The following is a 72,089-nucleotide window of genomic DNA, read 5'->3' as shown; positions in this document are numbered from 1 at the left end:
CTAAATTGGAGTAGCAATGATTAACTCTTTGAACAATCAGTTGGTCTAAAAGAAACACTCTTATTCTTAAGATTATATCCAATCATGTAATCCATTTGTAACACGCTCCCAATTATAGTTTCATCATTGGTTGGGTATATCGAGAAGCACCATAAGCCGCTATATTTAATGATAGTATATCTCCGCGTCAAAACTAATTCAACCCCTCCAGATAAATGGAAAATGATAGTAGGAAAGTTTGGAAAGAATATGTAACAATTTTTTAAATAGCCAAATGGAATTGGTGGGACTCTAACCGCGCTTCTTATTACTTTCTCCACTTGTTGGTATAAATCCGTCGGCAAATAAGATAGAAAAGAGCCGGTATCTAACAAGGCAGAACTCATACAAGGAATTCTCGTATAGGTTTTCTCATTACCAACCATGAAGGGATATGTCACATTTTGGACACTAATCCCTTCCAATGTGACATAATAGGCGGATACCAACGGGGTGCTGCGCCCAGGCACAATTGCGCCAGCCCCGAAGCTGATCTTACTTTTTGCATGTTTGATCGAATAATGAATTAGGCAGTAAGCGAACTTACCACCGACACTATCGCTAAGCTGGCTTATTAATGAGTGAGGCCCAGGTCCGAACCCGACAATGCCAGCAATGGTGTGATGGTACACACCAATGTTGTTTTTCGAACACCCATAGACCATATTTGGAAAGGAAGTGTTTCCCAATGTATAAGTTTCAGTGGCTAGTTCACCAGAGCTGGTGGAATTGTGCATATATTTTGAGGTGTATTGACATTTTGTACACCACCATATACAAGTTCTATCATTGCCCAAATCTTTGCATTTTTTTTCACCACAAAACAATGTTTTACAGGACTGTGATATTTTTAATCAAATTTGGGTTGAGTTTGGGTGAAACATTTGACACATGGGAGGCATTGAGTCCATATTTTGTCGCTTTTGGTGTCGAAGATTACCAATTGATTGATGGGTGGTGTGTCAATAGAAATCTCTATGAGATACTCATAGAAAATAGCTGCGGAAATTGTTGAGTTTATAGCATTAATTTCTTTCGCGTCATTATTGGGGAATTTTGAGACAGATTTGAGATGAGACAACCGAGAACCAGAGAGACCAATGGCTCGGTCTAGAAGGTCGGTTTGGTTGATAGATGAGTCGTAAATCGGATATTCAAGGGAATCTCGATGAATAAGATAAGTTGAAAAGCTTATTAATTTTGAGCTTGAAATAGATAAAAATTGTAGTACCACTGCTAACATTACTAAATGGTTGAAAACAATGCTAACCATGCATTATGAAATATATAAAAGGAGACTATCTAGATAAGAGATGAAACATAAATCTACAACAATGTTTGTTGTTTGAATTTATAGATGTAAAGAAATAAATAAAATCTCAATAATGCTATATTACTATAATATATATATGTGTCAAAAATCTTAAAAAGGAATAATTAAAATTTTAATGTAATATAAATAATTATATATTTAATGGTATGATATGATATATAGTTTTATTTGAAAATTCAAAATATTTTAATTCTCTAGAAAATAAACTTTAACGAGTTTAAAGGTTAAATTTTATTGGTCAAATTTTTAACATCGGAGGGTACTTTTTTTTTTTCATCACTCAAATTTGAAGAAATGTTGCGCTGTGTTCGGTTCGACGTCCTATTTAGCCGATTCTATTTTTTATCTGAATTTAATAGTTGGAATAATACTCTCAATCATTATTGGGTTATTTTCTGCTCATACCCTTCGATTGTATTGTTGATCCTTTCTCGAGTCCGTGTCCAGTTCCTTTTTATAAGCAAATGAGATGAAATAATTGGATTTTGAGTTATTTATCATTTTTTTAATAAAAAGTTACTCGATTTGATCTATTATATTGAGGACCTCTTACATGTATCCTATCATGATTTGTATGAATTTGTCACTATTTCGACCATATATGTAAATGGTCTATATTTATTTAGACGACCTTTTTCGGCATTACTTGTCAACCCTCGACTAAGGATAATTTTAACTGCAGCTTAGAATCTTTGATCAAGATTCTTTCGACATCGTTTTATTGGTTCGTTCGGTTTGTTTTACTTCAACAGTTATCATTCAAGAACTCAAATGAGTTTTATTTTTAAATTATTTATGCAGTTTGATATTTAGATCATTATTATTATTGATTTTGTAAATGTTATCTTGTATTATTTGTTAATTAATTTCTCATATATAATTTATATTTGATTAGATTATTGAATTGTAGATGTTAAAGAATAAATAAAATCACAGATAAACCATTTTGGATTATGAATGATTTGTTTGGAATTGTAAAGAGCTAAAGTAGTGGTTTCCTTGTTCTAGAACAACATACGTATTAGGTATAGTTAATAGGAATAAAGTATATATTATAAAATTTAAATATACAGAATAAAATAAAGTATGGAATTTAATATATACAATATATTATATATGTATATAAATTATGAAATCAAAGTTATTTATCAATATTATTATTTTTAAATACAAAGATTTATTGAAAATTGAATGAAAGTCAAGAATAAAAATAAAATAAATAAAACACCTCTTTCCTTTTATTATTATTTTTATTAATTTGTAATAAAGAAATAACTAAGGAATCTCAATAACAATTAAAATAAATAAATTATAATATATCAATTAATCTAATAAGTCATGTGCTTATAACTTTGAGAATTAAAATTTTAGTAATGTTGTCCATATTCATATATAATTAATTAATTTTTTATATTATCAATCATATAATATTATACATTCAGATTTGAGTGACTATAAAAATCGCAATATTTATTTTGTGTGTCACACACCTAACATTTATGTACAAACTATATATTTATAAAATATATTTGTATGGTAAAAATAAGACGGCTGTGTTTGTAATTATATAGTTATTAATCGACTTAAAGAAAGTTTAATAATTGATCGAGTTATACACTTAAAGAAGGTGCAGAAGTTATTAATTTATTAAATCAATTAATTGAAGCATCATCCTACTATTAAAGTAGGCATGCACATTTGATAATAAATATGTAACAATTATTGGTGTGTCATGTGAATAATTGAACTAACCAAAAATAATCAATTATTTAACAGGACTTACTGTTAATATTTTATTACTTCAAAAGATTATCGTTTACAAGTTAATATTTAAAGTCCAAAGACTAAATATTAATGCCGAGTTTGGTATCTTATGATGAGACGTATCATTATTTTGAATTTGTGTAATTATTAAATTATGTGAATATGGTTGTTCATTTATTTTGTTATCTATTAAGTTAACATTTTAGTTTATACGATTATTTTTAACATTTTAAGTTCATTTTATATGATAAAGTTTTAAAACATATCTAGAATTTGTTCTTCTTTAACAACTATATCTAAAATGGTTATTATTAGAATAAAGATAACAAAAGAAATACACCATAATATATGTTATATTTTGTTTAAAAATTAAATGCATTAATTAGAATTATACTAATATATTTTCATACATTTGAATTTTCTTATCCACAATTAAGTTAATCTGATGTGAATTATAGTTGTGTAAAAGGAGACATAGTCTCTTTATGAACTCACATCATATTGTGTGTAGGAAATAATTTTTTTTTTTTAAAATAACATAAATGGTGATCATTTAGAAAATATCTTAAAAGATAATAAGGTAAAAAGGTTGTAGAAATTATCGATGTTGCACCTAAAAGAAATCACTAAAGAAAGTGATGCATAAAAGAATACATAAATTATAGTTTTTGTTTATTTTAAGAGTAATTTAACTTCGATATTTAGACACATTTGATGGTAAACTTCAGTGTTACTATCTAACGTAAGTGCTTCGATGTATGATTGAGTTAGTTGTACAAACAATTGATGGTGAACGACACATTAACGTGGGAAATGACAATTCAAATTAAAGATGGAGAAATAAGGAATTACTTTAGATACTCTTTATTTGGAAACAAACTTTTATAGCTTATCTCCATATAATGAATTTTTTGGAGAGAATAATTAAGAACTACAACTTAAATAAGGAATAAAGTTCAACTAAGACATTGTAAATTATTTTGGATTGTGTAGTTAAGGTTAGATCCAAAGAAAATAACTAGATTAATTAATTAGTAGGTGTTAATTGTTGAATATTCTAAAAGATCTAGAGACAAATTTAGTCTTACAAATAAAGAAATTCAAAAGTCTCCTTAAACAAGAGTCTAATGTATACTCAAGATTGTATGCATAAAAAATTAAATATATTTATGATGTTGAAAAAATATTTAAAGTATCCTGGTTTGAATAACTAGAAAGCAACCAAATAAATAATGTAACATTTGAAAAACAAAACATTGCATACTTATATAGTAAAATTGAATCAGATAAAGATTGTTTGATATTTTGATTCGAATTGTTTTTTACCATACATTCGAAAATTCATGCAAAGTAATTTTAGTTTAATTACTAGCTGGATTAGTTAATTATTGTAGGAGTGTTAAGTAGACACTCAAATTATTTTAATATAATGACATAATTTTTTATGTGTTTTGTGACATCCAATTAAAGAATATGATTGCAAAATTTTGTCACAGGGTTGCAAATTATTAATGATATAGAAAAGACTACTAAACATATTACATGACAATAATCTACCGTCTTTTACTTTAAGAGAAATATGAATTTGATTAAGTCAAACTATTTGGAAAATAAATAATTCAGAATGTTAAGTTATCTATTGGGCATATTTAGACAAACTCTAAATTACATATCTGTTATCTAAATATTTGTTATCCGAGGTCTTTCATGAACATATTGTTCATATGGATATTATATATTTAGATGATATACAGTTTTAGTGTGAGTTTGTGTTGTGATGCTTATATAGATATAATTTTTTATTTATGTGCACATTAAAGATTCAGTTTTTAAAGAAATAAAGATTCGGTTTTAAAAATAATGAAGATTATAAAGATTTTCAGATTAATCTCTACAAGGATTAAAGAAGGATCAGTTGGTATTATACATATTAAAGATTACATTACATGTTAATCTACACTATCCATCCATATTTGATCTATGTCATTTGATTGTATTAGCATATGTGACTATTGATGGTTTAGTTATGAATTAATGTAACAAAAATTATTTTAATCATATGTTGATATAATTGATGGACAAGATTATATAAATGTATTTGAAAATGATAACATTTTTTGAGCTCTTAAGGTTATAATATACAATTAAATGAAATATGTATATGACCCAAGTAAGAAATTATTGGAATTAATTCAAATATTTAGATACATATATTATTTTTTTATTGTATATTAGTCAAACCTAATTAAAGTGATCTATTAAAGTACAAAGGTTATGGGCTTATTTAGACATCTATAATAAATATGGGAACATATTTGTGTAGAAGCATAAATACTATTTACTATTTTGTTGATGAGCCGAATAGTAAATATGTATATTAGGATTAGGTCCCCAACCCATATATATATATATATATATTAACATACTTATTATGTTACTCTCATCAAACTAAATGTAAAGGTTGTTCACTCTCAATAACACTAAAATGTATCGATAGAAGGATAGAAGACATAAACCCCACCCACATCAAATATTATGATCCAAGTCCAAATTTAGAACTCATAGATTTAAGTCCGAGAGAAGATCCGAAAAATAACGAAGAATGACATAATGAATTATTTTTCATTATAGATCCATACATGTTTCCACAAGTACAGTTTACCTTAAGTTATCAAAATAAAATATTATGATTATAAAATTAATGAATAAAGATCTATATTCAAGATTCTAACATCAAGGAATTAGAAGTTTCATGATTCAATTAATTTGAAGTTCAAGATAATTAGGTTTTGTGTCACTCAGATTTGAGTTGGTATTCTATTTTGTTTAGTTTAACATTTTGTTTAGCTAGATTAGATTTTTCTTCCTAAATTTTAAAATCTGAATAATACTCTCAGCTTTGTGAGTTGTTAGTTTTTCATATTCGTCAATTGTATTGGGTATGTTTTCTTGAGTTTGTGTACATTCTCATTTTAGCAGTAAATGAGATAAAGTTAATTAGATAAAATTTTCTGATCTAGAATTGTTTCTCTTGTATTCAATAAATAGTTATTGAAAATGATATTTTCTTTGAAGACCCTATTATATTTATCTTCTCTTGATTTGATTTGTACGAGTTTCTCATTATTTTGACCATAAATGTAGATGGTCAATTATCATTTAACATAACATTTTCCGTTGTTACGTATTAACCCACGAGTAAGAACACAATTTATTTTCGCTTAAAATATTTGATAGAGATTATTACGATAATCTATGATTGATTTGTTCGATTTATACTCATTGTTATGGAATTCAAACGAGTTTGTATGTAGAGTCACCCTATAGAAATTTCAATATTATCTCCATTAAATTTTTAATTTTCAATATCATATTATTTAATATATAAATTATCATATAATTGTTTGATTTTTAAAATATTATTTTTAATTATTTGTAAATTAATATTTAATATGTAACTTCTTATTTGATTTAATTTTTTAATACAAAATAAAATAGATAAGAGCGACTTATACTCATATTGATATCTAACTCAAACGAATGAATTTGTATATAAAGTCACCTAACAAGAATTTCGATATTATTGGATCTTCTCCATTAAATTTTTAATTTTCAATATCATATTAATTATTTAATATATAAATTATCATTTTGTTGTTTGATTTTTAAAATATTGTTTTAGATTATTTACAAATTAATATTTAATATGTAACATCTTATTTTAATTAATGAGAATTAATTCTTTATTAAAAGATAAAATATATATGAGATAAATTAATTTTTTATTTTGATAATTCCTATCAGATAAAAACTAATTTGATAATTAAATATTATGATGAATTGGAATTATCTAGTTTAGAATTGTGATTTTAGGAATAAATATCTAGTTTAGAATTGTGATTTTGAAAGTGATGAATATATTTGAATAAACATATTTGGGTAATTAATTTAAAGTGATATTTGGAATCAAAACAAAATTTGAGAACATTTTATTTTAGTAAGACGCGAGTTTAATAAAAAAACGATCATAAAATGTTTTTTACAAACAATCTAATATATATATATATATATATAATGTTTAATCTTACTTAGTCAATCGTTTTACATCGATTTAGAACTTGTCGTGAGCGTAAAATGTTACATCTGGTTAATCCAATGGGTACGATAGTTTGTCTTTTTTTATTCTAGCTAGATAATGTTTTTGTTTAAAAGATTATTTAAAATCTTTTTTGAAATAAAGGATATCACTAAAACAATTAAGTCTCTCTTTTATTTCTTTCTAGAATCATCACTCAAAATAGAAGTTGAATAAAGATAGAAGTATTATTCAAGATTATATAAACTAGCATTTAGCCCGTGCATTTGCACAAGTAATAATATAAAAAACTGTGAAAAAAAATTACGGATAACATTTTTAATTTTATTTTTAATCGTTTTAAGTTTATGGGTGGGTCAATCCACAATCCGATCAAAGTATCCAAATTAACCACAGCTCTCGACCTGGCAATCCGAACACTTTAAAAATTAAGTATCATTATATATATATAGATTAGTTAGTTAAAAAGTTGAACTTATATTAATATTAAAACGTCCCGCGTTTATCAAATTTGGTGTTGAATTTAAAATATAAAGTCTTTGTAGCCTATTTGGTTAAAGAGTTGTACTTGTTTTGTTAGGTTGCAAGTTTGAAACATACCTCTAGCATTTTAAATTTTATTTTTAACCATTTTAAATTTAAAAACGGGTAACCCCACAATCCGACCCAAGTATCCAAATTAACCACAGCTCTCAATCCGGCAATCCGGACACTTTAAAAATTAAGCATCATTATATATATATATATAGATACTTTTGAAAACAATTTTTTCATTTATATTTTTTTATAATAATATATTTAAATTAATTTGTTTACTTTTTGTTTTTATTTTAAATATTTTTTAATTATATATATATAATGATGCTTAATTTTTAAAGTATACGGATTGTCGGGTCGAAAGTTGTGGTTAATTTGGATATATATGTGAGAGTAAATGGATATTTGGGTCGGATTTTGGGTTGATCCGCCCATAAACTTATAACGGTTAAAAATATAATTAAAAATATTGTTTGTATGTTTCGAACTTGGAACCTAAAAAAACAAGTATAACCTTTTAACCAACTAGGCTAACAACACTTTATATTTTAGATTCAACACAAAATTTGATGAACGCGAGACATTATAACAATAAAAGTTTAAATTTTTAACTAATATATATATATATATATATATAATGATGCTTAATTTTTAAAGTGTCCGGATTGTCGGATCGAGAATTGTGATTAATTTGGATATATATATGTGTGAGAGTAAATGGATACTTGGGTCGGATTATGGGTTGACCCGTCCATAAATTTAAAACGGTTAAAAATAAAATTAAAAATGATATTTGTATGTTTTGAACTTGTAACCTAACAAAACAAGTACAACATTTTACCAAGTGTGATTGAGATGTGGTTTGGCGAGAAATAATAGACCGGTATCATTTGAAAGTGGTTAAACAAATGTGAATCAAATATTTGATTGACCAAAGTGTGAGGTCACGATGCTAATTATTAAAAAATATGAATCAAATGTATGAATTACAAAGTGAAAATGTAAAGTCACGAGATGAGATTCATTCGAAAAAAAATATGTGAGAAAATAAGTTGTTTTACTGATGTGAATAAAATGTGGAATAAGAGCGTTATATTTTTTATTTTAATAAATTATTCATGATTTATTAAGAATTTTAAAAATTGAATAGATATTGTTATAATTTTTTTAATTTATTTTGTTTTTATTCTTATCTGTGTGCATTGCACGAAATTTTGCTAGTTTAATTAAATTTTACAAACACGGGGAATCTTGGCTAGTTGTTATTGTCACTAAAATTGTAATAAAATAACATTTTCAAAAAAAAAATTCTATTTGAATTCAATAATGTTTATTTTGTATTGTTAGGGCTAGTGAAGATTCAATAACATGTAACATTGCATTATTTTCAATTTGGTTGTTTTACATATTATGATCCATTTGAAAAAACTTTTTAAAACATGAGTTGGTGTTGTATTTGGATGAAAAATATTGATAAATATTTTTGAAATCTTTCTTTTTTTCAATTATTACATCCAAATGTGGATTTATGTGCGATAATATTCTGAAATGTAACTTAATTACAAATATAGTTATAAATTGGTTAAAGAATATTTTTTGTCCAAACTCAGGCCAAATTTAGTTTCAATTTTTTAAGAACAATTTATTATTTCAGCCTCAAATATGTTATACATATACTTTAAAAAACATATTGAGATTATTGCAACCATTCAATTATATGTAGTTGTTAAAATTGTTCAAACTACAAACTATTTTTGTTTCATGGCTAATTAAGCTTTAGAGCTTATTTGGTTTGTGTTAGTTAATTTTTTTTAGTTTAATTAAAAACATAATTGCTGTAGTAATAATGATGTGTTTATACAATTTTATGAGATGACATAGTATTAATGATTGTGATTATGTCAAAAAATAACCAAAAAGGAGTAATTTTGTTTGTAATGAGTTAAATTATTGATTTTAAAAATAAAAGATCATATTTAATTTGTTGCTTAATTATCAATTAAGTATCATTATATATATATAGATTAGTTAGTTAAAAATTTGAACTTTTATTGTTAAAACGTCTCGCGTTCATCAAATTTGGTGTTGAATCTAAAATATAAAGTGTTGTTAGCCTATTTGGTTAAAGGGTTGTACTTGTATTGCTAGGTTGCAAATTCGAAACATATAAATAGCATTTTTTATTTTATTTTTAACCGTTTTAAGTTTATGGGCGGGTCAACCCACAATCCGACCCAAGTATCCATTTACTCTCACATATATATCCAAATTAACTAGAGTTCTCGATCTGACAATCCGGACACTTTAAAAATTAAGCATCATTATATATATATATATAGATTAGTTAGTTAAAAATTTGAACTTTTATTATTAAAATGTCTCGCATTTATCAAATTTGGTGTTGAATTTTAATTATAAAGTGTTGTTAGCTTTGTTGGTTAAAAAGTTGTACTTGTTTTGTTAGGTTAAAGTTCGAAACATACAAATAGAATTTTTTTATTTTTATTTTAACCGTTTTAAGTTTATAGACGTGTCAACCCACAATCGACCAAAGTATCCATTTACTCTCACATATATGTCCAAATTAACCAAGCTCTCGACCCGGCAATCCGGACACTTTAAAAATTAAGCATCATTATTTATATATATATATATATATATATATATATATATATAAATTAGTTAGTTAAAAATTTGAACTTTTATTGTTAAAATGTCTTGCGTTTATAAAATTTGGTGTTAAATTTTAAATATAAAGTGTTGTTAGCCTAATTGGTTAAAGGGTTGTACATGTTTTTGTTAAATATATTAAAATTTATAAAAACATAATTAAATATATTAAAATTTATAATAAAAATAATAATTAAATATATTAAAATAAAGAGTAAGACAATAAAACCAATATTAATGTGATCTGATCGTAGTAATCAAATACCAAATAATTATGTTAAACAACGATAGTTTATGTTAAAGTTTAGAAAAACATTTTGAAATTAATAATCAGATCATATGTTTTTCAAAATTATTTGATAAATTTTAAAAAAAAATCAAATTAAATTTATAAACAAATTTCTAATTAAACTAATTAGTATTATATGAACCTTTTTAAAACACATAGTAGAATTTTATCTAAACAAAAAAATGTTATTAAATTTGTTTATAATATATAGATTAAAGTATATATTAGACCATCATTTCATCTATTAATAAAATTAAATATTTAAAAAAAATACTTTTATTAAAAAAAATGTTGTTCAAACTGAAATTATTTTCAAACAACTTACTTTTCTAAAGGAAAATAAATTATTAAAAAGACATTTAATTATCTTGCAATTGCAACAATAATACAGATTTAAAAATGAGTGAAAAATAAAAATATTGAACACCAAACGCAAATATTTTGTTATATCTGTGACTACCTTCTACCCTCGCATTGAGTTTTTTCCTCCACCTAACTCGTTATTATCGACCAATACATATCCTCACTTTGGGCATTTTTTTGGATAAAACGAGTAACACTGGTGAAAAAGGGGTAAAAACCGAGAGTAAAAACTCTCGGTTTTGACCATATAACCTTCGGTATAGACACATTATCGAAGGTTTTGGTAACTCTCGCCATCCCTCGGTATTGACTCTTTCGTTAAAAACAATTGGGCATTTACCGAGAGATATTGTAGAGTTTTCGGTTTAGATACCCTAGAGTAAAACCGAAAGGTAATTGAAAAACTTTCGGTTTTCCTCATCGTGGAAAAACCGAGAGTTTTCATTTAACTTTTGGTTTTTCTTCAAATGGAGAAAACCGAGAGTTATATGAAAACTTTCGGTTTTCCTCTTTGTGGAAAAACCGAGAGTTTTCATATAACTCTCGGTTTTCTCCATTTGAAGAAAACCGAGAGTTAAATGAAAACTCTCGGTTTTCTTGTAATGGAGAAAACCGAAAGTAATATTGAAAACTCTCGGTTTTTCCACGAAGAGGAAAACTGAAAGTTTTCATATAACTCTCAGTTTTTCTTTGTGTAAAAACCGAGAGTTTTCTAATAACTCTCGGTTATCTTCAAATGGAGAAACCGAGAGTTTTCTAATATCTCTCGCTTTTTCCATTTGAAGAAAAACCGAGAGATTTCAATATTACTTTCGGTTTTTTCCCGTAAATTTTTAAAAATGTGCGGATTATTTTGCTCGCAACCAAAACTTGTTCAGCCAAACCAATATATCAATGATAAAAGAAATGTCACATACATTAAACGATCACATTAAATGATCATTATCATTACAAAATTCGCAACCAAACTAATAATCCGAACAATCTGTTATAAATTCAAATTGACACAACTACTAATGAAAACATGTTTTGAATCGAATCAACCTTAGCTTGTGGGGGGGAGGAGGTGGTTGTTGCCTCATATACAATTCGATTCTCTCCATTCTCGCGTTCATCTCTAACTTCTCCCTCTCCATTCTTGTCACAATTTCTTCCTTTTCCGCTTGCATTTCTTCCATTCTGCGCATTCTTTCTTCATCCCTCTTCTCTAGTTCCTCCAGCTTGAGCTTCATTATTTGATTCTCTTCTAACAATCGCTCATTGTTTCGCTTTGAATTGTTTCCACTTCGACGATCCTCACGAAAGTGTGTGGGCCGGACGCCTGATCCCATTACGAACACTACCCCGTGTTTTTGTTGTCCAAACACCCTCTCCGTCAATTCAAAATCCGATATTCTCGGTTCTTTACTAACAACCTCATCCATCTCAACCTGCACAATTGAAATAAAATATCATTTCTATAATAAAAAAACTAGGCATATTCAATTCACTTACAATTTTCTCTTGCACGTGTTCGTCCGGGACGAGTGTTGGGTTTTCTTTTGTCAGTTTTGGGGTATGGGTCCTCTTCAATACTTCAATTACAGACGGTGCCCGTCCAATTTCAATCGCCTGTTGAAATAAATGATTTATATAATTAATAACAATCTTTAGATTAAGTTATTACAAATAATGTACTTACCAACTCGTCTTCAATTTGTGCAAACGGTCTACTTCCCGTTCGATGCGGGAATTTCAGCTTCTTCTTGTTATTCATATTTGTACGACTGTTTTTTTGTATTTGAAATAAAAAATGAAGTTAGATTAATTAATATCAACTTTTATTTGAATTATGAAACCGTACCTTAAATGTTTATGTGAAGAAATGGTTGCGACACACAAACTCCCAATCATCTCGATCGTAGTCTGGTGGAGGATTAGCCAGTACCGCCACCTCGTCTCCTTTGTGGACGCGGATATATGTCTTGTTCAAATCCGACCGCCATATATCCCATATCTGGTTGGCGTGTCCCAATCTGGTCTTTCGAAAAAACTCAATATCACCATTAGTAGCTTCGAACGGATCCTGAAAAAAATAACATCCAAATGTTAAAAATAATTATTTAATGACGTAATGTATAATCTAGTAATAAGTATTACCTTGATAGCAGTCCATACTGAATCCAATTGGTCTGCACTTAAAGTCTTCCACTTTAGAAGACAGTGTGAGACGGCTGCGGGGTCCCGGATAATCGACCCCACATGTCTAGACCACCGTGTTCTTCCCATGTCTGTACCGCCTGGCCTCCCGTCGTGTTTTTCTGTACAGAATTTGTATCCGTTTACTTTACACCAAACATACGTAGACGAGTACATACTTGGACCTTCTCCTAAGATCTTGATGTCTCTTGATATGTCGTCGTTAAATCCTGCTAAATGGGCGACCTATATATGTATTCGAAATGAAGTTGTTAAAATGAATAAAAAGAGTTAGGATATATGGTTTATAATTTACTCACTCGATGCTTGAAATAGGCGGCAAACGTTTCTCCAGTGAACTCGTTGTTATTGCAATATTGCATATAATCTCTGCAAATAGATCGAATATTAAATAGCACACTCTTTAATGCTAATTAGTAACAGCAACATCGAATCTTACTTGTAAAAAGGTTCTGCTTCGGGACAATTTTTCAAAATGTAAGAATGAGCTGTCACTCGATCGATATAATCCAAGTTGTATACTTTTCCGTTAGATAGGTCCTCCAACGATGCAAATATTGAAATGACTGAGATTTCAGGTTGTGCATTTTCTTGCTCTTGTTCCTCCATATACCTGGCACATAAACTAATACTCTCATTAACAAGATAGCTCTCGCTTATAGAGGCTTTGGGGTGGTTATTATTCCGCAAATATCTTTTCATTGTACCCATGTAATGTTCAAACGGATACATCCATCGATACTGAACAGGTCCTCCAAGCAAAGCCTCAAATGACAAGTGAACCGGGAGATGCATCATGATGTCTAAGATTGACGGATGAAAAATCATTTCAAATTTGCAAAGTGTCAATGTAATATCCGTGTACAATTGTTCTAGGTCCTCTTGAATCAACTCTTTGAAGCACAACTACCGAAAAAAACGAGAAAAATTTACTAACGCATCATACACATTATCTGAAGTAATCCACGAGTTGCTAAAGGAATAAGATATTCCAATAAAATGTGACAATCATGACTCTTTAATCCCGAAATCTTTTTCTCTTCCAAATTTACACAACCGCCGATATTTGAGCAAAAACCATCAGGCAACTTGAGATCTTTCAAGAAGTTACATAGACGTTTTTTATTTTCGGATGTCAAAGTGAAAGGCGCTTCTGGATAATGAACAACTCCTTCATCATTTATAGTATGTAACCATGATTTTATGTCTAAGAGTTCTAAGTCTTTACGGGCTTTAGGATCATCCTTAGTCTTCTCTTTCACATTCATTATTGTTCCCAACACTCTATCACAAATATTTTTCTCAATATGCATCACATCCAAATTATGTCTCAATAATAGTGATTTCCAATAAGGCAGACGGAAGAAAATGCTAAGTTTGTTCCAATTGTCTCCCCGCGTTTCATGATATATCTTGGTTCTCTTGCTCAGATCCGTACTAAGAATTATGTCTTCTAGGTCTCGTGCTTGCTCGTAACTTTCTTGCCCCGTTAACAATCTAGGGGGATCTCTATAATCAGTTCGACCATCAAACGACTCTTTATCCCTTCTGTATTTGTGCTTCGGTGAAAGGAAGCGTCTATGACCCAAGTAACATTGTTTGGAACCATGAACCAATCGAAGAGATACTGTGTCGTTGTTACAACAAGAACAAGCGAATTTACCTTTCGTACTCCAGCCTGATAAATTCGCGTAGGCGGGAAAGTCGTTAATGGTCCACAACAACGCCGCTCGCATGTTAAAATATTGTGAGGTGTGTGCATCAAACGTTTTCACACATGTTTGCCACAGTTCATGCAACTCTTCGATCAATGGCTGGAGAAATATGTCAATTGCATCTCTCGGACTCTTTAGACCCGGAATTAACATAGATAAAATGAAATTGCTAGAATCCATGTAAGTCGTGGGTGACACATTATAAGGAACGAGAATAACCGGCCAAACACTGTATGATTTTTTCCCATTTGCAAATGGTTGAAACCCATCGCTTGATAAACCCAGTCTAACGTTTCGAGAATCTGAAGCAAAATCTGTATAATTTTCATCAAACGTCTTCCAAGTTAAGGAATCAGCGGGATGTCTCAACGTATCACTATCCACTCTTCCTTCTTTATGTCATCTCATCATTGGAGCCGTTTTGAGGACATGTATATTCTTTGCAGTCTTGGTATTAAAGGGAAATATCTTAACACCTTTTTTGGAATGAATTTCCCATTTTACTTCTCTCGAACTGTCCCACTTGTTTGGTCGACTTTCCATCTTGAAAGACCGCAAACTCTGCAAGAATCTTCATTTATGTCGTCCTTCCAAAATAGCATACAGTTGTTCTTACATGCGTCTATCTTGTCATATTTAAGCCCGATATCAGTAATGAATTTTTTACTTTCGTAGTATGAGTTTGGCAATTCAGCGTCAATCGGTAATATGTAGTCTTTAAGTAGACGCAGCAACATATCGAACGAAGAATTCGTCCATTGACATACATTTTTTATGTGAAGTAGTTTCAGTAGTGCCGATGATTTCGTTATTCGAGCACCTTCATACAATGGTTGTTTGCAATCATCAAGCAATTTATAAAATCTATGCGCATCTTCGACTGGTTCATCGTTGCTTGGGACGTCAATAACGTTGGGGAACATATCGTTTATAAATTCGTGCATATAACGTTCTTCATTGACCTCTTCATTAACTGTATTATTCATCTCCTGTCTCGCATCGTTGAATTCCGGCACGGCATCCTCCGACTGATCATCGTCATCATCATCTAAGTCATCGACATCTTCATCGACATCGTCATTAACCACTTGAGTAGTACGTCTCTTTTCTCCATGAAAATACCAATACTCATAATGAACATTTATTCCATAAACGATGAGGTGAGTCTTCACTTCGTCTATTTCCATAAACGGCGTGTTCAAGCATTTCACGCAGGGACATTTCACGGTTTGTCGGGATGTATTCTTAACAGCATACTCGAGGAATTTGTCAACACCTTCCTCGTAATCTGGATGATCTCGATGTAAGGTCATCCAGCTTTTATCGGGTACTTCCATATTTCTAATAAAATGGAAAACAACCCGCATTATTATTTACTTAAATTGTCTAAATTAATTACGCTTACATAATGCTAACATAATTTCTATCTAATCTATCATTATCCAACCAAAATTCAACATACATATAATCTAACATTATTTCATTCATACACATTTCAAAGCAATCAATTATAATCCAACATAATTTTATTCATACACAATTCATTCCATATAACAATTCTAACTTAAAATCAAATCTAATTAAAACCCAATCTAATCCAACATAATCTAACAAACATAATACCTAATCTAACATAAATCAAACTTAAATCTAACATGAAAAGCTAACATAATCTAACATAAATCTAACATGATACCTAATCTAACATAAATCAAATCAAACATAAATCAAACTTAAATCTAACATGAAATGCTAACATAAATCTAACATTAAACTAAACCTAACCATATAATAAACCAACAATAATTAACCTTGCACAAAAAGAGCAACGAAGAAGAGCAGCAGATGTAGATTGACGGGCGGGCAGGGGGCGGCTGAAATTCGTAATCCAAACCTAATAACATTAAATTACACCCAAATCAAACCAATCACAATCAAACCAAAATCAAACCAAAACCTAAATTAAACAAAATCTAACCTAAATCAAACCTCAATAAAACCCAAATCAAACCAACCAAAATCAAACCAAAACCTAAATCAAACCTCAATTAAACCTAAATCAAACCTCAATTTAACCCAAATCAAAGCAACCAGAATCAAACCAATAACACAATCCAATACAATTTCTAAACTTTTTTAACAAAAATATAAACCTAATATAACAATAATCCAACATAATCTAAGCAAAAACAAAATCCAACACCAATTTCAAAAACCTAATCCAAAACCAAATCTAAAAATCCAATTCAAACAAATTTCAATCCAATTCATACAAATTCCAAAAAAACCAATTCAATTCTAACCTAAATCAATACTAACCTAAAATCCAATTCAATCCAATTCATACCAATTCCAATAAAATCCAATTCAATTCTAATTTCAATCCAATTCATACAAATTCCCCAAAAATCCAATTCTAAATACAATCCAAATCATACAAATTTCTAAAATCAAATCTAATTCAATTCTAAATCAAATATCTAACATAAATAAAATTCAATTCATACCTAAATCAATTCATCCAAAATCCTAAAATCTAACTAATCTAACCTAAAATCCAATCTAACCTAAATTGAAACTAATATATATATATACTTAAATTAAATAAGTAACTAACATTCTAACAGCGGCAGTCTCCGGCGGTGGTCTTCAAACAGCGGCAGCGGCGGAAAGTGGCGGCCTTCGAACAGCGGCAGTGGCGGTCTAAAATCGGTCTTCAATTTGCGGGATCCTCGTCATCTTCGGCTAGAAAGTGGGCGGTCTTCAAACAACGGTAGGGGGTCTTCAATCGGAATGCTTCGGCTGGAGAGCCTCGGCGCGGAGGAAGAAGCGGAGAGAGAGCGCGCTGAGAGAGAAAAGAAACGGGGAAGAAAAGAAGAGTTTTTTTTCATTTAAAAGGTGATTCCCGAGAGTTATATCAAAACTCTCGGTTTTTATTTAATTAAATTCCGAGAGTTATTTGAAAACTCTCGGTTTTTGATTGTTTAAATTCCGAGAGTATATAGTAAAACTCTCGGTTTTTGATTATTTTTTTACATTTTTACAATTAAATTTAAATACACAAAACCGAGAGGTTTTGGTAAATCTGTCGTTTTTTATGCATATTTCCGAAAGTTATATATTTAACTTTCGGTTTTACAACATGACAAATTGTTAAATTATTTGGTTTCTCACTTTCTAATAACGTTGAACAACATTAATTTAACACATTTGATATCTTTAAAACATTTCCCAATCCATATGATCAAACATTACACAAATACATAGGATAATCCTACATAAACATTCATATTCACTTCTCTTTATGATCAAACACATTCTTGAACATTTTAACATTAAACACAATCTAAAATTTTCAAATAAAACACACACTAGATAATATTAGTTAGGAGTCTAGATTATAACAAAAAAAACCAATTAATTTAACAATTTGTGACATAGTAATTTCGAGAGTTAATCATAAAACTCTCGGTTTTTATGGGTATTTCCGAAAGTTTTACTCTAAACTCTCGGAATTACCATTTCACAAATTGTTAAATTAATTGGTTTTTAATCTTCTAATGACTTTGAACATTATTAATAGAACACATTTAATAACCTTAACACATTACATAAGCCATATGATCAAACTTTATACACATTCATGTCATGATCATAAACACAAACATATAAATACACTTCTTTATATAATCAAACACAATCATAAACATTTTAACATTAAACACAATCTTAATTTTTAAAAAACAACACATACTTGATTAGATTAGTTAAGATTCTACATTTGAATGTATCAAACCAATTAATTTTCCAAATTATGATTTGGTAACACCGAAAGTTAATAGTATAACTTTCAGTTTTATGGGTTTCACCGAAAGTTTTAAGACAAAACATCTCGGTCCTGGCCTTAAACAGAATGTTTTTAGGAAGGGTCAAAACCGAAGGTTTTCAAATAAACCTTCGGTTTTTACCCTTCCCCATACTTCGAAAATTTTCAGTTTTTTTTTAACAAGGGTCAAATCCGAAGGTTTATTTGAAAACCTTCGGTTTTTACCCTTCCCCATACTTAGAAAATTTTCATATTTTTTTGAAAAAGGGTCAAAACCGAAGGTTTATTTGAAAACCTTCGGTTTTTACCCTTCCCCATACTTAGAAAATTTTCAGATTTTTTTGAACAAGGGTCAAAACCGAAGGTTTATTTGAAAACCTTCGGTTTTTACCCTTCCCCATACTTAGAAAATTTTCAAATTTTTTTGAACAAGGGTCAAACTGAAGGTTTTCAAATAAACCTTCGATTTTTACCCTTCCTCATACTTAGAAAATTTTCAGTTTTTTTTTTGAACAAGGGTCAAAACCGAAGGTTTATTTGAAAACCTTCGGTTTTTACCCTTCCCCATACTTAGAAAATTTTCAGATTTTTTTGAACAAGGGTCAAAACCGAAGGTTTATTTGAAAACCTTCGGTTTTTACCCTTCCCCATACTTAGAAAATTTTCAGATTTTTTTGAACAAGGGTCAAAACCGAAGTTTTTCAAATAAACCTTCGGTTTTTACCCTTTCTCATACTTAGAAAATTTTCAGATTTTTTTAAACAAGGGTCAAAACCGAAGGTTTTCAAATAAACCTTCGGTTTTTACCCTTTCCCATACTTAGAAAATTTTCAGTTTTTTTTTGAACAAGGGTCAAAACCGAAAGATTATTTGAAAACCTTCGGTTTTTACCCTTCTCCATACTTAGAAAATTTTAAGATTTTTTTGAACAAGGGTCAAAACCGAAGGTTTATTTGAAAACCTTCTGTTTTTACCCTTCCCCATACTTAGAAAATTTTCAGATTTTTTTGAACAAGGGTCAAAACCGAAGGTTTTCAAATAAACCTTCGGTTTTTACCCTTCCCCATACTTAGAAAATTTTCAGTTTTTTTTGAACAAGGGTCAAAACCGAAGGTTTATTTGAAAACCTTCGGTTTTTACCCTTCCCCATAATTAGAAAATTTTCAGATTTTTTTGAACAAGGGTCAAAACCGAAGGTTTATTTGAAAACTTTCGGTTTTTACCCTTCCCCATACTTAGAAAAATTTCAGATTTTTTTTAATAAGGGTTAAAACCGAAGGTTTATTTGAAAACCTTCGGTTTTTACCCTTCCCCATACTTAGAAAATTTTCAGATTTTTTTGAACAAAGATCAAAACCGAAGGTTTTCAAATAAAACCTTCGGTTTTTACCCTTCCCCATACTTAGAAAATTTTCAGATTTTTTTGAACAAAGGTCAAAACCGAAGGTTTTCAAATAAAACATTCGGTTTTTACCCTTCCCCATATTTAGAAAAAATTTAGATTTTTTTGAACAAGGGTCAAAACCGAAGGTTTATTTGAAAACCTTCGGTTTTTACCCTTCCCTATACTTAGAAAATTTTCAGATTTTTTTTGAACAAGGATCAAAACCGAAGGTTTTCAAATAAAACCTTCGGTTTTTACCCTTCCCCATACTTAGAAAATTTTCAGATTTTTTTGAGCAAGGGTCAAAACCGAAGGTTTTCAAATAAACATTCGGTTTTTACCCTTCCCCATATTTAGAAAATTTTTAGATTTTTTTGAACAAGGGTCAAAACCGAAGGTTTATTTGAAAACCTTCGGTTTTTACCCTTCCCCATACTTAGAAAATTTTCAGATGTTTTTGAACGAGGGTCAAAACCGAAGGTTTATTTGAAAACCTTCCGTTATTACCCTTCCCCATACTTAGAAACTTTTTAGATTTTTTAAACGAGGGTCAAAACCGAAGGTTTTCAAATAAACCTTCGATTTTGGCCATGCTGTTTTTTTTAAAAAAGGTGAAAAGCAAACAAAAATAAAATAATGCATGAACAACATATATATTAAAACCAAACCAAAGATAATAATAATTCATGAATATTAAAACAAAACACATAAAAATTAATGTCATCGTTCGTACGGAAAACTAATAAACACATAATTAATCTAGAAATTATTAGATGGGGTGGGAGGAGGGGGTGGTTGATTCAGTCGACTCCTCAACCATACAAGTTCCTGTTCGAGTTTCTCCAATCTCTGGGCCATTTCAGCCCTGTCCGCTTTAATTTCACTCATCAATCGGCCTCTTTCCGCATCCCTGAATCGGATTTGCTCCATTTCCAGCGTCATCTGTCTCACCTCTTCCTCACGTGCTGCAATTTCAGTTTGTGCTAGAAAATTCTGGTAACACGGAGGTAGTTTCTCCGGTGTACGCCGAAGACTATTCCATGAATCACCCATCCTAAATGCATTTCAGATATATGTATATTATATATATATTAATCAAACAAATTATAACCGTAACCTAAATCTAATATATATAACTTCAATCAAACAAAATATATAACAAAACTAACAAAATCATATATATTTAACAAACTAACCTAAATTTAATCTAAACAATAACGTAGAGACAAATATAAATCAATGAAACAAACAAATAATTTAAACTAGCCTAAATCTAGATAATATATATAAACATAAGAAATCTAAATCTAAATCTAATAATAAACAACAACAAAAAACTAAATGAAACAAACCTGCGAGAAGAGAAGAAGCGGCGTGGAGGAGGAGGCGGCTGCGGCGCGGGAGAGAGAGAAAGGAGAGATTGGAATGAAAAAGAGAAGGGTTAGGGTTTGTATTTATTGAAGTAGATGCCGAAGGTTTTCATATAACTTTCGGTTTTGATCTTATTCAAAACCGAAGGTTTAATAAAAACCCTTCGGAAAAAACCAATACCAAAATTTGAATTATTTATAATTAAGCCAAAACCGAAGGTTTTTGGAAAACCTTCGGAAAATAAAATTTCAAAAAAGCTAAAACCGAAGGTTATTTGAATAAACTTCACAATTAAAAATCTCTAGGATTTCAAAACCAAAGGTTTTTGTAAAAACCTTCGCAATTAACACACATCCAACACTTAGAATTATTTTTGGTTTTTTGGGAAGGTAAAAACCGAATGTTCTTTGTAGAACTTTCGGTAATAATTAATAAACCCGAAGGTTTTACACCCCTCTCGAAATCTATTTTTAATACCGAAAGATTTATTCCTCTCGGAGTATTTATGAGAGTTTTATAAAACCTTCGGAAATAGTCGTCGGTAAAGGTCGATTTTTTACTAGTGTAAGTAAAAGTAAGTTTTACCATTTTTTAATAATTAAATAAATAAAATAGTGAATTCTATTGAAATTTTTTTAATAATTAAGGGGTAATGTCACATTTTAACCGTAAAAAAAATAAAAAAAAAATTCGGGGTGGACTTCAGCCCATCCGAGCCCCTACATAGATTCGTCCCTACACGTCCCTATAATAATTGATGCACACTTCTCGATTCGATAGTGCCATTGAACAATTCCTTTTGTCTACGAAATTTATGATTTGGTGGGAGAAATCGTCGATGACACATGTAATACTCTTTATTATCATTTCTCAATCTCATGGAGCAAGTGTTCTTATTAAAAGATGGGAATGATAATTTTCCCTTCGTACTTCATCCAAACAAATTTTCATAAGCAGGAAAGTCGTTTATTGTCCACATTAAACTAGCACGCAATTTAAAGTTCTGAGAAGTTGAGACGTCATAAATTTCTACATCGGTACTCCATAACGTGCTTAATTCGTCAATTAACGGTTGTAAAAATACATCAATTGCATCGCCTGGACTCTCTATAACCGGAATTAACATGGATGTTATAAAATTGGAAGAGTTTATGCAAAGTGTTGGAGAAACGTTATAAAGAATGATGATCACTGGCCAAATACTATATGATGTCTTTTCATTTACAAACGATTGAAATTCATCACTTGTGAGACCAAGTCTTACATTACGAGGCTCAATTGCAAAATTTGGATAATTTTCATTAAATGATTTCCATGCCAAAGAATCGGCGGGATGTCGCAAAATTTCATCATCAACCCTTGTATCTTTGTGCCATGTCATTAAAGGAAACATTTTAGAACACATATATAATCTTTGCAATCTCGGTATTAGTGGAAAGTAATGTAACACCTTATTGGGGATAGTTTTTTCATTCGCTTTCTTCTTAGATTCTCCACTCGATTCTTCAGTTTTCCATCGAGAAACTCCACACACTTTATAAAAATTCAAAATCTTGTCATCTTTTGATACAACATACAACTGTTTTACCAGCATATATATTCTCATAAGAAAGACCAACATCTGTAAGAAACTTTTTACAATTAAGTAAAAAAAAATCTAAAATTTTGGTATTTTTGCTTGGTGAACGATTTTTTACTCTTAACTCGCCTGTTTTCGACCAAGAAAACTAGCCAACAAACGAGGTCTTGACCTATCATCCGACCGAAAGAAAGAAGAAATTGCCCGATCGAAAGGTTGAAGAAGCGACCAAGGAAATCGATGCCCGACCGAGAAAATGAGAAGAAAGGAGATCGTTCGACCATGGCTTGATTTAAGGCCAAATCTATAATTGTTTTATATAAAATTACCAAGTTATATAAAATTTTCAATGTTATTCATCAGCTACTTATTCATAGTCACACTTAAACAACAAAAACCAGAAAGACGATCAAGTGTGCTTTACTAAAGTTTAAGATTAAGGTTGTAGTTTAAAAACAAAACCGATCAATAAAACATATTGTCAAAAAATATGAGGTGCATGTCTTCAAGGGTAAACATAGCCTTAACCATAATCGATTTCGTCCAGATTGAGAATAAGTTTTAGTTTAGTACCTGAAGATGTCAGCCAAGGTCCCTGCATCGGTTCACTCCATCGACGTCTTGTAGTTGAGTGCCTGCACCGGAGTCGGTGTAGCAACTCGCGAATAGATAGATAGATGTGTGGTGCATTTTTAGATTCAAATAAATCATGATATCAAATTTATAATATAATTAATCTTTGTTTTTTTGGGGAAAAAAAATGGGACAACGGATTAAGTATGTAGCCCGCAAACACACTTAATCATTTAACTAGGCGCAGAACTTGTCGCCCGACGGGCTCGAACCCAGGAACTTAGGGTTGGTATCCCCTCTTCTAGTCTAGCGGCAAAAAGAGGTGGATACCAACCCTAAGTTCCTGGGTTCGAGCCCGTCGGGCGGCAAGTTCTGCGCCTGGTTAAATGATTAAGTGTGTTTGCGGGCTACATATTTAATTCGTTGTCGAGGTGGATACCAACCCTAAGATCTTGGGTTCGAGCCCATCAGGCGGCAAAATCTGCGTCTGGTTAAATAATTAAGTGTGTTTGCGGGCTACATACTTAATCCTTTGCCCCATTTTTAAAAAAATATAATTAATCTTAAATGATAGAGAATCAATTATTTAGGTATTGTTTTTTAAAAATTACTTTATTTTGTTTTACACAAATGAAAGTTATAGATGTTTAAAAAGACATTTAGCCTTAATATAAAATATAGTTTATATGATAGATCTCTTATATTAATAATAATTATAATATAATTTATATTATATTAGTTTTGGTTGTGATATCTCCATTATTAATTAAAAAATTATATTTAAATTCAGTACTTACTAATGTAAGGATCATTATTTTAAAAAAATATTTTCAAAATTGGAAAAAGAAAATTTCTGAAAATTATATTTAAAATATTAGCATTTAATAAACAACCTTCCATTATTATTATTATTATTATTATATATATATATATATATATATATATATATATATATATATATATATATATATATATATATAATTAATTTATCAATCTTTAACCATCAAACTTTGAACTCTTATGTCTGAATGAGAAAATAAAATAATAATTCAAATTATTAATTAATTAATTAATTTATAAGTTTAAGATAAATTAAATTTGTGGAATCATTTAATTTATATAAAATAATTTCCAATTTTTTTATTTATTACAACAACTGCATTTTGATGAGAAATAAGAATAAGTTAATGTATTTTTTAATAGTAAATGTACAATAAATGAAAGTTATTTAATAACACAATATACATTACATTAAAAACAAAAATACAAAATATTTTGGCCAATTACATTATTTCCAAAACAAATTATTAATACACATTCAATTAAATATACTAATTCTCCTTCCATATAATATAATTATTCAAATTTGCTTCCTCAATCAATACTCATTTTATTCTCTTCAAACCCTAAATTTGGGTAGCAATGATTAATGATTTGAACAATTCACTGCCTTAAAAGAAACACTCTTATTCTCAAGATCATATCCAATCATGTAATCCATTTGAAACAAACTCCCAATTATAGTTTCACCACTATTGGTTGGGTGTATCACTAGGCACCATACGCCGTTATTGTTAATAATTGTATTTCTCTTTGTCAAAACTAATTCAGCACCTCCAGAAAAATGGATAATGAGAGTAGGAAAGTTTGGATCAAACCTGTAACAATGTTTTAAATGGTAATTTTCAAATGGTTCGGCTCTAATCACGCTTCTTAGTGCATTCTTCAATTGTTGATACAAACCCGTCGGTAAATAAGATAAAAACGCGCCGGTATCTAATATGGCATGACTCCTAAAAGGAATTCTCGTATAGGTTTTCTCATGACCAACCATGATGGGAAATGCCATATTTTCGACACTAATCCCTTCCAATGTTATATATTCGGATACCAACGGGGTGCTGCGTCCAGACACGATTGCGCTAGCCCCGAAGCTGATCTTGCTTCTTGTATTTATTTTCAAATAATGAACTAGGCAGTACGCGAACTTACCACCAACCATATCGCTAAGCTGACTTATTAATGAGTGAGGCCCAGCTCCGAACCCCGCAATGCCAGCTATGGTCTCATAGTACTCACCAATGTTGTTTTTCGAACACCCATAAACCATTTTTCGAAAGAAATTGTTTCCCAATTTAAAAGTTTCCATGGCTAGATCACCAGAGCTGGAGGAATTGTCCAAATATTTAAAAGTGTATGTACATTTTCCATATCTCCATTCACAAGTTTTAGCATTGCCCAATTTTTTGCATTCTTTTCCACCACATGTTAATATTTTATAGGAGCTTGATCTTTTTGAATTAAATTTGGGTTGAGTCTGCCTGAAACAGTTGACACAGGGGAGACATTGAGTCCATACTTTGCTGCTTCCGGTGTCCAAGGCTACCAATTGCTTGATGGGTGGTGTGCCAATGGAAATCTCTATGAGGTACTCAGAGTAAATAGATACGGAAACTGTTGAATCTATAGAATTAATTTCATTCGCGTTATTGTTGGGGAATTTTGAGATAGATTTCGCGTTATAGAATCGAGAACTAGAGCGAAGAATGGCTCGTTCTAGAAAGTTGGTTTTGTTGGTTGATGAATCATACAACGGAGATTCAAGTGAATCTCGATGAATGAGATGAGTAGAAAAACTTATTAATTTTGAAGTATTTGAGCAAGAAACAGATAAAAGTTGTAATACCACTACTAAAATTACTAGATAGTTGATAACAATGCTGACCATGATGAAATATATAAAAGGAGACCAGGTAGATAAGAGATGAAATTTAAATTTACAACAATGGTTGAATTTATAGATGTAAAGGAATAATTAAAATATCAATGCTATATTACTATAATATATGTATATATGTCAAAAATCTCTAAAATGATTTAGTAAATCTAAATATAAATGTAATCCTCACTTCTAGTCTATTGGTAACAAAATGTGATATCCTCGTCTCTTGAAGTTCAGGGTTCGAACTCGTCAGACGATAAGTTATGTTTTTATTTGTTAAATTGTTAGTTGTGTTTGCGGGCTATATTTTAAGTTGAAGGGATTAGTCGCACTCCAAACGACAAACAAAACTAGCGTTCTAAAAAAATCTCAATATAATATCATTGCATATATATATATATATTTGAGTGACTATCTCATTAATGTTTTATTACGATATTTTTATCATTGAAAATTACGATAAAATGATTAAATTTTCTAAGGACGTGAATTGTACTACATGAAATATCATGTTGTTATCAAATGATATATTAATATTATTAAATTAACGAAAGATTAACTTTACATATTATTAGATATGATTTTCTTCTTATCGTTTTTATTCTTTTATCTGGCCCACCCATACTTTGGGGTCCGACCCAATTGACTAACCAATAGGATATTGGCACATGGCACATCTAATCCTGATACAGTGCAATCCTTGAAGGAATGTTTGCGATTATCTTGAATTCTAGCTTTTTTATTATTATTGGAGGATGAAGAATTGATAATGCCCACTCTAAAGTTATTGATAATGTATTTGTCACTTCCACCAATAAAACCTTCATATTAAGAGAATCAATTAATAAATTTTAAGAATATTGGACTTAGAGGTTAAGCTCTAATTGTTCAATTTTCACTAACAAAAGTATTACCTCGTGTATACCATGATATGCAGACATTCGGATGTTACATATGTTTTGAGCATTTGTAATATATAACTATAAATATTATGAAGTATTTGAGAGAATAAAATTTTAATGTATGGGGAGATGAAAATTTGATTGTACAAAGGTTATACTGATGCAGGCATTTTCAGACTAATTGAGATGAATTTCAATCGGATTATGTTTTCATCCTTAGTGAAGGAGCTTATACCCAAATAAAGTTGTTTGGATGAGAAAGTTCATGGATAAACTTGGTGATGTTACTAACATTTAAGTGACTATAGACATTTATTGTAACAACAATGATATCATAGCCGTCAAAAGATTTAAATTGTTTATTGTCCCTTGTTAATAAAATAAGATAAAAAAAAAAAAAAGATAACCCTACAAAAATCATTATCATATTTAGATAAACCAGATTTCATAAGACCTAAAGATAACATCTAAATAGCTATTTTATAACTTATTCCGATAATAAATAGAATGATTGGAAAATCTTAGATCTGGTTTGAATTAGGGTTTTTTTAAAACCGAAGAAAAATATAATGATTGGTTGTGATTTTGAGGAGGTGATGATTATTTTTGTTAAAAAGACTTAAAAGGGTATATTGATATAAATAAATAAATAATAATAATTTAAAATAAAAGATATTTTAATATTTTAATTAATGAGATAAGTGATGTGATTGTTTAGAAATAATTAATTAAAAAATTAATTTTGTTTCAGTTTTAATAAAAACTTAAAGAGAACACGGTCATCCTTACTATTTGAAATTGAAATCTCGATTTAGGTTAGACTAAGGACAAACAAACATTGATTATAGTAAGATTCAAGCAATACCGTTTTCACCTTAACTCATTTAATAAAATTAAAATATGGAAATAAATACTAGGATATGTTTTTACTATATTTTTTTTATGTAATCTTTGTTGTTTGTTTTAATGAATGCTATTTATTAATTTCTTTATTGTTATTCTTTAATCATATATTGTGTTTGTCTAAAGAGGGAATATTAGAGGGACACGTAATTTGTTTCCATTGCTTTTTCTAAATTTCTTCTCAATATCATATCTCATTTTTTCAATTTCACCTATATTAAAATATGATTTAAGTTGATTTTCTTAAAATATTGATAATAATAAAATAAAATAAAATATGTTCTTTATTTAATTTTTCTATAATATAAAAAGATAAATATTCCATTACTCATTTTTTCTTCATGAAAACCACACATTTTCTAGGTTTTTGTTGGCTTGGCTACATCTACCGATAAGTTAAACTTCTTGAGGATGTCATTTGAATCCTAGATTTTTGTAGGTTTTTTTTTTATCTTCTTCTTTGTGAAAACTACACATTTTCTAGGTTTTTGGTGGCTTGGATGAATCTACCAGTAAGTTCAATTTTGTGATGCTGGCATTTGAATCATAGATTTTGAAGGGTTTTTTTTATTAGGGTTATTTGAAATTTGTTTAAAATAAATTATTAAAATATTTTAGTTATTTAAAAATATAAATTTAATCAAACATTTTGATATTTAAGTTAATTAATTAAGTAATTTTATAGTTAAATTGGATTAATTTATCAAATAAAATCCTATAAGTTTTAGTGATATTTGAAGAAAATAATTGGAGAATACTTTTTGTTTTGTAAGATGTGAGTTGAATATATAAAACTAATTTCAAAATTATAAACTCACAAATAAGAGATTTTGTACAAACAATTTATTGGAGAAAATAGACATCAAGCCAACTTTATAAAAATGTGCCTTTTTAATGTAGTAAAGAAAAACAAATAAACTTAGGAAAGAAGAAAAACGATATTAGATTTTTATATATGAATAACAAAGTGAACTATTTGTGAGCAAGACGTAGTTAGGATCCCGTCTACCAAAATATATGAAATTTCATTGAAACTAGGATTAGGTATTGCATAATGTTGGGTGCATAATGTTGGGTATCGTGGACTTGACCCTAGGATGACTAGAATCGAATCCGATTCTACACCGAAAAATCGGGTACGTGATTGACCCAAATTTGACCGGTTCTGATTCAATGGGTACCCGACACGACCCATTTTAAAGATAAACCCCAAATTATTGTTTTAGATTCTTTTTAATTCATTTATTTATTTTTATCTAATTAATAATTTAATATTTATTTTCACCTTTTCAAATATTATTTTTTTTTTAAATTTATTTAATATACTTTTTTATTTATTTAAAATAAGTAAACTTTTAAAATTATATAACTTAAAATTGCCAGAAAATAATAACAATTTTTTTATATATAATTATCTTAGTAAAATAGATAAACAATTATTTTTCATTAAATCAATAATTCATACAAATTTAAGTAAATTAAAATTAGACATACTAAAAAGATGATATAATATACAAACTTGCATCTATAGTTAAGAGAAGTTAACCAATTAAACATGACTAAATAATTTCATCTATTTTAATTGTCCTATACAATTTTAACCCTAGAAAATAAGACAAGAAATTAATAATCGAATTCATTTAAAAAATAATTAAATAAATATAAAATACTTAAAATATATAGATTCCTTACAAAATTTATTCTCTACTGATAAAGATTAAAATACTCTAGACCCATCCCGGTAACTCTAAACTTATACATTTGTATATAATGCAATTACATAACATATATAAAAAAAATTAATTGGGATGCAAATGGGGATGAGAGGATGTTGGTGGGTAAAAACCGTCATATCTTCTTCCAAACTTGATGCAATCTTGAAATAGCTTTACCACACTTCACGCACATAAGCATTCAAAACAATGATAAATCCATTCATTTGGGATCAATTTTATCTTGCAAAATTCACAATAGTACTCTTGTTCGTCACTCTCATAAGCGGTCAAAATAGAAATTGAATATGTTAATTTGTATCCAATATGTTGTATTAATGTGTGATTTCTCGGGTAGTAACAAACAACAGATGCCAATACTATACTTTCAAACAATACAACAATACTAGAATCCCGTATTAATTTTTTTACCACATGAGTTGCAACATACGATAAATCGGTGATGAAGCTTCAAAAGGAGAAGTTGCTCGTGAGTTTTGATTTTGATGTAAATCCGAAGTTATGCCTTTAATTTGTAGCTCAAACACATTACTCATCCATTAAAGTTCGATTCACCTCAAACACAACAACAACTTGACTAGTTCTAAAATCATTTTATTGGATAAATCACAAACAAACACTATTTTACAAATCTAAATAATGTGTATGTACGCATTAAAACTGTTACAATGTATATTGGTTTGAAGATATAACCTATGAATAAAGAATGAAAATAAAGAGAGCAATAACATTAATTTTATTTTGAATTGTTTTAATAAAATTAATAATTCTAATATATATATATATATATATATATATATATATATATATATATATATTGGAATGGTTAATCTAATTAAACAATTTAAAAATAAATGATTGTTTCAAAATATTTGATTTTTAATTAATATTATAAATTAAAATATATGATAAATAGAATTATATATAAATTAAAATGTTTAATCTTGTTAAATTTATAAAAATAAATTATTATTTAAAAATATTTTATTTGAAATTATGATTAATTTGAACAATTACAAATGGATATATATACAAATTAAAATTATTTAATTTTAATTATTTTTAAAAAAATCACAATTTAAAACAATTTATTAATTTTGTTTTATATGTTAAAAAGGTTAAATATATGCCTATCTGTTAGGGCGGCAAAAGAATCAAGCAAATGCTATGTCAAAGTTTGACTTTGATTAAAATTGACCAATATCAGAACCATAATATCAAATTTCAATTATAGTGGTTATTTTTAGAAAAATTTACTGACACAAATTTCATTCATGTGGAATCTTCAATTAAGCTTTGGGTAGATCTGGATTGACTTTGAGTGTGATTTGTGATTTATGAGTTCATGAGTGTCATAGCTTTGAAAATTTTAAAATATCAACCAAGATATGGAGTTTCTGTCATAACTATTTCTTTCTATTTTCGATACCATTTGGTACAATTTGAAGGGTTTATAAATGAATTGATATTGTTCCAAGTGAAAAATTTGATTAAAGATATCAAAAGGTCATGGAGGTTATTCTCACTATATTCTTAAAAAAAATGAAGAAAAAAAAAAGAACGACTTACTTTTGATTCTTAGATCCGAATCAAATATGATGTAGGAATCGTTGGATGATATATTTGAAAACGTGTTAGCCTACCAAATAAACACATTAATAACACAAAAATATATATATATATGTTTCATTTAAGCTATTACTTAATTTATTTATTTATCGGTGCACTTACTTTTAGGGAACTATACTATGACACCCTACAATTATGGTCCCTCGTTTAAACATGTGACATTTTAATCTTTTAAGTGTAATTAATTTTATTTTAAACTTTTTTGGAACTTAATTACTTTAGGATTGAACAACAATTTAAAAATAAATATTTTTTAATCTCGTGCAAGATTAGAAAATAATTATATATGTGTTGTAATTATTAAAAATTATAAATTTAGAGAAAAAAATTAGTGTACTATTCAAAATTTTGTTAGAATTCAAAACATTGAAAAATGCATATTTTGAGCCACACAATATTGATTGATTATATAAGAGTCAATAAAATTAGTAGTGGTCCTCACTAATCTTCTTTTTCAACCCCTTTTGTTTTTACTTTGATATTCTTCATCCTCTATCTTTTTCCTTCATTTCAATTCAGCCCTCATTTATTCTTTATTTAGTTTAGCCATCCATCTTTATTTTGTTTTCATTTGAACAGCAAACTTTTGGAAATGTCTTGTTTGGGATTGGGTTTTTTCTGGAGTTCATATTCCATTGTCTTGGCATTTTTAAAAGAAATATTACAATTATGGAAAGAGTAATGATAGGGAACGCGAATCTGGGGTCGCGAAAGTCCGCGAAAATAGAATATTCCCTTTTAATTACCGAATATTCTCTCTTCTTATTAATTAATTTCTAACTCTATCCCTACTAACTAATTTATTCCTATTCTCGCGATTAATTATTTCACTCATTTCTTTAATATTTATTATCTCTCATTTAACCTTAACTGGTAAATAAAATATAATGTGTCGTATTTATTAATTATTATTTTTCGCTAAACCCTAATCTCTAACTCTTAAACCCTAAACCCTAAATCATAAACTCTAAACCTTAAACTCTAAATCTTAAACCCTAAACTTTAAACCCTAAATCCTAAACTCTAAACTCTCTTTTTATTTATTTTTTATGCCTTTTTTTTCTTATTATTTTTTTCTATTGATTATTAATATTTTTTTAGTTTTATTACTTATTAATGTTTATCTAATATTTCTATTCTCACGATTAATTAGGGTTTAAAATTTAGGGTTTAGTAGGAGAGAAAGAAAGATAAATAGAGACATAGATATAAATTAATTAATAAGAAGGAGAAATTAATTAATAATAAATTAATTAATAAAAGAGGGAGAAATTAATTAATAAAAGGAGAGAATATTCCGTATTTTAAAGGAATATTCTATTTTCGCGGACTTTCGCGGCCCCAGATTCGCGTTCCCTATCATTACTCTTATGGAAATATGTTGTTCGATTCAGTTGTTTTGTACGATCATCGTTAAAGTCAGTTTAAGATTCATTTATTTATTTGCAGTTCGGTTTAATCTATTAAAAGATTTTTTGATTAATTTCATTCGTTCACCAAAACATATTACAATAGTATCAAATATGTTTTAAATTTTTTTATATCAAACTAGTTTTGAAAAACAAATATATATTATAGTTAATGGTTGGTTAAAATCTTCTAAAACCTTCATGAATAATTAAAAAAATAAAATAAATACAAAATAAGTTTATTATTGGTCACCGTTTACCCATAAAATATTACTACTCAATCAAACTCAAAATCATCAAAATCTCCCATAATTATAATATTATAATTAATTTAGCCAAAATATTTGAGTTTAATAAATCACACAAAAGGAAGATTTATGAAAAAAAATGCTAAAAAACAATAATTTTAAGGTATTTATAAGTATTAGATATTATAAATGGAGGGAAATCAGTTTTAATTAATTACAAATTGTTTGTGTGATTTTTTTTTTATCTATATGTGATGCATTTTTAGATTCAGATAAATTCTAATATCAAATTTATAAGATAATTAATCTTAAATTATAGAAAATCAATTATTTTTTTGTTATTTTTTAAAATTATGATCTTATAATGGTTTGTATTTTTGTTGCATAAATGAAATTTATAGACATTTAAAATTTTTTTGCCTTAATATATAATATAGTTTATATATTATATATATAATATAAGTTATGTTATTTTATTTGTGACATTTTCATTATTAATTATAAAATTGTATTTAAATCCACTAGAGTATTTAAAACGGTAAGGATCAGTATTAAAAATATCGTATGTGCTAGATTTTTATATTAGAATTTTTTTTATGAAAATTATATTTTAAAATAATAGCATTTAATAAAAAAACCTTCCATTATATATATATATATATATATATATATATATATATATATATATATATATATATATATATATAATTAATTTGTCAATCTTTACAAATCAAACTTTGAATCTTATGTTTAGATGAGAAAGTAAAATAATTACTCAAATTATTAATTACTTACATTTATAACTACAAGATAAATTAAATTAATGAAATCAATTAATTTAATTAATTCAAAAAAAATTATTTATTAGAGCAGCTAAGTTTTGATGAGAAATAAAAAACAAGTTATTTTTTTATTAAATAGTAAATGTATAATAAAACATGATCGAAGAGTTTATTTAATTAAACACACAACGATACCAAACAAAAAAATAAAATAAAACATAAAAAAATACACACTTCGGCCTAATATCACACTTTTTGCAATCCAAAATAGCGATTAATACAATTCAAATATACTACTATATTATTCAAATTTGTTTCCTCGTTAATACTCATTTTATTCTCTTCGAACTCCTAAATTGGAGTAGCAATGATTAACTCTTTGAACAATCAGTTGGTCTAAAAGAAACAGTCTTATTCTTAAGATCATATTCAATCATGTAATCCATTTGTAACACGCTCCCAATTATAGTTTCATCATTGGTTGGGTATATCGAGAAGCACCATAAGCCGCTATAGTTAACGATTGTATATCTCGGCGTCAAAACTAATTCAACCCCTCCAGATAAATGGAAAATGATAGTAGGAAAGTTTGGAAAGAATATGTAACAATTTTTTAAATAGCCAAATGGAATTGGTGGGACTCTAACCGCGCTTCTTATTACTTTCTCCACTTGTTGGTATAAATCCGTCGGCAAATAAGATAGAAAAGAGCCGGTATCTAACAAGGCAGAACTCATACAAGGAATTCTCGTATAGGTTTTCTCATTACCAACCATGAAGGGATATGTCACATTTTGGACACTAATCCCTTCCAATGTGACATAATAGGCGGATACCAACGGGGTGCTGCGCCCAGGCACAATTGCGCCAGCCCCGAAGCTGATCTTACTTTTTGCATGTTTGATCGAATAATGAATTAGGCAGTACGCGAACTTACCACCGACACTATCGCTAAGCTGGCTTATTAATGAGTGAGGCCCAGGTCCGAACCCGACAATGCCAGCAATGGTGTGATGGTACACACCAATGTTGTTTTTCGAACACCCATAGACCATATTTGGAAAGGAAGTGTTTCCCAATGTATAAGTTTCAGTGGCTAGTTCACCAGAGCTGGTGGAATTGTGCATATATTTTGAGGTGTATTGACATTTTGAAAACCACCATTTACAAGTTCTATCATTTCCCAAATCTTTGCATTTTTTTTCACCACAAAACAATGTTTTATAGGACCGTGATATTTTTGAATTAAATTTGGGATGAGTTTGGGTGAAACATTTGACACATGGGAGGCATTGAGTCCATATTTTGTCGCTTCTGGTGTCGAAGATTACCAATTGATTGATGGGTGGTGTGCCAATAGAAATCTCTATGAGGTACTCATAGAAAATAGCTGCGGAAATTGTTGAGTTTATAGCATTAATTTCTTTCGCGTCATTATTGGGGAATTTTGAGACAGATTTGAGATGAGACAACCGAGAACCAGAGCGACCAATGGCTCGGTCTAGAAGGTCGGTTTGGTTGATAGATGAGTCGTAAAACGGATATTCAAGGGAATCTCGATGAATAAGATAAGTAGAAAAGCTTATTAATTTTGAGCCAGAAACAGATAAAAATTGTAGTACCACTGCTAACATTACTAAATGGTTGAAAACAATGCTAACCATGATGAAATATATAAAAGGAGAATATCTAGATAAGAGATGAAACGTAAATCTACAACAATGTTTGTTGGTTGAATTTATAGATGTAAAGATATAAATAAAATCTCAATAATGCTATATTACTATAATATATATATGTCAAAAATCTTAAAAAGGAATAATTAAAATTTTAATGTAATATATAGATTTAATGGTATGATATGATATATAGTTTTATTTGAAAATTCGAAATATTTTAATTCTCTAGAAAATAAACTTTAACGAGTTTAAAGGTTAAATTTTATTGGTCAAATTTTTAACATCGGAGGGTGCTTTATTTTTTTTCTTCACTCAAATTTGAAGAAATGTTGCGCTGTGTTCGGTTCGACGTCCTATTTAGCCGATTCTATTTTTTATCTGAATTTAATAGTTGGAATAATACTCTCAATCATTATTGGGTTGTTTTTTTTCTGCTCATACCCTTCGATTGTATTGTTGATCTTTTTTCGAGTCCGTGTCCAGTTCCTTCTTATAAGCAAATGAGATGAAATAATTGGATTTTGAGTTATTTTTCATTTTTCTAATAAAAAGTTACTCGATTTTTTTTTTTTATTGAGGACCTCTTACATGTATTTTATCATGATTTGTATGAATTTCTAACTATTTCGACCATATATGTAAATGGTCTATATTTATTTAGACGATCTTTTTCGGCATTACTTATCAACCCTTGACTAAGGATAATTTTAACTACAACTTAGAATTTTTGATCGAGATTCTTCCGACATCGTTTTATTGGTTCGTTTCGCTTCTTCTACTTCAACGATCATCGTTCAAAAACTCAAATGAGTTTGTTTTTGGAGCAATTCTCAATAAATCGCATAATATAACTTATATTTGATCAGAAGATTGATTATTGAACTCGTAGATGTAAAAGAATAAATAAAATCATAGATGAACCATTTTGGATTATGAATGATTTGTTTGGAATTGAAAACATACGTATTAGGTATAGTTAATAAGAATAAAGAAGCTGAACCATTTTTCAAAGGAATCCGATCAAATTAGTAACATATAAGGAAGGGAATCTATTATTTTATTTATTTAAATATATAATCCCATAAAATCAGTAATTATAGAGAAACTAATTAATATACTACATATTATTTTGATTTGAAATTATATATTTATAATTAATTAAGAAATTTATTATATTAATTATTTAAATAATAATTAATGAAAAAATATATGTATATATAAAGATTAAGTAATGCATTCAAAATATATATATATATATATATATATATATATATATAATTTAATTTATAATAGTAAGGAAATAATTATAAAAGTTAACTTGTTATAATTAATTAAAGAATTCAGATATTATTTTTAATTAATAATTAATTATCATTCTAATTAATTAAAGAATTCAATTTTTAGAATAATAATTAATTAAAAATTAAAATAATAATATTTATTATTCTAATTAATTAAATATTCAGGTAATATTTATTATTAAAATAACTATTAATATATTCATATACAATTAAGAATAAGAATAATTATATATGCATATACCATATCATTATGAACTAATTACAGATTAAGAAATAAATATATACTGAATAAAGTATATATAATAAATTTTAAATATACAGAATAAAATAAAATATGGAATTTAATATATACAACATATTATATATGTATATAAATTATGAAATTAAAGTTATTTATCAATATTATTATTTTTAAATACAAAGATTTATTGAAAATTGAATGAAAGACAAGAATAAAAAGAAAATAAAGAAAACACCTCTTTCCTTTTATTATTATTTTTATTAATTTGTAATTAAGAAATAACTAAGGAATCTCAATAACAATTAAAAAAAATAAATTATAATATATCAATTAATCTAATAAGTCATGTGCTTATAATTTTGAGAATTAAAATTTTAGTAATGTTGTCCATATTCATATATAATTAATTAATATTTTATATTATCAATTATATAATATTATACATTCAGATTTGAATGACTAGAAAAATCACAATATTTATTTTTTGTGTCACATGTTACGTGATTTTGATGCATTAAACAATATTTGAATTTTCTGTAATAATAATAAATTCAAATATGATATAATTTTAGGCCCACTTAAATGTGTAATTATGCAATTATTAATCGGCCCAAAGAAAGGTTAAAAACGGGTCGAATGTCAAATTTAAATTATGTACAAACTATTAATTTATAAATATATTTGTATTTTGAAAATAAAACCGTTGTGTTTGTAACTATATAGTTATTAATCGACTTAAGTAAAGTTTACAAATTAATCGAGTTACACATTTAAAGAATGTGTAGAAGTTATTAATTTATTAAATCAATTAATTGAAGCAACATCCTATTAAAGTAAGCTCTCTTTTATAAATTAATATGTTTTATAAATTAAAAAATTAATGTCTATATAATCTCTGCGGTTATTTAATCGGCCCAAAGGAAGATAAATAATTGGTCAAAATAACATTATGCACATGTGATAATGAATATGTAACTTATTGGTGTGTCAAAAATAGTCAATTGTTTAACAGGACTTAATATTAATGTTTTATTACTTCAAAAGATTATCGTTTACAAGTTAATATTTAAAGTCCAAAGACTAAATATTAATGACGAGTTTGGTATCTTATGATGAGACGTACCATTATTTTGAATTTGTGTGATTATTAAATTATGTGAATATGGTTGTTCATTTATTTTGTTATCTATTAAGTTAACACTTGTGTTTATACGATTTTTTTTAATATTTTAAGTTCATTTTATATAATAAAGTTTTAAAACATATCTAGAATTTGTTCATTTTTAAAAACTATATCTAAAAAAGTTATTATTAGAATAAAGATAACAAAAGAAATACACCATAACATATGTTATATTTTGTTTAAAAATTAAATGCATTAATTAGAATTACACTAATATATTCTCATACATTTGAATTTTCTTATCCATAATTAAGTTAATCTGATGTGAATTGTAGTTGTGTAAAGGGAGATATAGTCTCTTTATGAACTCACATCATATTGTGTGTAGGAAATAAAAGATTGAAACAAAAATAACATAAATGGTGATCATTTAGAAAATATCTTAAAAGATAATAAAGTAAAAAGTTGTAGAAATTATCGATGTTGCATCTAAAAGAAAATCACTAAACAAATTGATGCATAAAAGAATACATATTATAATTTTTGTTTGTTTTAAGAGTAATTTAACTTCGGTACTTAGACACATTTGATGGTAAACTTTTACTATCTAACGTAAGTGCTCCGATGTATGCATGATTGAGTTAGTTGTACAAACAATTGATGGTGAATGAAACATCGACATGGGAAATGACAATTCAAATTAAATATGAAGAAATAAGAAACTACTTTAGATACTCTTTATTTGGAAAAAAAACATTTATAGCTTATCTCTATATAATGAATTTTTTGGAGTGAATAATTAAGAACTACAACTTAAATAAGGAATAAAGTTTAAACTAAGACAAATAGTAAATTATTTTAGGTTGTCTAGTTAAGGTTAGGTCTGAAGAAACTAAGCTAAACTAATTAATTATTAGATGTTAATTGTTGAATATTCTAAAAAATTTAGAGACAAATTTAGTCTTATAAATAAAGAAATACAAAAGACTCCTTAAACAAGAGTCTAATGTATACTCAAAATTGTATGCATAAAAAATTAAATATATTTATGTTGTTGAAAAAATATTTAAAGTATCTTGGTTTGAATAACTAGAAAGCAATAAAATAAATAATGTAACATTTGAAAAACAAAACATTACATACTCATATAGTAAAATCGAATCAGATAAAGATCATTTGGTATTTTGATTCGAATTGTTTTTTACCATAATAGTAATTTTAGTTTAATTACTAGCTGAATTAGTTAATTCTTGTAAGAGTGTTAAGTAGACACTTAAATTATTTTAACATAATGACATAATATTTTATGTTCTTTGTGGCATTCAATTAAAGAATGTGATTGCAAAATTTTGTCACGGAGTTGCAAATTATTAATGATATAGAAAAGACCACTAAGGATATTACGTGGCAATGATCTACAGTCTTTTACTTTAAGAGAAATATGAGTTTGACTAAGTCAAACCATTTGGAAAATAAAGAATTCGGAATGTTAAGTTATCTATTGGGTATATTTGGACAAACTCTAAATTACAGATCTGTTATCTAAATATTTGTTATCTGAGGTCTTTCATAAATAGATTGTTCATATGGATATTATATATTTAGATGATATACAGTTTTAGTGTGAGTTTGTGTTGTGATATTTATATAGATATAATTTTTTATTTATGTGCACAATAAAGATTCAGTTTTTACAGAGAAATAAAGATTCATTTTTAAAGAAAATCAAGATTATAAAGATTTTCAGATTAATCTCTATAAGGATTAAAGAATGATCAGTTGGTATTATACATATTAAAGATTGCATTACATGTTAATCTACACTACCCATCCATATTTGATCTATGTCATTTGATTGTATTAGCATATGTGACTATTGATGGTTTAGTTATGAATTAATGTAACAAAAATTATTTTAATCCTATGTTGATATAACTGATGGACGAGATTGATATAAATGTATTTGAAAATGATAACAATTTTTTGAGCTCTTAAGGTTATAATATACAATTGAATGAAATATGTATATGACCCAAGTAGGAAATTATTGGAATTAATTCAAATATTTAGATACATATATTATTTAATAATTGTATATTAGTTGTTATAATATAAAGATTCAAACCTAATTAAAGTGATCTATTAAAGTATAAAGGTTATGGGCTTATTTAGACATCTATAATAAATATGGGGACATATTTGTGTAGAAGCATAAATACTATTTACTATTTATAATAAATAGTAAATATATATATATATATATATATATATATATATATATATATATATATATATATATATATATATATATATATATATATATATATATAACATACCTATTATGTTACTCTCATCAAACATGTAAAGATTGTTCACTCTCAATACTCAATAACACTAAAATGATATCGATAGAGAGATAGAAGACATAAACCCCACTCACATCAAACATTCTGATCCAAGTCCATATTTAGAACTCATAAATTTAAGACTGAAAGAAGATCCGAAAAATTACGAAGAACGACATAATGAATTATTTTTCATTACAGATCTATACATGTTTCCACAACTACAATTTACCTCAATTTATCGAAATAAAATATTATGATTATAAAATTAATGAATAAAGATCTAGATTCAAGAAAACAACATCAAGGAATTAGAAGTTTCATGATTCAAGTAATATGAAGTTCAAGATAATTAGGTTTTGTGTCACTCAGATTTGAGTTGGTATTCTATTTTGTTCAGTTTAACATTTTGTTTAGCTAGATTAGATTTTTCTTCCTGAATTTTAAAATCTGAATAATACCCTCAGCTTTGTGGATAGTTAGTTTTTCATATTCGTCAATTGTATTGGGTATGTTTTCTTGAGTTTGTGTACATTCTCATTTTAGCAGTAAATGAGAAAAAATTTTGATCTAGAATTGTTTCTCTTGTATTCAATAAATAGTTATTGAAAATGATATTTTCTTTGAAGACCCTATTATATATATTTATCTTCGCTTGATTTGATTTGTACGAGTTTCTCATTATTTTGACCATATATGTAGATAATCAGTTATCATTTAACATAACTTTTTTCGTTGTTACGTATTAACCCACGAGTAAGAACACAATTTATTTTCGCTTAAAATATTTGATAGAGATTATTACGATACTCTATGATTGATTTGTTCGACAACCGAGTTTGTATATAGAGTCACCCTACAGAAATTTCAATATTATCTCCATTAAATTTTTAATTTTCAATATTATATTATTTAATATATAAATTATCATTTAGTTGTTTGCTTTTTAAAATATTATTTTGAATTATTTGTAAATTAATATTTAATATATGTAACTTCTTATTTGATTTAATGTTTACTACAAAATAAAATAGATAAGAGCTACTTTTGATATCTTACTCAAGCGAATGAGTTTGTATATAGAGTCACCTAACAAGAATTTCAATATTATTGGATCTTCTCCATTAAATTTTTAATTTTCAATATCATATTAATTATTTAATATATAAATTGTCATTTTGTTGTTTGATTTTTAAAATATTATTTTAGATTATTTGCAAATTAATATTTAATATGTAACTTCTTATTTGAATTAATGAGAATTAATTCTTTATTAAAAGATAAAATATATATAAGATAAATTAATTTTTTATTTTGATAATTCCTATCAGATAAAAACTAATTTGATAATTAAATATTATGATGAATTGGAATTATCTAGTTTAGAATTGTGATTTTGGGAATGAATATCTAGTTTTGAATTGTGATTTTGAAAGTGATGAATATATTTGAATAAACATATTTGGGAAATTAATTTAAAGTGATATTTGGAATCAAAACAAAATTTGAGAACATTTTATTTTAGTAAGATGTGAGTTTAATAAAAAAACGATCATAAAATGTTTTTTACAAACAATCTAATATATATATATATATATATATATATATATATATATATATATATAATGTTTAATCTTCCTTAGTCAATCGTTTTATATCGATTTAGATCTTGGCGTGAGCGTAAAATGTTACATCTGGTTAATCCAATGGGTTCGATAGTTTGTCTTCTTTTTTTCTAGCTAGCTATGTTTGTTTTTTGATAAAATAAATGAAAAAATATATTTTTTCTTTTAAATCGAATCAAATTCTCTTATGTTTTTGTTTAAAAGATTATTAAAAATCTTCTTTGAAATAAAAGATATCACTAAAACAATTAAGTCTCTCTTTTATTTCTTTCCAGAATCATCTGTCAAAATAGAAGTTGAATAAAGATGGAAGTATTATTCAAGATTATATAAATACTTTTGAAAACAATTTTTTCATTTATATTTTTTTTATAATAATATATTTAAATTAATTTGTTTACTTTTTGTTTTTATTTTAAATATTTTTTAAATTTTATGTTAAATTGATCATTACTCAACAAATTAATATGATCTTTTATTTTTAAAATCAATAATTTAACTCATTACAAACAAAATTACTCCTTTTTAGTTATTTTTTGACATAGTCACATTCATCAATACTAATGTCATCTCATAAAATTGTATAAACACATAATTATTACTACAGCAAATATGTTTTTAATTAAACTAAAAAAAATTAACTAACACAAACCAAATAAGCTCTAAAGCTTAATTAGCCATGAAACAAAAATAGTTTGTAGTTTGAACAATTTTAACAACTACATATAATTTAATGGTTGCAATAATTTTCTCTATATTTTTTTTTTAAGTATATGTATAACTATATTTGAGGCTGAAATATTTTGTTCTTAAAAAAAATGAAGCTGAATTTGGCCTGAGTTTGGACAAAAAAATCTTTAACCAATTTATAACTATATTTGTAATTAATTTACATTGCAGAATATTATCGCATATAAATCCACATTCGGATGTAATAATTGATAAAAAGAAAACATTTCAAAGAAATTTATCAACATTTTCCATCCAAATACAACACCAACTCAAGTTTTAAAAAGTGTTTTCAAATGGATCATAATATGTAAAACAACTAAATTGAAAATAATGCAATTTTACATGTTATTGAATCTTCACTAGCCCTAACAATACAAAATAAACTTTGTTGAATTCAAATAGTTTTTTTAAAATGTTATTTTATTACAATTTCAGTGACAATAACAACTAAACAAGATTCCTTGCGTTTGCAAAAATCAATTGAATATATTAAAATTTATAAAACATAATTAAATATATTAGAATAAAGCTAGAGTAAGACAATAAAAAATCAATGTTACTATGATTGTCGTAATCAAACACCAAATACATATTTTAAACAACGATCATTTGTGTTAATGTTTAAAAGGACATTTTTGAATTAATAATGAAGATCATATGTTTTCAAAATTATTTGATAAATTTAAAACAAATTCAAATTAAATGTATTAAAATGATTAATATTATATGAACCTTTAAAAAAACACATAGTAGATTTTTGTTTACACAAAAAAAAATGTTATTAAATTTGTTAATATATATAATTAAAGTATATATTAGACCATCATTTTATTTATTGATGAAATTAAGTATCTAAAAAATAATATTTTAATAAAAAAAATGTTGTTCAAACTGAAATTATTTTCAAACAAAGTCACTTTTACAAAATAAGATAAATTATTAAAAAAATATTTAATTATGTACAATTGCAACCATAATGCAGATTTAAAAATGAGTAAATAATAAAAAATTTGAACACCAAAACTAACCTTTTGTTAATTCCGCGACTACCTTCTACTTCTACCCTCACATTGAGTTTTTTTTCTCATTATCGACCATCATATACCCTCACTTTGGCATTTTGCTCCAACCATTATTATTGACAATCACTTTATACACTTATATTATGTATTTTGATTCAATTCGAACTACCATTTTCTTAAATACTCAAATTTGCACCCAGATATATCATCATTATTATTTCAATCTTTATAATACCCATCAAAAATCTGTATCAACTAGGATACAAATCTTATTTTTAAATTTGAAATGTGAATACTATAACTATTACACTACTTATTGAATTTAATTTATAAATTTTTGTATATATATTTATATTATATAAACTCTTGATTCTCTAAATTATTTATTTAAATAATAAATATGTATAGAGAATGTATAAAAAATATTTTTTTAATAAATTATTTAGAAATTTTAGTTAGAGTACGGTGAAAATATATTTAAAATTTAATATAAAATTATATAGTATAAAATAATTAATATAAATAAAATTATTTATTAAAAAAATTCAAGTAAATTAAATTAAGAAAAATAATTTAAAATAATGACATATATAATAATATAAAAACAATATTTAACCTAAATAAAAAATATATGAAAAATAATAATATAAAAATAACATAAATAATCAAACAAATTAATTCATTTTTATTTGAATATATCAGAACTAATTTTTAAGTAAATGGTTAATATATATATATATATATATATATATATATATATATATATATTCGTCGTTATCAATTGCCTTCCTTCATTTATTTGGTGCATTTCATTCAATTCCAAACAATATTCTCTTAATCTTTCAAATTTCCACACATATATATATTATTATTATTATTTTTATTTTTATAATATTATTTATTCTCACTTTAAATATTATGAACTAATGAATATCCTCACTTTGATCAATTTTCTCTAATTTAAACAATCATACTTTTTCACCTCTCAAATTAGCTCTCATATATATATATATATAAAAGAAATGATTAGGGAGAGAATTTAGGAAAGAGAATTTTAGAGTAAATGAACACTTGGCTGAAAAAATAATAAATTTTTTCTCTTTTCTCTTTTCTCTTTTTTCAACCTTTATCATTTTTTCAGCTAGAGTGATGTAGTGACACGTCATTTCCTCCTCAATTCCCTCTCTCAAAGTCCCCTATTACTCCTCCATATATATTAAGTTTAAAATATAACATTTTAACCACTATACTCTAATTTTGAGCTTTTTAAATTCAATTTGTAATTTTATGTATGTATATATATTTTTGTATATACAAATAATTAAATAAATTAATTTATTTTTATTTAAATATAACACAAATTAATCTTAAAATAGGTTGTTATATATATAATATATAATTATATAGAAAAATTATACCTAAATATAAACTAATTAATTAAAGAGAAAAGTTATTATATAAGGAGAAAAAAATTAGTAGAGAATTTTTTTATTTAGGACCAGAGATATATAAATATTTATATCTATAAATAAATAAATATGTAATTATATATATATATATATATATATATATATATATATATATATATATATATATATATAATGATTGACCATACATATTTTATATGATTAATGAGATAATATAAATATATAATAAAAAATAAAATTAATATATTTATATAAAATTAATGATAAAAAGGAATATATATAATGAAATAGAAAAAAAAATAATATATATATATATTATGATAAAAGATAAACAAAGATTAAATAGAAAAAAATATATATTATTATTATAATAATAGATGAGAAATTAATTATTATTTTAGGAAATAAAAATTCTTTAAAGGTAATGAATGAGAAAATAAATAAAAATAAAAATATTGTAGAGGGAGGGTATTTATATTTACAAACCTTTTAATTAACCATTGGAGAATTATAGAGAACCAAAAAATATATTGAAAAAAAATTAGTAATTATATTCTTTATTAGATTGAAAATTTAAAAATTATTTTTTCTATAATATTTTCATTTTATACAACTAGTTTTTAATATATTTTATGGCCTCCATCAATATAAAAAATAAAAATATTAAAATGAAAGATAAAAAGTTATTTGGTTTAGAGATTAGTATAAAAGGTGATTAATATAAAATTGTATTGGTAAAAAAGATATATATATATATATATAATTTGTCAATTTTTGTTATAAAAATATTATATTTTGAAAATAGAGAAAAATTACTAAAATTAATAGCCAATTGTAGACAAAGTTTATCTCTCAAAAATATGTTAAGAAAAGTTTATCTTTGCAACGCTGGAGGATGACGAGACCTAGCATTATCGTCGGACCGCAGACGCAAAATGTTTATGTTAATTTCTTTCTTTCCCATTCAGCTTTCCCATTCAGCTGAACACAGTCAATATGTTTGGTATATATTTGGTATGTTTGCAATGCTGTGTCAAAATAGGTATGTTTTTAATATAGGTATGCAAGCAAGTTGCGTCCCACGCAAATTGCGTTGGCGACCCACAACCCACGCAAATTACGTTGGTGACCCACGACCCACGCAAATTGTGTTGAGGTCCCATGCAAATTGCGTTGGCGACCCACGACCCACGCAAATTGCGTTGGCAACCCACGACCCACGCAAATTACGTTGGCGTCCCACGTAAATTGCATTGGCGTCCCACGACCCACGCAAATTGCTTTGGCGTCCAAAGATTTTTTTTAATTTTTATTAAACTTGTTTAGCTTACAAGGTTTTTTTAATTTTTTATTCTTCTACTTGCTTACTAGAAGGGTTGAATGATATTCAATATAATTTCCACTTTTTGCATTATATTTAATGAATAAATTAAAGAAATTTATAAATGGGATTATATTTTGAAATTTGTATTATTTAATAGATGCTCGGAGTTGAGGATCTCAAGAGGCAAGAGGCGAATTTTGAATTTGAAGGGTGATGAGGGGTGTGAAAGAAGTTTAGACTTCTCATTAGAATTTGAATAATTTTATTCAATGGTTAAATTTTACCATGTATTTCTTTTGTCATGCTTTTTTAATATCATAAATAATTTATAGTCAGTTTCATCCATAATTGGATAAAGCATGCCTAAATAAATAAGACGTGCAAACATGTCAAATAGAGGATGTATTGTAAGAATTAATTTGCAACAATCACATTTTGTAACTTTTAATGTATGCAAGTTTGAACAACTATCACCAAAGAATGAAGTTAATACAGAAGACATAAAAAAATCATTTAGAGTACATGTATTGTCGTGACAAAGAAGTTCTTCATCTAGATCACCCAACCGACAAAGAGTAATAGTAAAAAACGTACAAACAAAAACGGGGGATGTTTGTTTTCTGCTCAAGCACTTCGCCATTGTCTCCTTCTTGAATCTTGAGATTCTTCTATCTGTCAAAAACTTCTATGAATGAAAGGCCTGTCGAAATATGGAAGAGGTTGAGCTCTAGGAACAAGCTCCTTCCTAATTCTTTTAATTTGTTCTTCTTCCTCTAACTGTCACAACAAAATATTACTGCATATGATCATATCTTTATTAAGTGAAAAAATAATAAATAATACCATAATTACATTATTCAATCATTTTTGTTATTCTACCTTCTGCTGCTTTTGCTTCTCCATTTTGTACTGTTCATAGAGGCACACCTACGCATGAATTTGAGGCAAAAGGACGTCAACGCAATTCGCGTGGGTCGCCAACGCAATTTGCGTGGGTCGTGGGCCGCCCACGCAATTTGCGTGGGAGGTCAACTTGGGTCGTGGGACGCAATTTGCGTAGTGCGCAACTTGCTAGCATATCTATATTACAAACATACCTATTTTGACACAGCATTGTAAACATATCAAATATATTGAGCTAAATGGGAATGAAAGAAATTAACATACCCATTTTGCGTCCACGGTACGGCAATGTTTCTAGGTCTCGTCGTCCTCTAGCGTTGCAGGTGGGTCTCGTCGTCCTACGGCATTGTTTGGGGAGTCGGAGAGATGAGAAGAGAGAGAGCGGGGGTTGCAGTTGTGTTCCGTGGGTCAGTCGCGGGGAGATGAGATAAGAGAGCGGGATTGGAGTTGGGAGGTCGGTCGCGGGGAGAAGTTGAGAAAGGAGAGAGAAGAGAGGGGAGATATGAAGAGGGAAAGGAGAGAGAAAAAGTGAGAGGGAAAGCAAATAAAAAAATTAATAATATGGGTAAATTGTTCAAATTTTGTAAGAAAATTATATTAAAAAAAAAATGAAATTATCAAGATTAATTTTGAGAATGACCATTTGATCAAATTTCCCTGAAAATCAGCCCACACCTCAAGCATGGCAGAGAGTGGGGCATGTTAGTGTTTCCATTTAACATTTTCATTATAATTTGGGTCTTTCTTGTCTCCTCAATGTCTGACACATCATCCTCTTAATATTTCTTTTATTTTATGCACAAACAAAAAAAAGTATGACAAGTATTGTTTTTCAAGCAATTTGTTAGATTTTAATAAGTTTGATAATATATTGATTGAAACAAGTCTAACTTATTAGGAATCTTTGTAAAAAGTTAACTAATTTTAAATGTAGTGACTTACAAAACATTTTATTTGCTGGCAACAAAACATGATAGAATTTTCAGTCCTTTGTTAATTAGACAATATCCATATAAGAATAATATATGATATTCTCCCCCCTTGGCCATATAATTATACAAAATATATGCAACTTTCTATTTTTATTTTGTTTTTACAATTTACAAATCTGAATCTCCTAAATTTCACATAACTTAAAACATTTAAAAAAAATAATTAATGATTTTGCAATCATTCCAAGCCAGTTAAAAAATTAAAATAGTCCACTAGATTAATTCGATGAAAAAAAGTAGATCTAAGAGACCAAAATATTAAAAGTTCAAAAATTAGAGTTCTCTTAATACTATTATTATTTATGTGAAGGGTATAAGAGATCTGGTTCATTTTACATCGAAATGTAGAAACTGAACTGTTAACACGGCAGTCAGTTTCGGTATGATCGTTATAAAATCGGTTACCTCGGTTTAATTCACCTTGGCCCGTTGCATCTCTTCATAATCCGATTCATAAGCAGCCGGATTTCATTTCGCCGGACGTCGGAAAATGCCGCAACTCTTCCCGGCGAGAATACATCGATTGCAGCCAATATGTGCCAAAGTTCACCGTAAGGAGAAGTAACCGGAGTAGTATAATTATAAGTCAAATAATCTCCGGCGATCATAGGCGGCCGATTCACAAAAACGATGTCGTTTTAGAGAAACATTCTTCAATTACCGCTGGCGATGAAACCACTAGGGTTTTGCGAGATCCGAGGATTAATTTGCAGAGATTTATGTGTAGAGGATCTTTTAGGAGATGGAGATGACCTATGATTGGAAGAGAAGATGGGCTTGGTGGGTACCAACTAGTAGAAAATAAGATTAATAAAGTTTTATTATCTTAAACAAAATAAGAAAAAATTTCGTGGAGATATTGACTCATTTGTTAGTTTGAGGTTGGTTATTTGAAATTTTGAATGAGTTTTATTTTTTAGAAGAAAGGTTGATAGATGAAAAATTACCATAAGACGGACGCTCATTTATGTGGTACTAACTCGTATGTCGTGTTGTGACAACTAGAGCTAATCTTATCGACTCAATCATGTCCTTTTGTATATCATCTTATGTATTGAGAAATAAGACTAATAACGTTCGAATTAAACTAACTCACCTCATATTCTTAACTATATATAGCAACTAAATGCAAGATTGTATTACCATTACATTCTTTGGCATTCAACAACTCCTCTTCTCCAACAACATTTTTAATCAGATCCTTCATTGCATTCATCTTTCCCACTTTCATAAGTAGATGCAAAATCATCTCTCTCTGATCTGCGGGAACCCTAGCCGCATGAGGACACTTCCTCATGAGTGTTATTAGAACCTCAATTTGCCCTTCCATCGTCGCCAAATGTAGAGGATTTTGTCCGTGGAATTCGTGCTACAAGCAAAGATCCAGACTCAACGAAACTAGCATTTCTTTGTAGATGCCAGGTGTATCGAGGAGATCGATCAGCTCTAAAGTCTTGACAGGGACGCGAGAGACGAATTCGTTGTGGTTACGCGCAATCGCGGTGTGTAAAAGGGTCAAGTTGTAATTGCTTACTAAGAATAGATAGAGTGAAAGACATTTTTCCTTGAGAATTTCTTCTAATTTCTCAATGTTTCCTTCTCATAGAAGTCCATCTCAATTTTGTACCACATGAGTTGCAACATATGCTATATCAGACATCCTTACAAAAAGATGATGCTCATGAGTTTCGTGTTTGATGTAACTCAGAAGAGAAGCGCATCTAAGGTCTAGGTAGAAAGGAAATTATCCTAATTTGTAAGTGGATCTGTTTCCCAATTTGTTGACAACCAATGCATTCATTAATGTCAAGGTCATGTGTATTTGAGCTAGTCGGGTGTTGTATCACAGAGGATAATTTGGCACACCATTTATGTAAAACAAAGTTGCAAGATTAGCTACAACTATAAAATGAAGCATCTAAAATAACAGGAATGATACATGATTGTTGCACAATTAACTCTTGACTTATGTTTAAGTTGTACCAATTGGGTAGGTCCATCTCGAAGAATGTTCATAAGAGAAATGGGGGTGATAATGTCTTGGATGATGGAGTAGGCAGTCGTCTATATCTTCTATGTTCTACCATTTCTCTTTTATAAAATGAGCTAAGTAGAGTTGGACACTGTGCCTAAGAAATCGTGTTTGTCTCGGAAAATTCATGTCAAACTTTCAATCGTTTCGTGTTGTGCTGGCCTAACTCATTGTCAGGTTTAGTCGTGTTCAACCCACGATCCTAGTGAGATATTATCATGTCGCGTTGTTCCGTATCAATATTGTGTTGAATCGTACCCACATCTACATCGTATTGTATGTTTTAGAGTTGTACATCGTGCCTAAATAGTCATGTTTGTCTCGGGAAATCAGTGTCAGATTTTCAATCATTTTGTGTCATGTCGAAATTAGTTCTCGTCGTGCATTAACACTCTCAAAATATAATGACTCCTTGGCTTATTCAAGTCATGTAATTAACTCGTGTCCACGTGTGTTTATTTATGTCATGTTAATTCATGCACAAATTTATTGTGCCGACTAGAGTTGGTCATCATGTCAGCTCAATTGTATTATGTTGGGTCAATGTATGTTTTTATCGTCTCATGTCATGTCTTGACGCACTCAAAATATTATATGTCACGAATTTATTCGTATTGTATTAACTCGTGTCTACATAGTGAATCGTGTTAATTCATTTTCAAATTAGTTTGTATTGGTGTTAATGTGATCTTTGTTATTGTTAATGTTATTATTATTATTATTTTGAATTGGATTTACAGTCATATTTTACCCTTAAAAAATTCACTTACAAATCATAATAAATTTTAAATTGGATCCACAGCCATATTTATTCACCACAGATCATGAGTGTCACGAAATATTTGTTATTTTCATTGACTATTTAAGATTTATCAGTTTTAATTTTCCACTGAAAAAAAAGTTGTTAATTAATCCTAAAATTTGACATTTTCAGAATAGTCAATTTTTCGTGCGTGAACACTGACATCATCCTCTCTCAAGTCTCAACTACTACTATTATATGACTTAATTACAAAGTTAAGTCAAAAATAAATTGGATAAAATATTAACTTTTATTAGTATATTATTATACTAATATATTTAGGTAGTTGGTTATCTCTTATAGCTGGTTTGAAATTAAGTTATTTGAGATTTTTTATTGCTTTTTTTATAAAAAAAATTAATGAAAAAATAAGTTGTTCAAAATTTTAATTAGTTATATTATTATAATATCTTAAAATTAAAATTTTATAAAATATTTTAATTCATTACTTAATAATTTAAAAAGAAATAAAATATATATACTAAACTTTTGATTAAAAAAAAACAAATATCTAGTACTTATTGATTAATAATTTGCATGTTTTCTTTAAAAACAATTTATTTAAAAACAAGAAGCTCAATCTGTGGACCAATTACTCATATTAAAGAGTCAATTTGTAAAATTTTAATTTTCTTTACTTATTTGATATACATATTTAATTTATATGATTCTAATGGTGATTTTTTTTTTTTTTTTAACTATTCTACTCTACTACTCAATTATGAGTTTTCATAATAAATCAATATATATTTTTAAATTATAACCTAGATAAAATGTAACAAAAATTTACTCAAATATATAGATAAAATAATTAAGTACACATGACCAAAAGATTATAACAAATTAACTAGGTAGAATAATTTGTTATTTTAAGTATTTAAGTATAATTAATTAGTTAATTAGAATGAGTTGATACTTAGGCATTGTTCAGATTCGAGTTATTTAAATAACCCGGTCATTTAAATTATTGGTGGTGATTTTGAGTTAAGTATTTTTTTTTAATTTTTTTTTAAAAAGACTTAAATGGTATTAATATATAATGATAAATAAAAATTAATAATTTAAAATATAAGATATTTTAGTATTTTGTTAATCAATTGAATGAGATGATAAATAAGAGGAATAATTATGTGATATATTTTGGTTATGGTTATTCAAATAACCACAACCGAACAAGGCCTTAGATTGTATATGAAATAATTTAATTTCAACTACAGTTCTTTATGAAACCATTGTGCCAATAATGCAATTTAATCATTATTTATTGCGACCAAGTTTATGTTTGCGATAACTAATATTTTACTTTAAAAGAATGACGGTTAAGGCACCAATCCCATATTTTGGTGTGTATTGCTCCAATCTTCATAAGACAATTTCTAATACAATTTTATATACATAAAATTGGTTATAAATGCAAAATTGTATGATTTAAACATAATTTGTGACTTGGATTGACATAGTCTAAGTGCTGATGAGTCTAAATATTTGTCAACTCTTTGAAAAACTCTTCTTTTAATTTATTTTAGTTATCTTTTGTTAACATATGGGGGAGGTCTCAATTGGGGATAAACAGTTGACCATCTCATCTAATTTATTTTCACATTAACATAATATAGACACTTTTTTTTATACTTCCCTATATAGTCACTTGTATCCAACATCCATTTTTCCACAAAAAAAACATCCAAAACACAATCTATGTTTAAAGAAGCACGACGATGATTCCAACCGCTAACTTCCCAAACGTGTCACAAAGTCTATATGGGCTGGCCGAGGAAATTATCGAACCAAATCCAGCCTTGGATTATCATTCAAATTCTCTTTTATACAATCTCTCAACTCTCAAAGACAAGATCCATCAACTCCAATCACTTGCAACTATCATCGTTGATCAAAACTGCGACAATTCAACACAACATATGGCTGTCGCAGCCAACATGGGAAGTATTGTTCAAGAAATCATTGTAACTGCTTCATCTATGATGTTTACTTGCCAACAAATGACCATCGGGTCATCTTCATCGTCAACTAGCCATGTAGTCAAGTCAAACACAGCTGTTGAGAACCGAGGATTCCATATCGGGGAAGATAGGGCTGGGACGGGGTTTTTCTCGGGATCGGAAACCATGGATTGTATTAGAGAATTGAATCAAGGTAATAGTTTTGGATCCTTATATATTATCACAAAATCATTTAGAACGAGATAAACATGATCATATATATAAATATATATTGTTTTAAAGGATTAATAAATCGTTTCATTAATCCATATTTTGTTTTTGCAAAATTATGTTATTGTAAACCTAATTAATAAGTTATGATCACAATTGTCCAAAGTTAAAATCAAATTAAACAACTCATACAAATAAGAAACATAGATCCATATGAAGGCGTGAATGAATTAAGATTGACACGGATCCTAATGCATTTTTTGGAGGATTTTAATTAGTTGATGAAAAGAAATATTATGTATATTTTGTATTATTATTATTACTATTTATTGTTAATAATTAATTCCCTCTTGTATATATATATATTGTGAAAAAATCTATACAATATGATGTAGATAAGAGTTGTTGAAGTTTAATGATTTTTTTCTTATATTTATGTTTAATTCATTTATACACGATTTTGTTTTATGTTATTTTAATTATTCTTTCAGAATGGTTGAACGAAAACTACATTAACGACACATCTTCAACTTTACAAGAAGATAACGGGCATCGCGATCATGGGACGAGGGCTGGTGTGCTCCATGAAGTGAGGGGAACTCGGGAAGGCGTATGCAATGATGATATGAACTCTTTATCGTATGATATTGTTGAACTTGATGCTGCAGATCTACTTGCCAAATACACACATTATTGTCAGGTTTGTGGTTCTCTATTTCTATTTATTTATGCATGTTTTACTCATAAGATGAAGATATGTACAATTAGGGTTTAGACTCAAAACTTTGTTCTTTTGATTTCTTGCATTGAATTGTTTTGTGTTTGAAATAAACTTGTGTAGTTCGTTTTTCATGATTAGCATGTAATGTGTCGACAAACATTGGTCGATCTATCGTTATCATTTCCACTCAACCACGTCACCAATCATTATGGAGTGTATAGATTATAATCCAATGTGGTTATATATGTAGTAAATGTGAATCTGTTGCATGTTTTATTTTTATGGAGTTGTTTTTACATAAATTTTATTCCTTGGAACTTTGTTATAAGGTATGCGGAAAAGGATTCAAGAGAGACGCGAACTTAAGGATGCACATGCGAGCCCACGGTGATAAATACAAGTCTAGCGCCGCCTTAAGTAACCCCATGAAGGGCATTGCAGGAGCGTCTGAGGACCAAACCGCATCTAAAACCACCCCCGCAAGGAAATACTCTTGTCCACAAGAAGGATGTAGATGGAACCGAAAGCATGCAAAATTCCAACCGTTGAAATCCATGATTTGTGTCAAGAATCACTATCGTCGAAGCCATTGTCCCAAGATGTATGTTTGCAAACGTTGCAACCGCAAACAATTCTCCGTTCTGTCTGATCTTCGTACACACGAGAAACATTGCGGGGACCTCAAGTGGCAGTGTAGTTGTGGAACCACGTTTTCGAGAAAGGACAAGTTGATGGGCCACGTGACTTTGTTCGTCGGTCATTTTCCCGCCGTCACTTCTTTGGGAAGGATGGCAAAGATTGAACCCTCGGGAGCCCAACAACATGATTATAATCGCTAAAATGTATAACGAACTTAATAGATTTTCATCTCGTCTAGGAATCAATAGAGAAAGTCAAGTTCCTCGTGATACACCAAACCCGACAATATAGGTTATTTATTGACTTTCTCTTTTGATTCAAAATCGTGTATAATCTGTATCATTAACTTTGTTTTTATCATGAAATAGATTAAATAAAAGAAAATTTGATTATTGTTTAAAAATGAAATCGTATTTAAAGTGCCAATATATATATAATTCATCTTATTATCCACAACATATAATGAATCTAATGAAATTGAATGAATTTAATTAGTTTGTTATGTAAATATATTATTAATTATCTTCAATCTTCATAGTTACTTTTATTTTAAACATATTATATATGATATCATTTCTTTCTTTTTTGATCTTGAACAAAATAATATTATCCTTTTCAACCATATTTAAAAGTAAGTTGCTTAAGATTTTAACTGAATATATTCATAGGAATCATTAGAGAATGGCAAATCTCTTATGATACAATAAGATTTGTAATTTATTGTTCTTTTTTATTCAAAATGTGATGTAATTTGGATCATCTTCTCTATTTGTAGTCATGAAATAAATTAATAAAAAAACAAAATTTATTCAAGAATGAAACCTTAGTCATGAAATTACATGTTAGAGATTTTGTTAGAGAAAGATAAACTTTTAGATCATTTAAAGTGATAATCACACACTGCTATATTATTTGTGAGAAAAAACAAACAATAAATTTGTTACATATCTTTATAGGAGTTGTCAAGGGTTAATCAAATAAGAAAAAATTGTCTAGTCATTTTAAAAACAATTTAATGAAAATATTCCACTTTAAAAAAAAAGTGACAAAATTATCAAAATGTTACAAATATTAAATGTTCATTAACTAATATTCAAGATTTTCTTAAGTGGCGAATACTTAAAAAATAAAATCCTTTAAAAACAATGGCCCATAATAAATAGCTTGAGAAAAATTGGAAACTATCATTAATTTCTTAATTGAGGCATTTGTGTAGGACCTTATTATTTTGGTTTTGTTACATTTATAGTTTATTTATCTCCATTCCTCAATGTTAAGTTTTGATTTCATAATTTTTTTTATTCATTTTGACTAATAAAATTTACTTTTACAAGAAAAAATATGAGGAAGAAGCTAAGAAAATCCACAAAGACTTGGCACAGAGATCAAAATCCCATTGAACTTGTTCTTATAGATCAAATATATTACTTAAAGTATTAACAAGGTTAAATTACTCATTTTAAATTGGTGCTTTTGAGTACATGATTAAATTTGTATTTTTTATTTTAAAAAAATGAGTCTTCATTCAGTGAATCTATACAAACCGTGAATTATATTAAAAAAAAAATGGAGTAATATAATATAAAAAAAATGTATTACATTATTCCATAATTTTTTAAATTTTTCAACAAAATTCACCGATTTATTTATCTAATTATTAAAAAAATGGTTAAACTTTATCTAATCGTTTTATCTTTAAAAAAAAAAATTAATTAACCCAAATTTTGTTAAGTTTACCCTACTCTAAATTCTAGATTAGTCTCCACTTTCATAATATCTTTACATATTAACCTAAGAATGTTCTAAAGGGAAAGATCATACCTTCTAGACATGTGGTCTAGAATCTAATTTGTAAATCATGTCCTCACTTTAACTTTAATTTAAAGTGGGGGAGAAGCTTTCGAAAAACAAGTTATATAGGAGAGGCTTGAATAATGTAAAAAAATAATATATTAAAAAAAATTTTAAAATCTTGAAGGATTAAAATATATCAAGTTTATTTTTAAAATACTAAACTACAAGTTTATTACAAATTTTAAAAAAAAAAAATTGGATACATAAACTTTAATAAGTATTAAATTTTTATTTTTTTGGGTGATGTGTAAATAATATTTTATACAAATTTTACAGGGACATCAATGTGAATAATATTAGCTTCTTTTTTTTTTAAATACATTCAGATTTAATTAACACTTACTATTTGATTTATATCATCATCATCAATTAGCATTATATTATAAAACATTTATACCCAATAATAAGTTCTTCACCAGATGCTTGATCAGGTGAATTAACACATAAGTCGATTTGGTAACTGATATTATGGAAGAAATTATATCCTTGTTATCGATTGGAGTTGTAACTTTCTGATAGAAAGTAGAGTTCTTGAGATTTGCTTTCCTATTTGTACTTTTTATGGTATATTTTTGTTACATGATGATGAAAATCATAGTTCTTAGATTGCTATCTGTTTTATCATCTTATTGTTTGAGTTTGGTTTTTGGGTTATAATCTTAAGTGATTATGTGGTTAAAATCAGTGACAATTTAGATAATTAGTGTTTTAAAGTATTAATTTTGAATAAATCAAATTAGAGGTTTAAATAACATTATTTGATAAAAGATTTTGAGAATAATTGCATTATGGGGATAGTTTAATCTCCCCTCAACACAAGCTCCATATTTGTGCTTTGGTAGTGGACTTTTTACTAATCTATTTGATGCAGTTCTGATGTTCTATTTTTAGTGTTGTTTTTTCTTGAAAGCACTGCTAGGAGAGATTGATGTAGTCTAGCCTTGATTTTTGCAGCATCTTTACGGTTCATTTGAGGAAGAACATCGATATTTTCAGTTCGCGACAGCTATTATACATCAAATGATCTTGAGGTAATACAGAAGTTTCTTGACAATGCTGTTGAAACTTGGTAATTATCTCAGACTCTCTTATGGCATCTGATTATTTGTGACTTTAGTTATTTCCTTTTAATGCTCAATGTCTATGTTTGTGATGCAAACTGATTCTGATTTATGATCAATTTCATGATTCTTTCATGTGATCTGGTTCTATACATAAATAGTTCAAATACAGTACACCCATCAACAAATATATAGAGATGTTGTTGTACTAAGGACTAGGGGAAGTTGAAGAAAATGTGAAAAGTGGTGAATTGGATAACTGACATATAGATGAAAGGGTAAACTTTTGTGAATTATCAAACAGTAAATTCTTTTACATTTTGAACATGCCTTTTACATGATGTTATTGTGCTAAACATGGGCACCATTGTTGAAGAAAATGCATCCAAAGTTGAATCTCTGAAATCTTTTTATCAGAAATATCTCGTGTTTGGATGATAATCTGTTGCATTTCTTGATTTTTACGCTAAGTTTAATGTGTAACTTTAGGAACCAGATTCTTTGAATAATATACTCGTGTTCTTGTTGGTTGGCTGAGCTATGACTCTCATTTTCTGTGTTTGTACCTTAATATGCTCAAAATATAGTTTCGATATTGATCAAATCTATACAAAATTATGGTTATGATTTGAATGAGTTAATCTTAAATCTAAATAAAATATTGAAACAAGTGTAAAATAATTTATTTAAATGTTAAAAGCTATTATTAATACAGTATTACAGTTGCAATGAATGTGATTTCTAATCTTACAAATTGTGTTTACAAATGACATTATTTTTTAAATAACTCAATCATCAAAATTTGTTAATAAAAAAAATAACAAGTATATAAATACAAGCATCTGAAATCCTGTCTGTCTTCTTCAATATGATTCCTTTCCTTTCCAGTTCTTCTTTCTTAGAAGGCAATGGCAGCAGTTGGAGTCTACCTAAATCAAATGTGGAGATGAAGCTTAAAAACCAACATTTGATGGAAGTTTCGAAAAGACGAAATATGTATGAAATGAAGTATGTTTTCTCACCTTTAGGAAAAAAGAATCTTCTTCTTCCTGTTATAAGGGCGGTTAAAAAGGACCTTTTAAAGCTGCTTAATCGTCCACATCTCCGATGATTACTATCAAATCTGCAAATATGTCTCTTCTTCTTTCGATCATAGGAGTGTGTATCCATTTGGATACAAAGAAGCTCGAATCTGTCACCTGTTCATTAACAAACAATTCCCAGCAAATGAGAACCAATATGAAATTCAAACCTATACATTTTCTTCCATTCTAGTGACTTTTCCAAACATTGGTTTTGCAACTATACATATCAATTGGGATAATCCTTGCATACATCTTAGTTTGATTCAGCTTATTTGCTCTATACATATAAATTAGAATAACCCTAGCATACATCGGGTTAGTTTGATTCAACTTATTGACACGAATCCGAATAAATGGTTATGAACATACAACAACAATGAAGGGCTACATACCTTGTTATGCTACCAATAGTCCCCACAAGAACACAATCCATCCCTAAAATGATGAAACCTGTTTATGTCTCTAATAATAATCTCCCTTTGGGAAATCGTCGAAATAAACTTCATCGTAGAATGACAATCCAAACAGATTCTAAGATTCTTCTTCACTCTTATTGGAACTCCAATTGGAGTAGCAATAAGCCCAAAAGCTACAGCTAGTTTCTCACTATGGTATGAAAGAAGTAATTCCTTCTCATTATTCTCCACACAATGAAGATCAGTCTCAACCATAACAACATACCCCGATTTCATCATCAACGCTCTCATCTCATCGAGTTTCGCATATATTTCTTCGCTTCTCGGGTTACCTCTATCGCCCACGATAAAGGTGTAAACTTTATCCCTAATTTCAATCCAACTCATCCCCGGTTCCTTCTTCACATTCCCATCCTTCATTAATCTCCTCACATTCGCGACGCTTTCCCACATACCAGCCGAAGCGTAGACATTCGCGAGAAGAACATGAGTACCCGTTTTTTCAGGATGATTTATCATAAGCTTATTAGCCGCGAGTTGAGCAAGTTCAACGTTCTTATATATCTGCGCTGCGCCAAGAAGTGCACCCCAAACGGATGCATTAGCTTCGAAGGGCATGTCGTTCAAAAATTCCATCGCTTCGTTTAGTTTTCCAGCGCGGCTGAGAATATCGATCATGCATGCGTAATGCTCTTGGGTAGGTTCGATCCCAAACGAGTCCTTCATAGATTTGAAGTAGCTTTTCGCTTCGGTAACCAATCCCGCGTGATTACACGCGTAGAGAACGTTGACTAGGGTGACGTTATTAGGGGCGATACCGTCGTTTAACATGTCGTTAAAGAATTCGATTGCTTCGGTTCCATAACCGTGCTGAGCAAGCCCGCCTATCATAGCAGACCACGAAACAACACCTCTCTCGGGTATCTCAAAGAAAGCGCGGAAAGCGTCGTGAATACATCCACATCTCGCGTACATGTTTACGAGAGAATTTCCAGCGAAAACATCCGAAATGAAACCATGTTTAACGATTTCAGCATGGATTTGTTTCCCCTGTTCTAAAGAAGATAGATTTGCGGATGCATTGAGGAGAGAGCTACACACAAAAGAATCCGGTTTCAATTCCATATCTTGCATTTTGAGATAAAGTTTCATAGATTCCTCCGATTGCCCGCATTGGGAAAAAACGGTTATCATTGAAGTAAACGACGCTAAATCTAATAACGGGCATTCTTCAAAAACTCGAAACGCGTCTTCTATAACGCCACATTTTCCATATGCGTCGATTTGGCTGTTGGTGATGTAAACGTCGTGCATGAACCCTAGTTTTACACAAAGCGTGTGAATTTGTTTACCAATATTAACTGATTGTGAACTACCAATCGAGTTGAGAACCGCCAGTAACGTTGTCTCATTGAATCCGACACCTGAATTATAAATACCGATAAAAAGAGAAATTGCTTGTTCGTCTTCACCTTTATGCGAATAACCGCAGATCAAAGCGTTTGCAGCAACCAAATCTCTCTTCGGCATCATTTCGTAAATCATCCTGGCCTCTAACATAAGATCACACTTACAATACATGTCGATAATCCCAACTGTCACAAAAGGGTCCCATAAAATATCCATTTTGATCAAGAACGAATGCAACTGCCCCGATAATTCCTTAAACTCAAGTCCAGAATTCGCTTTCAGAGCACTAGACATAGTAAACACATTCGGAATAATTCCAAACCTCTTCATCTTCCCTAAAAGCTCCAACGCCCCACGATTATCATCATGAGAAACATGACCAGCAATAATCGAATTCCACGAAACAATATCAGGTTCTTCAATTTCCATAAACGCACCAATCGCATCTCGAAGACTTCCAGCCTTAGCATACATGTCAATCAGCGCGTTCTTCGTGTACGAATCACAATCATAACCAAGCTTTATCAGGTACACATGAATTCCTTTTCCTCGATTAATGTCTTCAATTCTCGTGCAAGCATTCAAAGTACTTGACAAACTATACTCATCCGGCCTTACTTCAGTAGAAACCATTTCCTGAAAAAGATCAATAGCTTTCCCACAAAAATCGTTTTGAACATAACACGAAAACATAGCATTCCACGAAACAACATTAAGACTGGGGATTTCCTTAAACAACACCCCTGCATCCTTAATTTCCCCACACTTAGCATACATAACAACCAAAGTGTTCATAACAAAAACATCTGATGTAAAACCAGTAAGAAACACAATCCCATGTATCGATTTCCCAATTCTCAAATCCTTCTTAATCGAGCATGCTTTAAGAACACTAGGGAAAGAGAATTCATTACATTTGACACCAAGCTTGTGCATTTCAAGGAAAGTCGATATAGCTTTCTCATTCAACCCGTTTTGGGCATACCCTGAAAGCAAAGCAGACCAAGAAACCATATCTAGTTCAGGACTTTCTTCGAGTAGTTGGCGGGCGTAAGTAAAAAACCGACATTTTGAATATAAATTAATGAGATGGTTCCTATGTTTTACATCTGTTGAAAGACCAATCTTGGTTAAGTGACCGTGGATTTGAAGACCGGTGTTTAAAGACCGGGATTGACAGCAGTTTGATAATAGTTTTGAGTAGGAAATTGAAATGGGTTCTAATGATTCTTCCTGCAGATCATCGACTAATTCTGCAGATGTTTGGAGAAATCTAGAAGATGAAATTGATTTGTTATAAGGATTAAGAAGCCTTTGATGAAGAGATAATCGGAAGGAACTTAGCTGGTGAAGCAGCTTCATGACATCTGATCACGCAATGAATTAGAGAATCATATTACATAGTCGGAGGACGCCGGAGTACGGACGACCAACGACCGACGACCGGCGACGGGAAGAAGAGGCTGTGCAGTGAAGGACAGGGGAATGCGGCGCAGCGGGAGGAAGAAGAAAAGAAAACAAGGTCTAATTTTTCAGATTATTATAGTTATGTAATTTCAATATATTTTAGGGGTTAAATTGGTATTTGTGAGTCATATTTTTTCATTTTCTTTTTATTTTCCTAAAAAATGAGAGAGAAAAGGAAGAAATATTATTTTGAGTTTTGTTTTTAGGTTTTTTTAATTAAATATTATTTGATAAAGAAAATGGATTATTTGAAATTTTTTTTAGCATGAATTTAATATTTAAAATTTAATAAAAATAAATTCGTAAATAAATGGTTTATCAAATATGACTTTATATCACGTGTGCAATCATGGTGGGTGAATTAGTTATTAGTTGGTTCTTCATCGACTAATCTCTCTTTGTGAATTTAAGAAATTTACATAAATTTTTCAAAAGTTGGTTTGTGGGAGATCGTGTTTTATTTTGTGTTAAAATCAATGACTTTGTGTAATGAAATTAATGTCATTGACGAGAATGAGGAGATTCGTGAACTCTTCGCTAAGGAGGTTAGTTCTCAAATTCACATTATTAGCAAGTTACTCGATATGTGTAAGGAATAAGAAACGGGGGCATGTCAGTGCCAGTGAAGTAGAGCTACATGGTTAAGAGTCGGAGATAGAAAAACCAAAATTTTCCATTGAATTTCTAATGCGCAAACAAGAAATAATGTGATAAATCAAATTTTGATCTAGGGAGAAGTTTATAATAGTGAACCTGAATTTTCTAAGAGTATTATCAAATTCTATAAGAATTTGTGTAATGAGTCATTTAAGGCCAGACCTAAATTGAATGGTATAACTTTTGATTCAATTAATACAGCGCAAAAAGATATGTTTGATGATCGTTTTACATTGGAGAAGGTTGAAGAGGTCATTAAGGGGTGTGGAAGTGATAAAGCAGTAGAATGCAATGAGATTATTTTTGTTTTTTCAAGAAAGCGTGCACTTTCCTTAGAAAATGAAATTATGGAAACAATTGATCATTTTTATCAATTTCATCATTTGATAAGAGTTGAAACTAGGGATGGCAATGGGGCAGTTCGGAGCGGAGAATGCATTTACCATCCCCGCCCCGTTCGGTTTTTTTCGGTTTCAAGAAATCCCGCAGGGCTCCGTTAATAATTTTTTTTAAAATAAATAAATAAATACAAATTATACAATAAAATTATATAAACAAATTTTTTAATATAATATATATTATAATATATTAAAATTTTATATTATTATAAAGAAATAACATTACTACTCTTATAAAATATAGTGAATAAATAAATATATTAGTGATTTAATATATTTAATTATGTTTATACTATTCGGGGCAGAATCATGGTGAAATCGGGGTGGGGCGGGGCAGGGACACAAATACCATCTCTGCCCCATTCCTATTCGGTTTCGAGGAAAAATCGTCCCAAACGAGGCAATTCAGTTCGGTTTTCGCAGGGCGATTTCAAATTGTCATCTTTAGTTGAAACTCTACTTTAATATGTCTCATTCGTAAAGCTCCAAGAACTATTGATGTGGATAATTTTAGGTCTATTAGTCTCATTTCATCATTCTATAAGATTATCGTGAAATGTTTGGCTAATAGGTTGCAGAGGGTGTTAGAGACAGCCATATTTAGTAATCATATGACATTCATCAAATTTTGTCAATTCTATGATGCCATATTAATAGCCAATGAGTGCATTGACCCAGCTAATTTAAGAGGTAAAAATGTGCTTTTGTCAAATTAGACATTGAAAAAGCTTATGATCGTGTCAATTAGGAGTTTTTATTTGATGTAATGGACAAAATGGGAATGGGTGCAAAATGGATTTTTTGGATTATATTTTATCTCTCGACGGTTAAGTTTTATGTCATTGTTAATGAAAGTTCTTAGGAATTTTTCGAGAGCTCTAAAGGGATCAGACAGAGTGATTCACTCTCTCATTTTTTATTCGTCACTGTTATGGAAGCTCTCTAAAAATTGATGGTTTTGCAGAAAACTCGGGACTCATCCGTGTAGTGAGTTGTGGGTCAAGAAGATATTCATTTGCCATATTACATTTGTTTTTTGCTAATGACACGCTCTGCATGGTTCAGGCTACTTATATGAATTTTAAACATCTTCAAGATATTTTATGGTTACTCGGTGCATGTTCCGGTCTTCGAGATAATCTTAATAAGTCAAACATCTTTTTTTTCAAATTTTGTTTCGAATAGAAGAAGGATAAGGTTGGAAAATGTGTTGGGGTTCAGAATTGGTGATCTTCCGTCAACATATTTAGGTATGTTATTAGGTGCTAAATTACAATTCAAGGTCTCTTGGGACCCGATTATCACTAAAATAGAATGTAAATTGTCCAGATGGAAAAGTAAAATAATCTCAAAAGGGGCTCGGTTAATCCTCATTAAGAGTGTGTTGCCATTTATGCCCACATATATGATGTCGTTATTCATTCTCCCCAAGAGTATGGTGGTGAAAATGTAAAGAATAATGTGTAAATTACTATGGGGATCTTCTAACTCATCATTTTGTTATTTAGTTAGTTGGAATAAGGTTAAATGTTTTAAAGATCAAGGAGATCTAAATATTCGAGATCTTATTTTTTTAATAAAGCTCTTCTATCAAAATGGTGTAGTAGATTTACAATGAAGCGAATAGTCTTTAGGCATCGATAATCAGATGTAAGTATGGTAATGATCGGGTTGGTTCACCAAAATGTCTAATTATCCAGCGGGGTCTAGCATTTGGAGGGGAATTTATCCTATGTGGAAAAAATTTTGTGAGCATTCTAGAATCATTGTGGAGGATGATTCTTCGATTAGATTTTGGGACGATATTTGATGTAGTGTCAAAAGTCTAGCTACGACGTATCTTGAGCTTGCTTCCATTGTTATATGAAGAAATTCCACAAGTAAAGACATGTTTGATCCTCGATTTAGTGGTTTTGCTAGCCGAATTAGATATAGAGGGAGATTAAACATTATGGAGACTTCGTCCCATAATAGAGTTTTATTTTTGGTATGACACAAACAAGTGTCATCGTCTGAACAAGATATTATGCGTTGGCAAGATATGGATAGTTTTCATGTGGGACATTCTACAAGTTGTTCACTAAGATGATTTCATATAATTTCTATTGGGAAAAACTTTAGGATGCAAAGATTTCATCCAAGATCTCGTTCTTTGGATGGAGTGTTATTCATGGTGGAATTTTAACAGATGATGTGTGCATGAAAAAATGTTATATTATGGCTAGTCGTATGTGTCAAAAAGATATTGAATCGGTAACTCACTTATTTTTGCATTGTCGAGGGGTGACTAGTATTTGGAGTCTTTTGTAGAGTATTATTGGGATTCATTGGATGATGCATGAGTCTTTAGGTAATTGTTGGGAAGTTTGGATTGATGCGATTGATATGAGAAACCTACATATTTGGGCTATCAGCCAAATTATTTTTTGGTGAAGTATCAAGTTGAAGAAAAACCGTCGTACTTTCAATAATCATAGTCGTCTGATGCGTATTATTCATAATACTATTATTATGATGTTTTCTGATATTCGTTCAAGAAAACAAGTAGAATCTGTCGGGGAGTTAATCGTTCTTCTCAAAGATTTACGAGCTCGAAAACTTATTAAGTAATATTTTTTTTTATTTTTTTATTTGTTATTTTCATGTCATGCTTTGTTGTTGTGTTTAAATGATATTTTTTTATTTTTAATATAAATGAACATTTTTCAAAAAATACTTTTTTTAATAAAAATAAATATATAAAATATTTTGGGATTTCAATTAATTAATGAAATAATTGTGTGGTTAGAAAAATAGTGTGATTGGGTCTTGAGTTTTTTTTTTTTTTAATCTAAAAGTCCATGTGTCTAATAATTGAGAAATGATTTAGGCGCATATGTGGAGTTGAAAGAAAAAATAATCCAAAAGAATGTTCGGGACATTTTTTTACTTGATTTTTCGTTTACATTCCAATAAAATGGTCTTGGTATTTTATTTTTTATTTTTTTTAGTACGACATTCGTGATATTGTGTCGTTCTCTATTTTGTTGCCTTTATCACACTCCTAATAACTTGATTAGTACATAATTAAATGTCATTAAATAAAATGATTTCTTCTAATTTCTTTTTTATTTACATATTTGTAGTGGCTGAAACTTGATAGTTTAAAAAATGTGGCTAAAAAATGGGAAAACGGATTAAGGATTAAGTAAATACACTTAATCATTTAACTATAGGTCAGACGCAAAACTTACCGCCTGAGAAGTTTAAACCTAAGAACTTAAGGTTAGTATCCACATCTTTTTGTCGTTAGACTAGAAGAGAGAATCTATTATTTATATCCAATAACATTCAAACTTTCATTAGTTTTATTGTTTTTTTTAACTAAATATTGTTTAATAAAAAAAGGATCATTTGAGATCTTTTTAGCATGAATTATTAAAAAAATATATATTTAAAATTTAATAAACATAAAGTTACAAAGTATTTAATATTTTAATTATTAATTTAAATAATTGATTGGTTAGAAAAATAGTGTGATAGTGATATTTTAATTTAATTTGGTTTATTTTATTTTTTTAGATTTTTAAAAAATATGAAATATTTGGTATATTTAGAAATAGTGTCATTAAATAAAATGGCTTCTTCTAATCCATTTTTTATCTCCATATTTTTTTAATATGGTAATGGTAGACAATTTCAAATTATTTGGTAATAGACATGCTAATTAAATTAAAAAAATATATATTTGAAAGACAAAATGTTTAAATTAGTCAATTTTCATGCCTTAAATGGTTGTATATTGAGGATGAATTATACCTTGAGCAGGGACGGAGCCACACATGGGCTAGGGTGGGCTTCAGCCCCACCTAAATTAAAATCTTAAAACAAAACATTTTATATATATATATATTTGACAAATAACTCTTAGCCCAGTTGGCTCTATGATTAAATTTTGAAGATGAGGTCAGGTGATCAAACCATGGCCTCACCCTTAATATTATTTTAATGTAAAAATTAATTCATAATTATTTTATTTTATACTAACAATATTTTCTAATATACAAATATTTATAATAATCCATAAATTTTAATTAATATATAAATAAGATTTATTTATATAAATAAAGTATAAAAAATAATATATAAAATAATTTAAATCATATAATAATATTATTTATTTTAAAATTATATTTATATAATAATTATACATTATTTTTTATTTATTTTAATATAATTAATAATACAAGTTATTTATAAGGGTAAAATATAAAAATTAAAATAATAATAGTTATTAATAAACAAGTTAAAATAGTTACATTGGTTTGATTCGGTATTTAAATATAGAATTTGATATCCTGCTCAAAAACCTAACAAATCTCCTAGAATTGATGTTGATGTAAGTTCTCTTAAACTTGATTCAGCATTACGTATTCCGATATGGAAATATCCTTTTAATAAAATGGATGAAATTAGACGAGCTTATATAAGATAGGGTCATATCAACCTATTAAGGATGAGTACCCGCCGACCAAATTTAGAAATCAAAATCGACGGTTCCAAAGTCATTAGTTTAAGAAATTTACTTGGTTAGAATACTCTCCTTTGAAAGATGTTACTTTTTGTTTCCCATGTTTCTTGTTTGAACATAAACAACCCAAAAAACCTACATTTACAATAGATGAATTCAAATATTGAAAACGAGTTAATGATGGGGATAGATGCTCTTTTGTTATGCATATAGGATGTAATATTTTACCACATAATAGGGCAGTTGAATATCTTGATAATCTAATGAATATCCTTGTCGTATTGACAAAGTACTGAATGCATAATATTCAGATGAAAAACAAAATAACAGATTACGACTTACAGCAACTATTGAAATCACTCGGTGGCTCACTTTGCAAGCGTGTGTGCATTGAGAGGGCATGACGAGTCTCCATCTTTGAATAATCGTGAAAATTTTATTAAAAAAAAAAAGCAAAGTATAGAAAGTTAAATCTGAGATGCAAGTTAGAGTCAGCCCCAGGTAATTTTTTATCCTGGCTCCGCCCCTGACCTTGAGTAACATCCAATTTTAATGAACTTTTGTCATGGGTTAACTTAATAATCTATAAAAAAAAATATATGCTATCTATATTGAGATATTAAAAACCCGTTTCAAAACATACAGGACGACGGATGTATCTTTAGCGACCATGATCTTTTTTTTATTACGGTACAAATGTAACTGTAACCCTCAGAAACTTTTATCCCTAAAAAAATCGAGGTTCAAGAAATTTCAATATTTATTTTCGTGTCGAACATAAAAAAATTTATTTTGAAAGGTCACATTAATTTTTAATCAAATTTTAAATAATCTTTTAAATTTGAAATAATCAAATAAGAATTTGATTAAAAAATCTTTAAATTAATTAAAAACAACTAATTTAAAACATTATTTATTTATTTAATAAAGAGTCGCATTTTTAGTTTAAAATTAATAAAAAAAGCATACGTGTACACATATTTTTAACTAAAGTTTTGTTTTGGTTTGTAGTTTGGTGATACTCGGGAAAGAGATTTCGTGTTTTATACTCTATACCTATTTTAGAAAATAATCTATACTTTTATAAAATCTTGTATTTTGAAAAATTGTTTGTATAACGTTTTATTTTAACCAATTATTCTTCCGATCCTAAACATGCACACATTTTTGCGTATTTAAAATTGCAACAACAATATTTAAATGCTGGTATATGTAACTAATGATGATGACTAGAGATTAATGTACCTGAATAACATCAATTTTAAAAGGCATTTAGGTTTAAAAATAAATCCCAAATGAGCCTTTATTTTAATATTTTTATGTAAATATTCTAAAAAAAATTTAAATCATTTTCTACTTTTTTGAGATTTTTAGAAAAAGGTTTGGGTTTCAAAATTATAAAAATAATTTTGAAAATTAAAAAGTTGAACCAAACAGACCCTAGGATCGGTGTTCTCGGTCCTAGGTGCGATTTTTATTGGTCGGGGCTAAAACTATCGGTCCTGGGTTGGAACCCCTCAGTCAAGGTGTTAAGGTTCCTCGGTCGGATGTAGGAATCATCGGTTGGGTGAGTGGATTCTCGATCGGGTGCAGGAATTCTCGGTCGGACCTCCTCGGTCGAGGTTCGAAGATCCTCAATCACATCTCTCGGTCGAGGTTCCAAGATTCTCGGTCGGATGTTGGGAATCCTTGGTCGAGGCTAGACCTGGGCTAGGTTTCCCGGTTCTCAAGAACATCAAAACTACAGGTTTTGCAGTTTTGTTTGAGGAAGGGATCCTTTGATCTAAGGACATAAGAAGCTTCCAATAGTTCCCAATATCATTTTGAACATCACCCCGATGTATCATACGACCGAGAAGGGGTTCCATTCAAACAAAACAGGTTTGGTATAAAAAAAAACGGGTTTCTGGTTTTTGATTCTTGATGAATCGTAATGAGCTTTCCAATAGCTTCTTTGTGCTTTATGTGAGTTAATGAAACCAAAACATGAGCACTAGTAGTTCATTTTGATCCATTCAATAATAGAAATTTTCATTTTTTATGAAAATTTTAATTTTTGATCAAACATGATCGGGATGGATTAAAACTGATCCAAATAGGTTCTCAACATCATTAAAAACATGTTGGGAAGCCTTTTGGATTGTTGTTCTTGAGCAATAGAAAACCCGATTTTGAAATTTTCCAAATTCAAATTTGAGGTTTTTCGATTTAGATTGATTGATTAGGTTTTGCTTCACCAGAAAGCTTGTAAATGATTTTAGGATCATTTTGCAATCAAGAAATTCAATAACCAAAGAGTATATGAAAGTGTGAAAACTGAAATATACAAATTTTAATTTCAAACTGGAAGATTGAATTGGACGGTGATAAGAAGCTTACCGAGAGTTGAAGAACACTCCTTAGCTCTTAGAGAAACTTTTTGAATGCCTGGATTAGAGCCATATGACCTTACACGAAAATTCCAAAAATCCAGAAAACTTGAAGCTTTAATGGCGGATTTCTGAAAAAGATTAATTGAGGGCTTGAGAGTGGATCTCTTGCCTTCGGTTTTCTCAAGGGGGCTATTTATAGCCTCCCGAAGTCAGTTTGCAAAACAAGTGGATCAGATTTAATCAAAAGTCATCAATGGTGTTTTGGCTATTCTTGATCCAACTTGCCCGATCAGGCCATGATGAAGTCTATGATCATAAATAAATTATTTTAGTGGGCTATCGACGGAGTTCCATCTTTGACAAACCAAAGATGGGATATGTTATTATCATGTTCGTCGTCGTGAGGAATTATACAAGCCAGACGTGAAACAACGTTGTTTCGGGTGTAAACTCGGACGCAAGACGCTCTGTTGGCATTCTATACGAGTTTTGTCCGCAATCGGGCGTTCTGTCGCGTTTCATCTAATGACTATTAAGCGCGTGTTAGTTGATCCCGTGCTTCGTGGGTGCGCTCCTTCTTCGTTGCAACAGGCTACGCAGATGGCTTCTGGGTGTTGGATGAAAATTCAGCACCTATCTGAAGGTTGTGGTTCCTACTCCAACGATCCTTAATTTCGGCCATACATGATCACAGACATTTAAAAGCTTAAAGGTTTGTTTGAAATTGATTTTTCTTTTACTCTTTTGATTTTGTTTTCAATTTTAAAAATATACAAAATATTTATTTATTTATTTATTTTATATTTTTTGGTTTAATAAATAATTTGTTTAAGATAAAATGACTCTAACAATTATTCTAAATTATTTATTTTAATCCTTTTTTATTTTTGTAAAATTAATTTGAGATAAAATGAATATAACATTTATTCTAAATTATTTTATTTATTTTTATGATCATTATCTTTAATTATTTAGAATTTAATTATCACAATAATCAATCCAATTAATTATTTAATTATATACTGAGTTTGATTTTAATTATTTTAATTTTATTTATTCAAAATTAATTAAAATAATTATTTAATTTTATAAATTGGTAAGTAAAATTTTAATTCTTGTAGTGATATTATCCCTAATCCCATTTCAGACCTAAAATATCGGGATTGTTGGGAGGATGGATTTTGTGAATTAGTTTAGAGTACTCTTACATTAATCAACAACCAAAATATATAAATGAGTTTAGTTTTATTATGGTATTTACTACTGGTGAAAATATCATGATATATTGTTAAATAAATATAATTCAATGATAGTTAAATCTTACAATATTCTTAAATAAATATTATTATAATATATAACGCTTTAATAATAAATATATTCACGGGACATTTTGCTATTCGCAATGATTTTTCTCATAAATGTGTAAATAGAGAAGGACAGCTTGGCCTAACTTGATTCTTTCATTTGTATAATCTATAGTATTTATTACTATAGACTATAGAGTATAGACCATATAATACTAAATAATGATCTATTAATTCATTAAAAACCTATAATAATTTATTTATTTTTCTTTTTTAAATTAGTTAAGGAATTAGCACAAATTCCACCATTATTATAATCACAATTTCAACTCAATTGTTCTTAAAACTATTTTTATTTGAGAAATAATATTAATTATATTAAAACTAATAATAATTTAAATTATAAATCT

At 28.5% G+C, this 72,089-nt stretch overlaps 5 protein-coding genes across 5 annotated transcripts; 1 reads left to right on the top strand and 4 right to left on the bottom strand.

Annotated features, from left to right (window-relative positions):
* Positions 1-20: 20 nt before the first annotated feature.
* LOC124934630 (aspartic proteinase CDR1-like) lies at positions 21-776 on the bottom strand. Its single transcript, XM_047475152.1, has one exon. The coding sequence runs from the start codon at positions 774-776 to the stop codon at positions 21-23; it is 756 nt and encodes a 251-aa protein (XP_047331108.1).
* Positions 777-25,164: 24,388 nt separating this feature from the next.
* Positions 25,165-26,466, bottom strand: LOC124934629 (aspartic proteinase CDR1-like). The gene has a single exon (XM_047475151.1). It carries the CDS (start codon positions 26,464-26,466, stop codon positions 25,165-25,167), a length of 1,302 nt encoding a protein of 433 aa, XP_047331107.1.
* Positions 26,467-34,437: 7,971 nt separating this feature from the next.
* LOC124934627 (aspartic proteinase CDR1-like) lies at positions 34,438-49,388 on the bottom strand. The gene is made up of 2 exons (XM_047475150.1): positions 49,201-49,388; positions 34,438-35,176 (listed from the first exon to the last, which is right to left on the bottom strand). The coding sequence occupies exons 1-2, from the start codon at positions 49,386-49,388 to the stop codon at positions 34,438-34,440; spliced, it is 927 nt and encodes a 308-aa protein (XP_047331106.1).
* A 3,944-nt stretch (positions 49,389-53,332) lies between these two features.
* Positions 53,333-55,345, top strand: LOC124934626 (protein SENSITIVE TO PROTON RHIZOTOXICITY 2-like). Its single transcript, XM_047475149.1, has 3 exons — positions 53,333-53,768; positions 54,277-54,485; positions 54,836-55,345. Exons 1-3 carry the CDS (start codon positions 53,333-53,335, stop codon positions 55,343-55,345), a joined length of 1,155 nt encoding a protein of 384 aa, XP_047331105.1.
* Positions 55,346-58,747: 3,402 nt separating this feature from the next.
* On the bottom strand, positions 58,748-62,481 carry LOC124936569 (pentatricopeptide repeat-containing protein At5g04780, mitochondrial-like). The gene is made up of 3 exons (XM_047477077.1): positions 59,538-62,481; positions 59,083-59,259; positions 58,748-58,989 (listed from the first exon to the last, which is right to left on the bottom strand). The coding sequence occupies exon 1, from the start codon at positions 62,331-62,333 to the stop codon at positions 59,547-59,549; it is 2,787 nt and encodes a 928-aa protein (XP_047333033.1). The 5' UTR covers positions 62,334-62,481; the 3' UTR covers positions 58,748-58,989; positions 59,083-59,259; positions 59,538-59,546.
* Between the last annotated feature and the right edge of the window lie 9,608 nt (positions 62,482-72,089).

Source organism: Impatiens glandulifera, chromosome 4 (assembly GCF_907164915.1).
Source record: "Impatiens glandulifera chromosome 4, dImpGla2.1, whole genome shotgun sequence".
NCBI classification, from domain to species: Eukaryota; Viridiplantae; Streptophyta; class Magnoliopsida; order Ericales; family Balsaminaceae; genus Impatiens; species Impatiens glandulifera.
Note: the sequence above shows the minus strand (reverse complement) of the source record. Positions and strands in the feature narration are given on the sequence as shown.

Bases quoted from the DNA above. Each gene is read 5' to 3' on its own strand.
- LOC124934630 (XM_047475152.1), bottom strand. From the start codon at position 776: ATGCACAATTCCACCAGCTCTGGTGAACTAGCCACTGAAACTTATACA.
- LOC124934629 (XM_047475151.1), bottom strand. From the start codon at position 26,466: ATGGTCAGCATTGTTATCAACTATCTAGTAATTTTAGTAGTGGTATTA.
- LOC124934627 (XM_047475150.1), bottom strand. From the start codon at position 49,388: ATGATCGCCGGAGATTATTTGACTTATAATTATACTACTCCGGTTACT. The intron at 35,177-49,200 runs GTGAATTAAACC...CAATTCCACCAG, and splicing joins AAGAGATGCAACGGGCCAAG to CTCTGGTGAACTAGCCACTG.
- LOC124934626 (XM_047475149.1), top strand. From the start codon at position 53,333: ATGATTCCAACCGCTAACTTCCCAAACGTGTCACAAAGTCTATATGGG. The intron at 53,769-54,276 runs GTAATAGTTTTG...TTATTCTTTCAG, and splicing joins TATTAGAGAATTGAATCAAG to AATGGTTGAACGAAAACTAC. The intron at 54,486-54,835 runs GTTTGTGGTTCT...CTTTGTTATAAG, and splicing joins AATACACACATTATTGTCAG to GTATGCGGAAAAGGATTCAA.
- LOC124936569 (XM_047477077.1), bottom strand. From the start codon at position 62,333: ATGAAGCTGCTTCACCAGCTAAGTTCCTTCCGATTATCTCTTCATCAA.